Source organism: Desmodus rotundus, chromosome 5, assembly GCF_022682495.2.
Source record: "Desmodus rotundus isolate HL8 chromosome 5, HLdesRot8A.1, whole genome shotgun sequence".
Classification (NCBI taxonomy): domain Eukaryota; kingdom Metazoa; phylum Chordata; class Mammalia; order Chiroptera; family Phyllostomidae; genus Desmodus; species Desmodus rotundus.
The window spans coordinates 11,758,623-11,830,711 of record NC_071391.1 but is presented as its reverse complement, the minus strand read 5'-3'; the positions used below and the strand labels follow the sequence as shown (position 1 = coordinate 11,830,711).

The 72,089-nt window shown below is 38.8% G+C and overlaps 7 protein-coding genes and 1 long non-coding RNA gene across 8 annotated transcripts in view; 1 reads left to right on the top strand and 7 right to left on the bottom strand.

The window, feature by feature from the left end:
• LOC128781054 (olfactory receptor 5W2-like) overlaps positions 1 to 726 on the bottom strand; it is a 1,993-nt gene extending 1,267 nt beyond the window's left edge. The window contains exon 1 of the mRNA XM_053925226.1: positions 1 to 726. This exon is cut by the window's left edge and continues 1,267 nt beyond it. Within this exon, the coding sequence (XP_053781201.1) occupies positions 1 to 726 (726 nt within the window).
• A 12,422-nt stretch (positions 727 to 13,148) lies between these two features.
• Positions 13,149 to 15,391, bottom strand: LOC112302689 (olfactory receptor 5AR1-like). The gene has a single exon (XM_024558241.4). The coding sequence runs from the start codon at positions 15,245 to 15,247 to the stop codon at positions 14,309 to 14,311; it is 939 nt and encodes a 312-aa protein (XP_024414009.2). The 5' UTR covers positions 15,248 to 15,391; the 3' UTR covers positions 13,149 to 14,308.
• Positions 15,392 to 27,826: 12,435 nt separating this feature from the next.
• LOC112302690 (olfactory receptor 5L1) lies at positions 27,827 to 28,935 on the top strand. The gene has a single exon (XM_024558242.4). The coding sequence runs from the start codon at positions 27,845 to 27,847 to the stop codon at positions 28,787 to 28,789; it is 945 nt and encodes a 314-aa protein (XP_024414010.2). The 5' UTR covers positions 27,827 to 27,844; the 3' UTR covers positions 28,790 to 28,935.
• An 8,443-nt stretch (positions 28,936 to 37,378) lies between these two features.
• On the bottom strand, positions 37,379 to 39,908 carry LOC128780844 (olfactory receptor 8U9-like). Its single transcript, XM_053923865.1, is given in 2 exon segments — positions 37,379 to 38,380; positions 39,864 to 39,908. A coding segment is annotated over 1 exon segment (984 nt). The 5' UTR covers positions 38,363 to 38,380; positions 39,864 to 39,908.
• A 4,703-nt stretch (positions 39,909 to 44,611) lies between these two features.
• Positions 44,612 to 48,302, bottom strand: LOC128781055 (uncharacterized). The gene is made up of 3 exons (XR_008426938.2): positions 48,191 to 48,302; positions 46,907 to 47,051; positions 44,612 to 45,036 (listed from the first exon to the last, which is right to left on the bottom strand). It is a non-coding gene; the product is annotated as an uncharacterized lncRNA (long non-coding RNA).
• LOC128781053 (olfactory receptor 5AP2) lies at positions 45,628 to 46,887 on the bottom strand. Its single transcript, XM_053925221.1, has one exon. It carries the CDS (start codon positions 46,641 to 46,643, stop codon positions 45,672 to 45,674), a length of 972 nt encoding a protein of 323 aa, XP_053781196.1. The 5' UTR covers positions 46,644 to 46,887; the 3' UTR covers positions 45,628 to 45,671.
• A 5,605-nt stretch (positions 48,303 to 53,907) lies between the features above and the next one.
• On the bottom strand, positions 53,908 to 54,843 carry LOC128780843 (olfactory receptor 5AP2-like). The gene has a single exon (XM_053923864.1). It carries the CDS (start codon positions 54,841 to 54,843, stop codon positions 53,908 to 53,910), a length of 936 nt encoding a protein of 311 aa, XP_053779839.1.
• A 6,470-nt stretch (positions 54,844 to 61,313) lies between these two features.
• LOC112302688 (olfactory receptor 5AR1-like) lies at positions 61,314 to 65,413 on the bottom strand. The gene is made up of 3 exons (XM_053925225.1): positions 65,295 to 65,413; positions 64,011 to 64,156; positions 61,314 to 63,765 (listed from the first exon to the last, which is right to left on the bottom strand). The coding sequence occupies exon 3, from the start codon at positions 63,745 to 63,747 to the stop codon at positions 62,809 to 62,811; it is 939 nt and encodes a 312-aa protein (XP_053781200.1). The 5' UTR covers positions 63,748 to 63,765; positions 64,011 to 64,156; positions 65,295 to 65,413; the 3' UTR covers positions 61,314 to 62,808.
• Between the last annotated feature and the right edge of the window lie 6,676 nt (positions 65,414 to 72,089).

Below are 72,089 nucleotides of genomic sequence, written 5' to 3'. Positions count from 1 at the left end.
GGCACAGGTAGAGAAGGCTTTGCGTCTGCCCTCAGCTGACTTCATTCGAAGAATGGTATTTATGATGAAGCTGTAGGAGAGGAGGACAGTGATGATGCTGGACCCCAGAAGACAGCTGATGAAAGTGAACATCACTATCTCATTGATGGTCGTGTCTGAGGTGGAGAGGGCTAGTAAGGGTGGGATGTCACAGAAAAAGTGATTGATGATATTGGAATTGCAGAATGACAATCGAAATGTGCAGCAGGTGTGGATTGCAGAATCCACCAAGCCTGCGATGCAGGCAATAGTCACGAGCAGGGTACAGACGCTCTTGGACATAGCTGTTGTATACAGAAGGGGATTACAAATGGCTACGTAACGGTCATAGGCCATGACGGACAGCATGAGACATTCCACATCCCCAAAGGCACCAAAAGAATACAACTGAATGGCACATAAATTATATGGAATCCTTTTTTGCTCAGATAAGAAATCAGCCAGCATCTTGGGAGAGATAGTGGAAGAGTAGCAGATATCACAGAAAGACAGATTGCTCAGGAAATAATACATGGGCGTGTGGAGCCGGGCGTCCATGCTGATCAGCAGGATCATCCCTAGGTTGGCGATCACAGTGATGCCATAAACCAACAGGAAGAGCACAAAGAGCCCCTGCTGCACATCCCGCCTGCCAGAGAGTCCTAAGAGTATGAAGTCTGTGAACACGGTGCAGTTCTCAACAGCCATCAGTCACGTCTGAAAATCCCTGGTTGTGGAGGAAGGAAATGGGTGTGGGGTTGACATCATAATAGTATTTTAATATTAAACAGCTGATACTCCCTATTTTTCAGTAACTAGAAAAAGAGATGAGCATAGCGAAGTCTGCTTTAGGTAAAATGACTCTTCTTGAAATATATCTCATTTAGTATAAATTGATGAAATGATGGTGGTCTTTGGAAGACAAACGGAATTCTATGTTCCACTGCTATATTTTACCTATCACTTGTGTGTATTTGATATCACACATGACCTTCTTGGTTCTGTATGAATATAGAGAACATGGAGTCGAGGGAAGATGAAAGACAGAAAGACAATATATAAGTGATGATCCATTGATCAATGTACAGTATTCCAAACCCTTGACTTAAACTCCTCTAGATGCATCATCAAAAATGTCTTCCATGTAAAAATGAATCTATTTTATGAAATATACACAAGTGCAGGATAGAATTTTAAAATAATGAAACACTTTCTACCACCTCCCCAATCTGTGCTTCCATTTTATTGTATTTCTTCCTATCTATGGATATTCATTTTAATTAAATAAATACAAAACATCTGTATCTACACGGCTTTCCTGGTATCACTGGTGCCCCTAAGCATAATACCGATGAACAATTGTCTCCTTGTAAACTCTTTCTTCCAGAAAAGGGGCGTCTGAGTCGGAGACGTGGGCCATTGTCGTGTAAGTATGTGAAAATGCTCCCAAGGAAAACCAGGCTTCGTTAAGGCTCCCTGTTGCATGAAACATGAAAAGAAAAGACTGGGGCTGCTACAGGTACCTCTGTTCTGTAAGCGAGGCAGTCCTTTGACAGAATAGAGGATAGCCCTTTAAACTTTCTGTGAGTGCTGTATGCTTCACTAGTTTCACAACCGCATGTCCAGGACGGATTATACAAAATAAAGTGCTACACATTTACAAATTAATAATGAAATCATGCAGTTGCCTACAATCTGAGTCAATAATTCTTATTTCCATAAAGTGTTTTTAAGTTATATATACATTTTCAAGTCATATACTTTTTAAAAATATAGCAAGTGAATTTTCAGTATGTAAACATCTTTGCTTTAAACCCTGAACAATAGCAAGAAGAGCAGAAGCATTTCAGAGGCCGTCCTTGAGCTTTAACACTAGTAGGTGTTCATTATGATAGTTTGATATGTTTTCATTTAAAAAATAATTTATTCTATCACTGACAATGCTACTGCATGTAAGTTAGTGAGTGACAGATTTCATGGTGCTCTTTCAGTGTTTACTGAAACCTGACACACACGTTACAGAACTATTATGTCACTCACTTCACTGGTTTGTGACAGAGTTTATAACCCATTTGTAGGACCGACCTTTGCCAGAGGACAAATCCCCTTTCAAGCCAAAGAGATGTGATGAAAAGAAGTGAAGACAAAATATTAGGTGTAAATTTATTTTTATTTTAAGCTGTCTTTCCATTTAAATGAATATAGATAGAGAAAAAATAAATGTTCCTGAGATATGTAGGATTCTGCATTGTTTCTATGTCTGCGTTGTTTTCATATGTGTTTGCTGATATATGAAAATTTGATGTAGGCAGTGGTCTAATTTTTAATTTTTCTGGAGTTAAAAACTATGGTATGGATTAACATACATTGATATTCCATAATGTGCTGTCTCTATTATTGTTTGAAAGGAAAAAAAGTGAACCTTAAATTTACATGTATAGTGATATCTCTTGCACAGTGATAAAAGTAATGATTCACTTACCAATCTTGATTAAAATATAAATAAGATATTTACTTTCCTCATCCTCATAACAAATGAGGTCAGACAAATTCACACAGGCCCAACAAAGAAATAGCATTGTTTGGCCATTAGATTGAAAAGTTCATTTAACTGAGAAAGGAGATACACAATGATTCATTAACAAAATTCTCAATTCTTTATTCTTCATTTTTCCAAAAGTAAGGTCCCCCCCCCCACCCCCCGCCTACCTTCTTTCAATTAAGCCATTTAGAAACCTACCTGAAATGAGCAAGTCTTTCTGTCCTTATCTCTGGTACAGCAACAGTAGGCAGATTGCATTTTATTTCTACCAGGTGACTGTTGGGACTTAAATCTCTGAAGACTTTGCCTCCACTCTTCTGTGTTATGAGAACATGATTAATTAGATTCTCGTTCTGTGTTTCCCCAGTGAATGCTTCAATGACTTTAGCAAAGGCTGAACTTTGATTCTTCACTCTTTTTACTAGATTGAGCAGTGTCAGAAGCTTCCCAGAATTCATTTTAATGCTGTGCTTCATGGCTACCATGAATCTACACTGTCCTCCAGTGAAACCAGATGTCTGACGAAATTCAAATGGATCCTCTACTTAATGATTTTTATCCCTTTTTTCATTCTTTACCTTGTTTCTTCTATTTCTGAAACATCTCTTTCACTCCTCATTTAGAAATATGATAATCTCACATATTGCTTTTTTATTGGTCATTGTCTGTTTCCTTTCTCATAAGTATCTGTGAACCCCCCTCCTTGCAATGATTTTTTGACTGGGTAGGGATGGGAACCTTTTCCCTTCTTCTCTTCTTGGGCCCAATAATTAAATTGATAAAGGAGAAAAAACAAATTTAAATTTGCATGTACAGGATCAAAGAAGTGATCAAAGGAGGCAGTTTATGCACAATTTAAGCAAGGAAACAATAAATGTGGAAAGAATTGGCAAGACAAAGGAGTTTGGGGTTGGGAGAGTGAAAAAGTATAAGTTTTATTTACATATGCTTCTCAACTCTAAATTCCCTATCTCTGCTGATAAGAGAGTGAATATAAATCATTGCAAATTGAATACTAATATGAATGCTGCTCTGTTCTTTGTTCTATCTCTTTTCAAATATGCAAAAATGTATTTATTTATTACTGAATTTATCGTGATGATATTGGTTCATACAACCAGAGAGGTGTCAAGTGTACATGTCATAAAAGATCATCTGCACATTGCAGCATGCTCTCCGTGTCCAAAGTAAATTCTCTTTCAGTTACCTTTTCTCCCCACCTTGCCCATATCTACCTACCCCTTCGCCCTCCCCCCTGGCTATCACTATGCTGTTGTCTGTGTCTGTGTGGTGTGTATATGTATAAGGTATATATGGGTTATATAACATATAACATATAACATATAACACACACACACACACACACATTTTGCTTAGCACCTTCACCTTTTTTCATCCAGTCCCAAGCCCCCTCCCCTCTGACAGCTGTCAGTCTGTTCTATATATCTATGCTTCTATTTACATTTTGTTTGTTAAATTATTTTGTTCATTGGATTCTGCATATAAATGGGAACATATGGTATTTGTCTTTCTCTGGCTGGCTTATTTCACTTACTTAATAGTCCCTAGGTCCATCCACACTGTCACAATTTTAAGATTTCCTTCTTTTTCAGTGCTGAGTATTATTCAATTGTATAAATGTACCACTGTGGTTTTATCCACTAAACTACTGATTAGCAGTTGAACTGTTTCCAGATCTTGGCTATTGGAAATAATGCTGCAATGAACATAGTGGTACATATACTCTTTTAAATTAGGTTTCTTCAGATTTATTTCTAGAAGTGGGAATGTTGGGTCAAAAAGCAACTCCATTTTAAATTTTTTGAGAACACTCCATACTGTTTTCTACAGTGGCTGCACCAATCTGCATTCTCACAAACAGTGCACTAAGGTCCCCTTTTCTCCACATCCTTGCCAACACTTGTTTGTTGATTTATTGATGATAGTCACTCTGACAGGTGAGAGGTAATATCTCATTGTGGTTTTAATTAGCACCTCTCTGATAATTAGTGATGTTGAGCATCTTTTCATATGTCTATTGGCCAATCTGTGTCTTCTTTGGAGAAGTGCCTATTCAGGTTTTTTGCCCATTTTTTAATGGGTTGTTTGTCTTCTTGGTGTTGAGTTTCATAAGTTCTTTATATATTTTGGAAATTAACCCATGATCAGATATGTCATTGGAAAATATGTTCTCCTATTCAGTGGGTTGGCTTTTCATTTTGTTGATGGTTTATTTTGCTGTGCAAAAGCTTTTAAATTTGATGTAGTCCCATTTGTTTATTTTTCCTTGTATCCCTTGCCCTAAGAGATATATCAGCAAAAATATTACTATGAGAAATATCTGAGATTTTGCTGTCCATGTTTTCTTTCAGAATTTCTATGGTTTCATTACTTACATGTAAGTCTTTATTTCACTTTGAGTTTATTCTTGTGTATGGCCTAAGATGGTGGTCTAGTTTCATTTTTTTGCATTTATCTGTCCAATTTTTTCAATACCATTTATTGGAGAACCAAGATGGATGTGTAGGTAGACACACTGAGCCTCCTCGCACAATCAGAACTGACAGAAACTCGAAGGGCAAGGAAGTCTGACACTGAGGAGATAAAAAAGAAACATTCATCCAGACCTGTAGGAGGGGTGGAGACAGGCATCCGGGGTGGAGAAGACTCAGGTTGCTGTGGCGGAACCAAGAATGGCAGAGTATGGGCCAAACGGGGCAGGCAGTCTGACCACTAGTAGACCCTGCGGCCCCACGTTCGCACACAGATAAACTGAGAGGGCCGGACTTAGAGTGGTGGAGAACGGGGCAGGCAGTGCGATGGGTAGCAGACCTCACAGCCCCACATTTGCGCATAGATAAACCGGAGGGAATGGCAGGGGAGTGAAGCAGACCGCTTAACACAGGGCTCCAGCTCCAGGAAATAAAGCCTCAAAATTCTGAGTGAAAACACCCGTGGAGTTTGGGGCAGCAGCAGGAGAAACTCCCAGCCTCACAGGAGAGGTCATTGGAGAGACCCACAGGGACCTAGAGCAAGCACAAGCCCACTCACTCGGGAACCAGCACCAGAGGGGCCCAATTTGATTGTGGGTAGCAGAGGGAGTGACTGAAATGTGGTGGAGAGTGGAGCAAGCACCATTGCTCCCTCCTGGCCCCTCCCCCACGTGCAGCAACCAGCTTTACCCAGCCCTGGGGAACACCTAAAGCTCCGCCCCTTTAAGTAACAGACACACCAAGACAAAAAAAAAAATGGCCCAAATGACAGAACACTTCAAAGCTCCAGAAATAATTCAACTAAGCAGCGAACAGGTAGCCAACCTATGATATGCACAGTTCAAAACACTGGTAATTAGGACGCTCACAGAATTGGTTGAATTTGTTCGAAAATTAGATGAGAAAATGAAGGCTTTACCAAGAGAAACAAAGGAAAATGTACAGGGAACCAATAGTGATGTGTAGGATACTGGGACTCAAATCAATGGTGTGGACCAGAAGGAAGAAAGAAACATCCAACCAGAAATGAATGAAGAAACATGAACTCGGAAAAATGAGGAGAGGCTTAGGAACATCCAGGACATCTTTAAACGTTCCAACATCCGAATTATAGGGGTGCCAGAAGGAGAAGAGGAAGAGCAACAAATTGAAAACTTCTTTGAACAAATAATGAAGGAGAACTTCCCTAATCTGGCAAAGGAAATAGACTTCCGGGAAGTCCAGGAAGCTCAGAGAGTCCCAAAGAAGCTGGACCCAAGGAGGAACACACCAAGGCACATCATAATTACATTACCCAAGATTAAACGCAAGGACCTACATCCAAGATTACTGTATCCAGCAAAGCTATCATTTAGAATGGAAGGGAAGATAAAGTGCTTCTCAGATAAGGTCAAGTTAAAGAAGTTCATCATCACCAAGCCCTTATTATATGAAATGTTAAAGGGACTTACCTAAAAAAAAAAAGATCAAAAATGGGAACAGTAAAAATGACAGGAAACTCACAGTTATTAATGACCACATCTAAAAGAAAAACAAGAGCAAACTAGGCAAACAACTAGAACAGGAACAGAACCATAGAGATGGAGATCACATGGAGGGTTGTCAATAGGGGGGTGGGAGGGGGAGAGGGGGGAAAAGGTACAGAGACTAAGTAGCATAGATGATAGGTGGAAAATAGACAGTGGGAGGGTAAGAATAGTGTAGGAAATGTAGAAGCCAAAGAACTTATAAGTATGACCCATGGACATGAACTATAGGGGGGAATGTGGGAGGGAGGGGTGGGCAGGATGGAGTGAGTGAAGGGGGGGAAATGGGACAACTGTAATAGCATAATCAATAAATATATTATAAAAATTCCATTTATTGAAGAGACTGTCTTTGCCCCATTGTGTGTTCTTGCCTTCTCTGTCAAATAGCAGCTGACCATGAAGGTGTGGGGTTATTTCTGTGCTTGCTATTCTGTTCCATTATCTCTATGTCTGTTCTTGTGCCAGTTCCATGTTGTTTTGATATCAGGTTGTGTGATACCTTTAACTTCTTCTTTCTCAAGATTGCTGAGATTTTGGGTGTTTTTTGGTTACATATAATTTTTGAAATATTTGTTTTTTATCTGTGAGACATGCCATTGGTATTTTAATAGGAATTTTGTTGAATCTGTAGATTATTTTGGGTAGTATGGATGTTTTAATGATGTTAATTCTTCCATTTACTTATATCTTTCCCAATTCCCTTTTTCAATATCTTATAATGTTCTGAGTACAAATCTTTTACCTTCTTGGTTAAATTTATTCCTAGGTTCCTTGAATTTTTTGTTGCAATGTAAATGAGATTATGTTCTTAATTTTTCATTCTAGCATTTTATTATTGGTTTATGAAAATACCACAAATTTATGAATATTAATTTTATATCCTGCTACTTTGCCAAATTCATTTATTATATCTAGTAGTTTTTTGGTGGAGTCTTTTGGGTTTTCTATATTCAATATCATGTCATCTGCAAATAATGACAGTTTTACTTCCTCTTTTCTATTGGATTCCTTTTATTTATTCTTCTTGTCTGATTGCTATAACTAGCTCTCAGTTCTGTATTGGGTAAGAGTGATGAAAGCAAGCATCTTTGTCTTTTTCCTGATCTTAAGAGAGACACTTCTAGTTTTTGCCTGTTGAGTATGAGATAAAAGTCACAGTTGTTCTGCATCCTCACCAATATTTGCTCTTTCATTTTAACCATTCTGTAGTTGAGTCATAATACTATATTTAAGTAATTATTTGTATTTCCTTGAATGCCAATAAAATTGGATAGCCACTTCTAGGAAGTGGTTCTGACATTCTGAATTTGAATAACAGGACAGTCAAAAAGGTTGTATTTGGAAGCATTTGGCCTTCTGAACTCACACCCTGTAGATTTATGGTCACCAATATCTCAGGTTAAAACAGCAGAGATGTGTAGTATATTTTCTTTCTATATGAAGATGTAGTGATATTATATGCAATATATATTCAAATTATATATATATTCCCTATAATTCCCAAACCTTTCCAATACTGTGCTGGGAATGAGTTTACACAGCAGTAGAACCACACTTCACCACAACATATTGTATTAGCTAGAAGACCCTAGAGGTAATCTAAGTAAAGCCCCTATAACATGGGTATAGGAAAGAAATATGACTTGTTAAATAGCATAGTGATTTAAAGTGGCAATGCCACCTGGTTTATAGCATGTTTCTAGGAAGAGATGTTCAGGAAAGTTAAAAGTTTCCACCTGTGAATCTAACACAGGACCTCTTACTCACTGGATTATTAAGCATTATTACTGCTCTATTTCAAACAAGTGTAGTTACACAGCCAATGACCAGTGTGTGTCTGTTGGCTGTGATTCACATATACCCTAACCTACCTTTGCTGTGTCATAATTCAGTTTAAGGTTTTCAGTGGCAGGATGAAGGAAGAAGTCAAGATATATAACTTGATTATAACATTAACCAAGTATACACCACCACTGAGAACATTGTAACAATGATACTTGCCATCAATCAGTTGTTGCTGAGTGTGTGAGAAGGATGTGATGAGGAAAGACTAAGAAAGGAAAGAATGATGATGATGATTGAATTTTTCAGGCAAATTTCATTTATTTATTCAATAAATATTTGTCATGGGCATCTTGTAGCAAAGCATTGTAAATAACAAAGTAAAGCTAGTTGTGGACAAATGATCTTACGTTTATGAAACTTTGAGTTAGGGCAGGGGACTTTTATTTATTCTTATTTATTGATAATTGCTAGTGACATACTTCTAAGTGTTATGGTGGAACATTTATGGGGAGATACTAGTGCATAGGAAGGATAAAAACAAATCTAATTTAAGCCACTAACACTACCTTCTGGCTGAGTGAGTTTATTAAACCTTTTATTTTATTTTTTTTTAAATTGGAGCTTTAAGGACAGTAAACTGAATGAACCTGGAGGAAGGGTTTCTCTTCCCATGATATTTCTCTGAGACACACGCATGAACAGAGCAGGAAGTTACTTAAAAAAAACCACAATATAGTGAATCTATTACTACTCTTCCTTAACTTGGAGAGAAGACCAAGACCAATAAGTACTGCTCTCTACACTCTATTTAGGTACAATGAGAATAGTGGAAAATATCTAGAAGGTGTACTGCTGAGACTTCTAAATCAATGATGGAGAACAGAGGGGAACAATAAAAAGGTTTCCAGACTGAAACATACTTTCTTTTATGTAGCCGAAAACTTCATTATTATTAACTTTGGTGTGCAACTTGGTGCTCTTTGCATAATTCCATTAACCATAAGCACATTGAACATAAGAAACACTTATTAATAGGGTACCCCTGACATTGTGCAATGTCCAGACCTTCAGGGATACTCTCTGCATTGGCTGTGTTCTGAGACTTGCTGTAATATGTGACTCATTGCAGGATGCTGACATGCACAACTTACTATGTGTTAGTTGAATTCTACTGTAGGTTGTAATGGATAAATAATGTCTTTTTCTTGTCCACTCTGCTTTGTTACAGCTAATTTATTTCTTCCCCATAAAACAAAGTTTGCCTGTAAAAGATACTTTATGACGTGATGGGCAGTAGTCAGCGTATGTACATAAGTCTAGGTAATTTTTTTCTTCTAAAACTTCATCTGGAACTAGACGAGGACATTGCCTATTTTCATGGTTCTTAAAGCTGAACCATATTCAGGGTAAAATCATTAAAATATTCTTGATTGGGGAGCAATGGCTTCTTAATGATACATTTCAGTGCCTGCCTTTTTATATTTTATTGGCATCTTTTGTGTGATGATGCAGATGCCAATATATTAATTCACCATTTTAAGAGATATTTGAACAGCATGCCCCAACTAAGTAATTATAATAATTTGCTACCCATCAAAGTGAAGATACTGATGTATTTGTTTTACCCGTGAGCATTACTGACATTATCTACTTCTCTGGTGCTGGAAAGGAAAGGAGGATTGTCCTTGGTCACTTTACTCAGATTCCTTTCAAAAGACCATTTTCTCATCAGGTGCTTCATCTCTTCAGGGTATATTGTGTTGGGGCAGGATCTAAATTTCACATCCAACACATGGCTGCCCTTGCAGTCCTTTTGGTCTATATTACCTTGACCTCTTTTTGTTAAAACCTGAGACTTAGTGGCTACATTATTGTTGAAATCTGGGTAATTAATGTCCCCAAAGGATTTGTAGTTAATTAAAGTTAGCTTTCTTAAATTATGGAAAAATGACTTAGTTGGAATTTAAGACACCAGACTCAAACTAGAGAACAAATACCCAACTCTGGGCTCATATGACACCCCTGGTACCACTGGTGCCTCTAAATCTAATACTATGTAGGTAACTGTGCATCTACTGGCAGACTCCCACTGGAAAATAATTGTGTGGCCCTGTCATGAGTCCTTATGAATAAGTTCAGTGCATGATATTGGTACCAAAGAAAAGCAAGTTTACTAAGTTTCCCTGCTCCTGGAAGCAATATTGGCAGTGTCCAAGGGTTGAATAAGACATCATTCTTTATAACAAAAACAGCAATTTTTAGTAACATAATAGATAAGTTTTTCCTGAATTTTCTATGAATGTTTCACCATCTATTTCATAAAAAATATGCTGAACTTTATTGTATCCAAGAAATTACTATAGTCACGTGTCACTTAATAATGAGGATATATTCTGAGAAATGCATTTTCAGGGGATCTCATCATTGTGTGAGCATCGCAGGTGTGTGAGCACTTATGCGCACCGGGACGGTAGAGCCTGCTACACACCTTGGATGTATGGTACAGCCTGTTGCTCCCAGGCTGCAAAGCCATACAGCTTGTTGCTGTGCTGATTTCTGTAGGTAATTATAACACAAGGGTAAGTATTTACATACCTAAACATATCTAAACATAGAAAAGGTACAGTAAAAATCAGTATTAAAGATAAGCTATAGTACACCTGTTAGAACAGTTGCTATAAATGGAGGTTGCAGGACTAGAAGTTGCGTTAGGTGCGTCAGTGCTTGAGTGGTGAGTGCATGTGAAGGCCTGCGACGTGACTGGGACCACTGTAGACTTCACAAACTTTGTACACTCTGGCTCCAGTAAATTTATAAAGGAACATGGGATTGTATCATGCACAAGAGAGAATGGTGCAGTCAAAAGATGTGGTTAACACAACATGTGTGAGGCTGCTGCCAGTGTACAGGGCACTGTTTTCTATGAGTGGAAAGAGTATAGTCTAAATGACAATAAACAGTACAGCAAATACATGAACCCGTAGCATAGTCATTTGTTATCATCCTCAAACAGTATGTACTGCATGTAACCATATATGCTATGCTTTATACACTGCACACCCAGTAGGTCTGTGTGCACCAGGGTCACCCCATACACATGCAGAATGCATTGGGATATGACATCGCAGTGTCACTATGTCTCAGGAATTTTTCAGCTCCACCATTGTATACGTGAGGGAATATTCAGAAATCATTATTCAGAACAATGATTCATAACCTTTACTGTCACAGTATTTCAGAATCAATGCAAAGAATGTGTGAGCCAAGGACCTCTTGTTTTCTCCCATGTATGAAAAGACATCAGCTTTCTTAACTTAACTGTATTTCAAAATAATCAGCATGCCAAAGTGGCATTTAGGAGGGTAGTATAACTGCTCTTCTTTAATTGTATAACATTGAATTGGCTGGTAAACAAATTTTGTATTTTCTATTTACATATGTATGTATGTATTTGAAATCTATCACCCTCCACATCTAATCTATATGGGTATAGATATGTTTTTCTACATTCTCACCATCATTAGGATACAGGTTATATGAATAATGACTCAGTAAATGTGTTTCAAGTATTTTTCTCCTGTTAGGCTGGTGGATATTCAACAAAGTGTAGAAATAAACAGCTATTAAAAGCTGCTTCTGCTAATGTAGTTCATTTGCGTGAAGGTATTTTTAATAGTTTATTTTGTATTGTATTTTTTCATTACCTTTTATCACCCTTATACTCTCATTTACTTCCACACAACCTATGGGTATGATCTTTTATAAAATGTATGTTTTTGGATAATGCTTTATAAAATATAATGTATTCTACTATACTGTTGCTCATAAAATAGTTCTGGTGGAAACTGGAGCAGAGTTAGATGAAATCGACAAATCTGAGGAATGTTCCGAGGTGAATGCTCTTTACTTAGAGTGTAAGTGTCATGTGGGTCTTTATAGATCCATCACTTCAGTGCCCACAACCATTCATGTACTTTCTGGGGGATGATGGAATGTGTATTACCAAGCATCGTACCCTGAGGTTTGTTGTTTTAGTGACTCTAACAAGAAGTAAAATGTCATCTAATACTTCATTTTAGTATCTATTTGTCTGTTTTGTCATTTGGTGTCACTGACACCATGCAAGTGCTTTGGATAATAGACATGGAATGCTCAGTGCTTGAGCTAAGAACACTCACAATCTCATCTTGGAGATGGTGATGTAATAACAGATGATATTAGTACAATGCTTAAAGGAGATATTTGCCTGTGATTTAAGAATGGGGCATTTAACCAGAGCTGAGAAGTGTGTTGTTTCATTCTTAGGATGTTTGAAGTAGGTAAATTAAGGACACTTTTTACATTAAAGGGAGGTGTGTGTGTGTGTGTGTGTGTGTGTAAGGAGAAGAGGTCCTAAATGAGAAGCCTTGTGCAGTCTAGTGCTGTGTCCTCCAGGGAGAAGGAGAGAGAGCCTCCAGGTTTTTCTACAGAATGGCAACCTTAAAATTAAATGAATATTCTGAGACCCTGAAATTATATAATGTTTTTTAATAACGATATTAATAGTTATTCAGTAATAGTATAAATATCAGGTACAATTACCTTAAGTTATTAAAATAGATTTTAGCCTTACTTAACATCCAACCACTAAGCAATGACCACTATTACAATTGTGTTTAGACTAAGGTTTCAGTTTATTTCACGAATTGACAGGGAACCAATTTAAGACATTACAACTGGAATACTAATGTAAATACAATTTGTTTGTTTTTTTCTTCATCAAACATAAGTTCTTGTTAATAACTCTTGCACTTCAACTACATCAATTGGGAATTTCATGTTTTTTGTAAAGTTAATTAGTATAGCAATTGGTATAATGCTATGAACACGTTATAAATGGAGTTAAAGTACAAACGTTAAGCACACTTTATACATTAAAAGGATAGTGGCTATTAGAGAAGGTCAAGGTCCTATATCCCCAAGCACTGTTCATGCAGTTTCTGTTCAGTTGTCAAGAGCAGGTATCTGTTCCCCAGAGCGAGGGCAAGAGGGGAAATGCACAGTCTGAGGTGAAGGCTGTGATGTGCCATATAAATGTAGAGCTGCTGATGCTGCTGACCCCTGGGGTAGCACGATCAGAAATAGAGGATCTGAGAAGTTGTCCACATCCCATTAACTGTGTCCCTGATGGTTACCCAGCCTTGGGCAAAGAAAAAATACAGGTAGGTTTTGTGTAAAATGAACATGCTAGAATAAAACAAAACAAAGTTATTCTCTTTTTCATACACAAAGGCTGCTTTTTCCATCTGTCTTGCAAGGGGACACATCATTCATTGCATAAATGGTTTTGAATGGCATCCTGAAAATGGGCATTGTAAATAACAAAGTAGAAATACTGGTGAACCAGATAGACAAGAGCCTTGCAGTTATGGGACTTTGAGCAAAGGCAGGACAGTTTTAATTTACTCTTACTCATTCATTTACTACTTATTACTTCCAAGTGTTATGATGGGAAATTTATAGGATGATACAAGCACATAGGAAGAAGATGACAAAAGCTAACTTAAACCATGAAAGCTCCCTTCTGGCTCAGCAAGGTTATTAAAATCATTTGCTTAAGAAATGGAACTTTAAACATGGAGGGAGGTGGTACTGTGCCCATAATCTCTCTGGGATATATACACACACACACATACATACATACATACACATATACTCATGAATAGAGCAGAGTAGTACACAAAAATCCTCTTTGCAAAACAGTAGAGTAAACCTATTATTCCTCTTCTTTAGTTCACAGAAATACAGATTTATAATGACTCTCCTCCACACTCAATTTAGGCACAAATGTGGGTAAAGAAACATCCAGCGTTGTATTTGTGAGACCACAGAAAACTGTGCCAATGTCCATAAACTTTAGCTGTCAGCATCTACAAATAAAATCTTTGTGATTGACCACACTTTCACCCAGTACATGATTTAGTGCCAACGGTTTTTTTCAGGGCACCTTTCACATCCTTATTCCTCAAACTGTAGATGAGTGGGTTTAACATGGGGATGACAACCGCGTAGAAAACAGAGGCCACTTTGTCAGTGTCCGTGGAGTAACTCGAGCTAGGTCGGATATACATGAAAAAGACTGCCCCATAATATACACCAACAGCAGTTAAGTGGGAGGCACAGGTGGAAAAGGCTTTGCGTCTGCCTGCAGCGGACTTCATGTGGAGGATGGTAGTTACGATGTAGCTGTAGGAGAGGAGGACAGTGATGATGCTGGACCCCCCAACACAACTACAAGAAACAGTCATTGCTATTTCAAGGGTGGTTGTGTCTGAGGTGGAGATGGCTAGTAAGAGTGGTAAGTCACAGAAAAAGTGATTGATGATATTGGAATTGCAGAATGAAAATTGAAGTGTGCAATAGGTAAAGATTGCCATATCCATAAAACCTGTGGTGTAGGCAGTGGCCACGAGCTGGATGCACACTCTCCTGGACATGGCTGTTGTATAGAGAAGGGGATGACAAATGGCTACGTAACGGTCATAAGCCATGACAGACAGCATGACACATTCCACAGCCGCAAAGCCACCAGAAAAGAACATTTGAGCCACACATAAATTATATGCGATGCTCTTTTGCACAGATAAGAAATCAGCCAGCATCTTGGGAGAGATGGTGGAAGAGTAGCAGATATCACAGAAAGACAGATTGCTCAGGAAATAATACATGGGCGTGTGGAGCCGGGCGTCCATGCTGATCAGAAGGATCATCCCTAGGTTGGCGACCACAGTGATGCCATAAACCAACAGGAAGAGCACAAAGAGCCCCTGCTGCACATCCCGCCTGCCAGAGAGTCCTAAGAGTATGAAGTCCGTGAACACGGTGCAGTTCTCAACAGCCATCAGTCAGGTTGGCAATCCTTGGTTGTGGAGGAAGGAAATGCAAATGGAGAGCAGAAGCATCTTACTGTCTTAGCAGTTAAACTGCTGGTTCTTTCTATTTGTCAGCAGTTAGAAAAAGAACTCAACAATGAACATTTTCTTTAAGTAAACTGACTTTGCAATGTTTCCAATATTACATAAATTGTAAAAATGACAATAAATAGCTTACATTTGCATTGCACTGTATAGAATATGTACACACTTTGAACCAAATTAAATCATTTCATTTCCATATGAATCTATGTAGTGTTTTTTGATCTTATAGATTAAGAAACTGATGCTCTCAGAGTCAAGCAAGTTGTTCTTAGAAGTATTTGGTCCAGAAAACCCACATCTTATTACAAAGTTTCTGTTCCTGATGTAGTACAAGTGTTGTCATATTCTGAAATAAAAAAGCATTGAGAATTGAGAGATGCAGGTAACAGAAATATTTCTTTCTCTCCTCATTATCCAACACTATAAAGCAGGCAGATCACCGTCTTCTTTCTTGGTGTATCGGGTGCCCACTTCCCCATTATCCCCTTGTCCTATCTAGACTCAGTCACAAAGGGATAAAAGTAGTCTGTGATCCAGGACTCCCAGAGCAGGGAGCATCGCTGGAGGAGAAGTTGGAGGGGTGTCAGGGATGGTAGGTTAGAGGACAGAGGCTACAACAAGTAGGGTTAACTGTGAACCCTGTGACAGCACTGCTTGGGGAGGTGTCTTGGGACCCGACAGTAGGCATCTGGTAGCACAGGTGACCCAGAGGCAAGTGTGGATTGCTGTGTGAGACCCTCCACTCTAATCTGCTAGAACCCACTTACAGGATACAAGATAATGTCTCATGTGTCCACAGTCCCACAACCTCAGAGAAATTTCCATCTGAACTGGGCCCCATCCAATTCTGTAGACATTGTGACATTGCTTGACTGTGTTCTTGATCCCCTCCCTCTTGAGAATCTCTGAAATCTGCTTTCCTTTGGTTAAAAAGAGTTGGTCCTTGGAAGGTCAATAAAATACTATGTTCTTTTGTTATATTCTACACAAACCAGGCATATCATGTATGATATAATATGTGACCTTTTCTATTCTGTGGGAATATGAGAAAATGGAGCAGAGTGTAGAATAGACAAAGAATTACATCTGAATAATGATGTAGTGATCCACATGCAGGTCTCCAAAAATCTTTGGACTCATCTAATTATCTGTGCTTGAGGAGACATTAAAAAAAACTTTATTTCATTCAAAAATATTTATAAAATATGTAAAAGTACATGTAAGTGAGTGAAAACAAAAAATGTCCAACCACTTTCATTAATAATACTCAATTTTATTCTTCTTTGACATTTATGAATGTCTTTAAAATAATGAGAATGATAAAAGTAAGGAAAAGTTTGTATACTATTTATGTCAAATAAAGATAAAAGAACTAATGAAATCTAAAATAGAAATGAGTAAACCACAATAAAATCCTCTACCTGTTCCGGATCCTGGACTTCTTTGTTGTCTGTTTTCTGTCTGCCAGAGTGTTCAGCACTGTCCCCTCAGTGACCTGGCTTATATCACCCTGGCTGTGTCTGGACCTGGGTGCTGGTCTCTCAGGAGCATGGGACAGGTATAACAAGATGTTGTATCATGTGTTATTCCCTACAGGCTGGTGATTGAGAAAGAAATATGGACCTTTTGAAAATGTTGCTTTTGTCCCTTCCTACCTTATTACCTAATATTGTACTTACTTAGCAATAGTAAAACGAGTGTATTGAGGGCTCTTTGTGTCCAGCTCACCAAATCTTATACAGGTATATTTTTTCCCTCTCACAATTTACAAAAACACCCACTCAAGTTACACACAAAGACACACATATACAAACACTCTCACATTACATATTTTTACAAAATAAAGATTTTGGTAAATACAGGCAAAACTGACTATAGTCATAGTGCTTAGGGAAAGCTAAATTTTGTGTATTATGGGATGATTAATAGTTAAATAAAAATTATATCTGAATAAATATAGCTTATGTGCAAATAGTTATTATGAATAATGTCAATGAATCCTTTTCTACATTAATTTATTCATTCTTCTTTGGCTAATATCGTTAGGTTTATACAGAATCTTAAGACCATAAAATTTTGATATGAGTACAATTACACATACATAATTTATCATAGCTAGGTTTTTCTTTAAATTAAATTGTAAGTAATCGCCTTTAGAGCATATAAATTTGACTATAAATAAATTTTCCTTTTTACCATAGTTTTGTATTGTGTAATAATCACCATATATTATCATATATGCTATGATACATACATGTTGAGTTGTTTCCAATAAACTCATTACTTGATACAGAAATTGAAGTCTAGAGGTAAGAAGTGAAGTAGAATCTTTTAGACATCTTCATTATACTCATTAAAGTTGCACAAAATAGGTGTTCCTTGAATGTTTGGTAAAATTCACCTGTGAAGCCATCTGGTCCAGGACTTTTGTCTGTTGGGAGTATTTTGGTTACTGCTTCAATTTCCCTATTTGTAATCTGTCTATTCAGATTCTCTGATTCTTCCTGATTCAGTTTTGCAAGATTGTATGTTTCTAGGAAATTATCTATTTTGTCCTGATTGTCCAATTTGTTAGCATGTAGTTGTTTGTACTATATTCCTACAACCATTTGTATTTTTAGGTAGGGAGAAGAGGGATGTCTCTTGCACTATTGGTGAGCTTGCACATTTGTGTAGGCATGGTAGAAAGCAGTATGGAGTATATTGTAAACAATTAAAAATAAAACTGCTGTGTGACCCAGCAATTCCATTTCTGGGAATTTATGCTTAGTAACGGCACCAAGGGAAACGAGGTTCGCTAGTCTCCTTGTTCCTGGAAATAATATTAGAAGGGGCAACACATTAAAAGTCCTAGAGGAAAACACAGGCAGGAAAATCCCAGATATTCCATACAGCAATATTTTTACATATATCTCCCCTAGAGCAAGGGACATTAAGGAAAGAATAAACAAATGGGACTTAATCAAAATGAAAGCTTCTACATGGTTAAAGGAGCTTATACCCTTTGCAACAGCATGGATGAAACTGGAGAGCATTATGCTAAGTGAAATAAGCCAGGAAGTGAGGGACAAATACCATATGATCTCACCTTTAACTGGAACATAAGCAATAGAAGGAAAAAGCAAACAAAATATAACCAGAGACATTGAAGTTAAGAACAATGTAACAATAGCAAGGGCGGGGGTGGGGGGTGGGGGCGGGGACAGTGGGTAGAGGGGATTACAGGAACTACTATAAAGGACACATGAACAAATCCAAGGGGGAGGGTGGAGAGGGGGGAGGGAAGTGGGTTCACCTGGGGTGGGGTGAAGGGATGGGGGAAAAGGCATACAACTGTAATTAAATAACAATAAATAAATTAAAAAAAAAAAAAGAAAAAAAAAGAAAACATCAGCAAAATGTAAAGGGAACCTACTGTATGGGAAAATGTATTTACAAATGATACCTTGGACATGGGTTTGATCTCCAAAATATATAGAGAATTCAGAAGACTCTACTCGAACAAGACAAACAACCCAATTAAAAAATGGGCAAAGGACCTGAACAGACAATTCTCCAGAGGGGACATGCAGAGGGCCCAGAGACACATGAAAGGATGCTAACCATAGAGAGATGCAAATTAAAACCACATTGAGAAACCACTCCACACCAGTGAGAATGGCCACCATAACCAATCAACAAACAAGTGCTGGTGAGGTTGTGGAGAAAAGGAAACCCTAGTGCACTGTTGGTGGGAATGCAGACTGGTGCAGCCACTCTGGAAAACACTGTGGAATTTCCTCAGAAATGTAAAAATGGAAGTGCCTTTTGACCCAGTGGTACGACTGCCAGGGTATACCCCAAGAATTCTGAGACAGCAGTTCAAAAGAAGCTATGCACCCCAATGTTCATAGCAGCACAATTTCCAATGGCCAAGTGCTGGAAGCAACCCAAGTGCCTATCAGGAAATGAGTGGATCAGAAAATTATGGTACAGTTACCCAATGGAATACTACGCAGCAGAAAGAAAGAAGGAGCTTGCAACAGCATGGATGGATCTGGAGAGAATTATGCTAAGTGAACTAGGCCAGGCATTGAAAGACAAATACCATATGATCTCACCTACAAGTGGATGAACCAAACAAACAAGCAAGCAAAACATAACCAGAGACATTGAAATAAAGAACAAGCTGAGAGTAACCAGAAGGATAGGGGGAGTGTAATAATGGAGTAAAATAGGGGAAGGGTCATCAATGAACATACATAAAGGACACAAGGAGAAAACTAAAGGGTAGGATCGAGGGTGGGGGGAGGGAATTGGTTGGGCAGGCATGAGTAGTGTGGGAAAGTGGAGACAACTGTACTTGAACATCAATAATAAAAGAAAGGCTCATATTTTGAAGAAGACATATTTGCTTAAAAATACAGTAATCATTTATAAGCAAAATGATATATTATCACCTTAACAGTTGCTCCATTAAATTACAAAAATATACTGAACTTATTGTAGACGAGGCTGCACTGGAACTAAACATTTTACATTAAATTTCTGAAGTTTCTTAGAATCTACTGATGCATACATAGATTTGCTTTTTGTAGAACCTTTTTGATATGTAATTTACATGATATTATTTAAATGATAAGTATGTAGCTAAACAAATTTAAAATAAATACCCTTGTAACCAAAACCAAAACAACAAATAGAACACCAAAACAGAATCACCAAAGCCTTCTACTCGAGGATACCCTTTTAAAAAAAGATTTAAAAATTTTATGGATTTGTGTTTAGAGAGAGGGGACAGGAGGGAGAAAAAGAAGGAGAGAAACATGGTGTGAGAGGGAAAGAGCAGTTGGTTGCCTCTTGTACACGCCCCGACAGTGAATGAACCTGCCACCTGTGTCTGTGCCCTGATTGGGAATCATACTGGCAACCTTTCACTTTGCAGATGACACCCAACAAACTGAGCCCCATCCGTCAGGTCAGCAGGAATCCTCTGAAGTCAGTAGTCTCTTTAAGCAAAGGAATAACTACATTTTTGGTTATTATCACGTCAGATTAATTTTGAACTGAGCACAAGCAGACACCTAAAGCATGTGCTGCTGTGGTCAGTTACACACTTGTTCCCATTGTTACGTTCATTTGCAAAGATGGATCCCATTGGTGTAGAGCATAGTTTTGTACAAGTATATTGTTACTTTTTGATCTACTTTAATGTGCATGGTAGGCAGTGGAGTTGTTTTCTCTTCTGTTATTACTACTAATTTTAGTGTGAACACTCTTGAAATCCCTTTTGGTAGACACAAACACCCATTTATCTATATATAAAACCAGGAGTTGAAATGTGTTTGGGTGTGTATGTGAAATTTATATTTAGTAAATATTATCATACAGTTTTCTATGAAGTCAGCCAATCCACCTTGCCATAACACACTGCCCTTGTGTGAGTCCCTTGTTGAACATCCTCACCAATAGCTAAGAGGATCTTTTCCTTTACTCTTGACATTATTTGGAGTATTTGATATTCCTGACAACTAACAAAGTTGAATATTCACTATTATAAAATGTGTGTCATAGTGCAAATTCAGAATTGAAGGCCTGATAAGGAGACCAGCTTGATGGTAGTGGGGCTCCCACATCCCACACTCTCTGTCTGTCTGTCATCACTGCCACTTCCAGTTCAGGTCTGACTGGCCTACAGCTGTAATGCATTCCACTGGTATGAGTCTATTCCCTGCCATCTGCCATTGTCTCAATCATGCCCAGTGGGTACGAACACTGATAGACTCATGTTACTATAATCCAGGATGCAGTGATTTGAATAAAGAATTGAGATTATTCATTTTTAATCCCCTCATTTGACAGAGTGGAATCTGAAGTCCAAAGAGAAGAGTGGTTTCTTGAAGGTCACAGGTAGAGTGAGATGGGAGGGACACTCTGACTGAATATTGTTGTCATTGACAACGCAGTTCATAGTGTGTTTCTGCAGAAGATTTCAAGCTCAGTTGAGTAGCTGCCACTTCATATGGAGCCACACACATATAGATACCATGAGAATTATTTCAGTTTTGATTTAACAAATTTTACTAGCTAGATTTTTTTTTTACCACACGGGGCTGTTTGCTTGGATTATTATACATAGACCCTTCATCTTTGGTAGTGCTTGTGTTTGGAAATATTGATGCCTGAGTAGAAATAAAGAAGTATAGTTAGGGATTTCACATGTAACACTGATTGATTACACAAAATTACTGAAGGAGACTGTGCTCAGGCGCCAGACATGGGAAGAGGAAACTAGAGATGATGAGTCGACAGTGTGTTTGTGTTCTGGGAAAATAACCCTACTGAAGTTAGGACTGTAAGTTGAAAGAAAGTATATGAAGTGTGTGTGGAAAGAGTCCAGCCATTGTTAATATAAGAACAGTTTGTGTCACGTCAATGTAACCTGTCAGCCAAGGAGCTTGGACTGGAATGCCCATGAGTGAACAATGACCACTTCCCTGCACTAGTCAGTGGGGCAGAATTTGCCCCTGAGTGAGCATGTGTGCTTGTAGCCATTACATTCAAAGTGACTGAGCCAGAAGAGCAAAGAATCTGCATCAGATTTTATGTGAAGCTGATTATTCGTCTGTGTAAACTGTTGGGGTGACTCTGAAGGCTGCAGCTATGGGCAACAGGCGATTGGCAGCTGCATCACAACAATGTGACTCCTCATGCATCACGTCTCCTGCAGAGTTTTTTGACTAAACATCTGATCACCCAGGTGACTAAGCCCCCTCCAGCCCTGATTTGGTGCCCTGCAACTTGTGGATTTTTCTGAAACTGAAATGTTTTGAAATGGAATAGATTTCAGACTCTCAAAGAGATTCAGGAAAATATGACAGGGCAGATGACGGCTGTTGGGAGAACTGTGTGAGGGCCCAAGGTGCCTGCTTTGAAGGAGACTGAGCTGCTTTGTCCTTGTTATGGTCCAATGATTCTTTTTTTTAAAAAAAATATATTTATTGATTATGCTACAGTTGTCCCATTTCTCCCCCTCACTCCACTCCATCCTGCCCACCCCCTGCCTTCCACATTCCCCCCCTGTAGTTCATGTCCATGGGCCATACTTATAAGTTCTTTGGCTTCTACATTTCCTACACTATTCTTACCCTCCCCCTGTCTATTTTCCACCTATCATCTATACTACTTATTCTCTGTACCTTTCCCCCCCCTCCCCCTCCCAACTCCCCTATTGCCAACCCTCCATGTGATCTCCATCTCTATGGTTCTGTTCCTGTTCTAGTTGTTTGCTTAGTTTGCTTTTGTTTTTGTTTTAGGTGTGGTTGTTAATAACTGTGAGTTTGCTGGCATTTTTACTGTTCATATTTTTTTATCTTCTTTTTCGTAGGTAACTCCCTTTAACATTTCATATAATAATGGCTTGGTGATGATGAACTCCTTTAACTTGACCTTATCTGAGAAGTACTTTATCTGCCCTTCCATTCTAAATGATAGCTTTGCTGGATAGAGTAATCTTGGATGTAGGTCCTTGCCTTTCATTACTTGGAATATTTCTTTCCAGCCCCTTCTTGCCTGGAAGGTCTCTTTGGAGAAATCAGCTGACAGTCTTATGGGAAGTCCTTTGTAGGTAACTGTCTCCTTTTCTCTTGCTGCTTCTAAGATTCTCTCCTTCTGCTTCATCTTAGGTAATGTAATTATGATGTGCCTTAGTGTGTTCCTCCTTGGTTCCAGGTTCTTTGGGACTGTCTGAGCTTCCTGGACTTCCTGGAAGTCTATTTCCTTTGCCAGATTAGGGAAGTTTTCCTTCATAACTTGTTCAAATAAGTTTTCAATTTTTTGTTCTTCCTCTTCTCCTTCTGGCACCCCTATAATTCGGATGTTGGAACGTTTAAAGGTGTCCTGGAGGTTCCTAAGCCTCTCCTCATTTTTCCGAATTCTTGTTTCTTCATTCTTTTCTGGTTGGATGTTTCTTTCTTCCTTCTGGTGCACACCGCTGATTTGAGTCCTGGTTTCCTTTGCATCACTATTGGTTCCCTGTACATTTTCCTTTGTCTCTCTTAGCATAGCCTTCATTTTTTATCTAATTTTCGACCAAATTCAACCAATTCTGTGAGCGTCCTTATTACCAGCACTTTGAAGTGTGCATCTGATAGGTTGGCTACCTGTTCGCTGCTTAGTTGAATTATTTCTGGAGCTTTGATGTGTTCTGTCATTTGGGCCATTTTTTTTTTTTTGTTTTGGCCTGTCTGTTACTTAAAAGGGAGGAGCTTTAGGTGTTCCCCAGGGCGGGGTAAAGCTGGTCGCTGTGCTGTGAAGCTGTACGTGGAGGAGGGGCCAGGAGGGAGCAATGGTGCTTGCTCCACTCTCCACGGGATTTCAGTCACTCCCTCTGCTACCCACAATCAAATTGGGCCCCTGTGGTGCTGATTCCCGAGTGGGTGGGCTTGTGCACACTCTAGGCCTCTCTGGGTCTCTCCAACGACCTCTCCTGTGAGGCTGGGAGTTTCTCCTGTTGCCGCCCCAACACCCACAGGTGTTTTCAATCAGAGGTTTGAGGCTTTATTTCCCCCGCGCTGGAGCCCTGGGTTGCGTGGTCAGCTTCGTTCCCCGCCCTTTGTCCTGGTTTATCTATGTGTGAATGTGGGGCCCCAGGGTGCTACCTGCTGCTCTCCCTTCCCTGTTCTCCACCACTCTGAGTCTGGCCCTCCCGATTTATCTGTGCGGGAATGTAGAGCCGCAAGGTCTGCTAGTGTTCGGACTGCCTGCCCTGTTCGTCCCACAGTCGGCCAGTCTCGGTCCTGCCAGGGCAACATGAGTCCTCTCCGCCCTGGCTGCCCAGCTCTGCCCCTCCTACCGGTCTGGATGAATGTTTATTTTTTATCTCCTTGGTGTCAGACTTCCTTGCCATTCGATTTTCTGTCAGTTCTGGTTGTGCGAGGAGGCGCAGTGTGTCTACCTACGCCATCATCTTGTTTCTCCCGGTCCAATGATTCTTATACATTGTGTCTTCAATGTGGCTTCAAATGAAATTTTGTACATTGGCCCTTTAAGAGGTCTTCTGTGTCTCCAGCCATTTTACCCTGATAGACAGAAACCCTGTTGCTTTTCACAGCTGGATGTTATCTGGATTTCTTCCTGGCTTTGGTATTGTAGTCTGGGGAGCTCAGCTTGGGGTTTAGGCACCACACTTCTCAGGAGGAATCCCCCGCTGCTGAAATATAGCTCCAGAACTTCAGCTGCCACCCGTGGGAGCTCAGCCAGCCCTCTTGCACTCTCAGCCCTCTCTGCCCTCCCTACCAGTCTTGTTGTGGTGAATTGCTTTCTTCTGTCTGTCTGAGGTTATAAGTCTTTTCTCCAGCTAGTGTTCAGTTGGGTATTCAGGATAATTTCTCTACAGTTTAGTTGTAATTCCAGGTTGGTCCTGGGAGGAGGTCCCTGTAGCTTGCATTTACTCCTGTGCTATCTTGGGTCTAGTATATGGAATTTTACAGTATAAAAATTGATTTCTTTGAAATTATTTTTGACCATATATACCTTGTAAAGTTTATATGTACACTCAGTGATACCCATAGACTTGTAGAAGCTGTGCCCTACATTGACATTAGTCAGTCAGGAGAAGCACACACCTACAACGGACCAGTGAAGAGGCCCCATTTGATGGCTCCTACCAGTGGGCATGCATGAGGAAAATGCAGCCTCAGCACCGGCTGGGAGTCTGTTCTCTTCCTCATACAGTCATAATTGTGGGAAGAAGCACAGAGCAGCTTGGGGCCTTTTTCTGTCTTTTATTTTGACTTTTCCAAGTTAAAACTCAGTGTGTGTGCCTCCATCATCTACTTTGTAAGACAGACCTCGAAAAAGATTGTTCTCTTGATTGGTTATCATAATGGTTAAATGAGTTCATATGGCATATTATTTAGCATAGGTTTTAACATATCCCAAGTGCCCAAGAACTGATAACTGTTATTAGTTTGCAGACCGGTAGTTTATTTCCTTCCTTATTTTTGAAGGGATTCTATTGTAGCTTTAGTCACTGTACTTGCTGGAATTTAGGGGATTTTGTAATATTATAAAAAAGGGTTAATTAATAAAGATATTCATGTCATTTTATTGTGGCAGCGTGATCCATGTTCCACACATATGACACTAGGATGGAGTGCCACACAGCACCATGAAGTCTGGGTGAAGACATGTTTGCTCTGAGACAACTGTTTCACACACACATTAAGGCATTAAAATATTCCTGATGCTATTCCATAAAGATTAATTATGTGTCCTACTCCACATGCAGTATTGGATTAATTTTAACTTGTTTTTGTAGTTTTGCAAATTAACAGTGATTTGGAACTTAAGGGACCCTTTCCCTGGGGGTTAAAATCACAGTTTAAGTCCCTGACTGTGTACCATACTCATCTTAACATCTTCAGTACAGCAGAGGAAGTGTCTGTCACTCAGGTTTGTGAGCTAAAACTAGGCCCTGGTTACTTAAAAATTAAAATGGATATATTCCCCACAATTTAAAGATATAGGTAACTCATCTGTCTTCCAATTAGGGAATCATTTCACAGACCATATTCCTGTGCACTTACTATTTGAAATGTTTTTGTCGTTTTGTGCTGGAATTAGACAATTTCTTGTGCAACACCGAGTGTTGATGTGTATGAAAGATTGCAGAGAACTGCACTTGAACAACATTGGAAAGAAGAATATTTTTAAAAATTGATCAATACAACCTGAAAAAAAATGCAGAATAAACAAATGGTAGTCTTGCTTTCTTCGCTCTCTCTCTACCCTCTTCCCTCCCCAGCCCTCTCTCAATTACATTTTACATTTGTCCACATCAACCACTCTTGTGGAATCTAGGTTGTATTCCCATAAAGGAGCTCCCTAACTTTCACCTTAATTCTGAGGGTTGAGTTGATGTGCCCCTGAGCTGGTCATGGGGAATCAGGATGTGTAGACTATGTCTGCTCAGTGCATGAAGTGAATCCTTTTAGATTAGTTTTGGGTTTACCATAAACTAGTTCCTTGTTATCAGCCTAGAACATTAGGAAGGAGTGTTTCCAAGTTCTTTTTTTTTGTTTTAACTTTGAAGTGGGCAAATAATTCAGGTTTTTTGGGGGGGGTGGTTCAATTAATGAGAAAAACATGACTTTAGCTTATTAATTTGTTGTCACTTCTTTAAAATTAGTTCATGTTACAGAGAAAATACCAAGTTCTGTTTTCAGTCCAGAATCTCTTCACTCATATTTCGTTGCATAATATGTGAGTAGCACCATGGGTGCACCCCCCTAGGAAGGAGGGCAGAGAATGAAATGTGTCACCTTCCAGGTGACTTTTCTTTAAGGACAGGTCTGAATGTCCTTCTACATCTTACTTATAGAATATTTAATATAACCACTTCCTCCAACCTACTACTAGAGGGAACTTGGGAAAGTTTTCACTTACCTCTTTCTCTGTGTGAGGAACGAATGGATTGATATTCTTCTAGGGTTGTAGCCACATCAAAGTGATAACTTATGATATTTTTACCGCATATATTCAATGTCAACATTTATGCTTTATTTAAATTTACATAAAACATAAACTACACTAGGTATTTAATAAAAACATTTCTGTAGCATCATATGAAATAACATGATAACATCCTGTTTTAGATAAGATATACCATAGTTTAACATTATTTTTGAGAATTAATTTTTTCCATTGTGAATATTATAAATAATGCTGTAATGTAGGTTTGAATATACTTTTTCATAATTTATATGTAATGTAATTAAGCATCTCTTTTACAGCTTACAAAAATAAAACCTCTCATAAATATATCAGGTAGCTTTATTCTTGTCAGGGTTTAGATTTTGAATATATTTTGCCTAATAGTTTTGCAGAAAAATTCATACATAGTTGTATCTTTCTGAGCCATTACTATTATTGATCACTATTATTATAATTAAGTCACTTTGTTAAATTGACAATTAAAAATGATGATGGATTTCAGTATATATTTTAAATCTTTTTATTTTTCATTCTGAATAATTCCAAATTTATACAGAACTCAGAGCCACTGTTATCAGAGATTTGTCACACTCCCCAACAAGAGAATGGTACAGGACATCACATACTGAAACTTTATGCTAATGATAGACAGACCTTAAAAAGTTAATGAATATAGGATCTCAGTTGTTGTCTGACTTGAACAAAATGTATTACATTTTTCAGGGAGCAGGAGTTGATCTCTTGTGGCTTTAAAAATTATCACTGGGTCTCTTGCAAAATCCATCAAAACATCTAAGTTAATTCATCAACTCAATGTATTATGGTAGGTAACAGTTGAGAATTATACCCATTTCTGCTGATACTTTAAATTTGGTCAGTGGGATCTGCTGCCACACTGAGCATTTAGAATTATTTGACAATTGTATTTCAAGAACATTGTGTTTGACATCAATGTGATTTTTTAAAGTTAATATAAATGTGTGTTTTCTTTATTATTTCCATTTCAGAAGACACAAAACTTACCTTTTGGCTTTGTAAATCAGACATATGGTGGAAACTGGAGAGGGGAACTGCACTGCTGTAATGGAGTTCATTCTCCTTGGGTTATCAGATGCCCCTGAGCTGAGGGTCTTTCTGTTCTTGGTGTTCCTTCTGATCTATGGAGTCACGGTTATGGGCAACCTGGGCATGATCGCACTGATTCAGGTCAGCTCTCGACTTCACACTCCCATGTACTTTTTCCTCAGCCACCTGTCCTTGGTGGATTATTGCTACTCCACAAATATTGTGCCAAAGATGCTAGCTAATATTATAAATGAAGACAAAACTATCTCCTTCCTGGGATGCATGGTGCAGTTTTATTTATTTTGTGCCTATGGTATCATTGAGGTCTTCCTGCTGGCCGGGATGGCCTATGACCGCTTTGTGGCCATCTGTAGCCCACTGCTGTATATGGTCACCATGTCCCAGAAACTCCAAATGATGCTGGTTTCTAGCTGCTACGTCTGTGGGACTGTGTGTTCTCTGATCCACTTGTGTTTAGCTCTTGAGATCCCAACCTACAGATCAAATGTGATTAACCACTTCTTTTGTGATCTGCCCTGTCTCTTATCCCTTGCTTGTTCTGATGTCACTGTGAATGAACTGTTGGCATACATTGTGGCCACTTTCATTGAGATCATTGCCATTGTGATCATCCTCACCTCCTACTTGTTTATTCTCATGACCATCCTGAGGATGCGCTCTGCAGAGGGAAGGTGCAAAGCCTTTTCCACCTGTGCCTCCCACCTCACAGCCATTGTTGTCTTCCATGGGACAATCCTTTTCACTTACTGCCAGCTCAGTTCTGGCAACAGTGAGGATGCTGACAAGGTGGCTGCAGTGTTCTACACTGTAGTGATTCCCATGCTGAACCCCCTGATCTACAGCCTAAGGAACAAAGATGTGAAAGAAGCTCTCAGAAGGGTGGTGAGCTCCAAAATGTTTCCCTAGAGAATATTTCAAAGTGGAGGCTGGTGGAGAGATGAGTTGTCGGGCTGCAGTGCTGGAGTGGAGAGGGCAGCCAAGGAGTAGATCATGGGTGAGTTGTTTGATTCGTTGATCTTTATACTTACTTTTGATTATCTACCCATCAGCATAAATATTAATTTATATGCCAGCATGACCAAGAACTTATCTCAATTCTTTTCATCAGGTAGTCTTTATAAAATAATTGAGTAGATTTGTTGTAACTATTGAGAGCTAATTGTGTTTATGGCTGGAATGTTGTTTTAAATCAACTGTCTATAGTAGTGATATTTTAAATGAAGAAGTAACAAATCTAGATTATTGTGTATGTTAAGGAGGATTTATTTTCCTCTAACAGTAGTAATATTTATTAAAAGATGCCCTCATAAATACAATTATGCAATTTAAAATATTTGCAACATTATATTTATCTTATTTATTTATTTATTTTTAATTAGTCCACATTCATTCTTTTTTCCCCAATTTTTATGTTATTTTTTTGTTGTTCAGTTATAGTTGTCTGCATTTTCTCCACCCTTCTACCCCATCTCAGCCAAACCCACCTCCCTCCCCTATTTATCTTTTAAAAATTCTCTCATAACATTGCTTGAATTACTTATATTTTATTCTTGTGTCCTGTACTCTTGAATTAGGATAAAATTCCAAATTGTTCAGACTTATTGGGTAGAAAGATTGTATTTATTTTTTCAAAGTAAAATGAAAACTGTACACAATCTTGTACTGTTTCATGAAATAATTTAGTATGGTTATATGATTTTAAACTTACAATTATAAATTAAAATAAATTTCCAAGTATTTGAATCTGTAATACAATGAAAATGTTTCATGCATATAAAAATAAGCTACCTTCACTTGTATATTGCCACTAACTTAATTTTTAACACTCCTGGAATAAGTGAAAAATTGGCAAAAATGTTATATTGCTCTTGGTTGGAATCAATGAAAAATTTGTGTTAAAATTGTAAGTCTTTATGTTTTCTCTCTATCTTGGTACAGGATGATTACATTTTTGTGAATTTGGAGATGTAAATCTTAATTTTATTCTGAGGAAATGAAAATAGATTGTTTAAGTGCTCTGAGCAGTGTATTAAAATCAGGAAGTGATAAAATCAAGGTAATAAATTCAGATTTCAACCACAGAAACATTATACTTTTCAATAAACACTAATGCAGCATTGCATGTTATTCCATTTTGTCACTTTAGATTTCAAACTGTCCTTGGCACCTCTTACATCTACTATGCAGAACATGATTTATATTAGTGTTACCTATTTTCTTTTACTCATGTGACTCTTCAAGGAATTAGTTTTTGAAATCTATAAATTTGTTAGAATTTTAATTGACTTCTAAAATAATTCATCATAAATTTAACTTGAATATAACTTCCCAGGAATTTAAATATAAATTCCCAGGAATTTAACTTCCTGGGATATATATATATATATATATATATATATATATATATATATATACATATACACTCATGAATAGAGCAAAATAGTACAAAAAAATCCTCTTTCCAAAACAGTAGAGTAAACCTATTACTCCTCCTCTTTAATTCACAGAAATACAGATTTATAATTACTATCCTCCACATCAATTTAGGCATGAATGTGGGTAAAGAAACATCCAGCATAGTATTTGTGAGACCACAGAAAACTGTGCCAATGTCCATAAACTTTAGGTGTCAACATCTATAAATAAAACCTTCGTGATTGACCACACTTTCACCCAGTACACAATTTAGTGCCAATTGCTTTTTTCAGGGCACCTTTCACATCCTTATTCCTCAAACCGTAGATGAGTGGGTTTAACATGGGGATGACAACTGCGTAGAAAACAGAGGCCACTTTGTCTGTGTCCATGGAGTAGAACTGACTTTTGATCTGACAATTCCACTGCTGAGGTTATGCCCTAAGAATCCTGAAAGACCAATTCAAATGAATCTATGCACCCCAATGTTCATAGCAGCACAATTTACATAAGCCAAGTTTCAGAAGCATCATAAGTGCCTATCAGTAAATGAGTGGACCAAAAAATTATAGTACATTTACCCAATGGAATACTACACAGCAGAAAGAAAGAAGGAGCTCCTACTCTTCATGACAGCATGGATGGATCTGGAGAGCATTATGCTAAGTGAAATAAACCAGCTAGTATAAAACAAATACCATATGATTAAACCTACAAGTGGAACATAGTCAACAATCCAAACAAACAAGCAAAATATAACCAGAGACATTGAAACAAAGAACAAACTGTCAGTAACCAAAGGGGAGGGAGGAGAGGAATAATGGGGGCAATTGGGGAGTGGTCGTCAATGAACATATATGAAGAATACCTGGACAGAGCCAAAGGGGGTAGGATCGAGGGTGAGGGGAGGTGATGGGTAGACTGGGAGGGAGTTGTGTGTTGAAAATGCAGACAACTGTACTTGAACAACAATAAAAAAAGAATGTTCATATTTTGAATAAGACATATTTTCTTAAAAAATACAGTAATCATTTAAGAACAAAGAGACACATTTTCACAGAAATATTCCATAAAGTCGCTCCATTATTTTACAAGAACATACTGGACTTTATGGTAGACAAGGCAGACTGGAAATAAGCATTTTATAATAATAAATTTCTGAAGTTTCTTAGAATCTAATGGTGCATACATAGATTTACTTTTTTGAGAACCTTTTTGATATGTAATGTACATGAATTTACTTAAATTATAAGTATAAAGCAAGATAAATTTAAAGATAAATACCCTAGTAACGAGGACCAGAACAATAGATAGAACATTACCAGAATCACCAAAGCCTTCTACTTGAGGATATCCTTTCATTAAAATATTTTACTTATTTGTGTTTTAGAGAGAGGGGACAGGAGGCTGAAAAGGAGAGAAACACGTTGTGAGAGGGAAAGAGCAGTTGGTTGCCTCTTGTAGAAGCCCCGACAGGAGACTGAACATGCCACCCGTGTCTGTGCCCTGATTGGGAATCAAACTGGCAACCTTTCACTCTGGGATGACACCCACCAAACACAGCCAGATCCGTCAGGTCACCAGAAATCCTCTGAAGTCACTAGTGTCTTCATGCAAAGGAAAAACTACATTGTTGGTTATTATCACCGAAGATTAGTTTTGAACTGAGCACAAGCAGACACCTAAAGCATGTGCTGCTGTGGTTAGTCACACACACTTGTTCACGTTGGCGCGTTCAGGTGCAAAGATGGATCCCATTCGTGTACAGCATAGTTTTGTACAAGTATATCGTTACTTTTTGATCTATTTTAATGTTCATGGTAAGCAGTTGAATTGTTTTCTCCTCTGTTATTACCAATAAGTTTAGTGTGAACATCCTTGTAATACCCTTTGGTAGACACAAACACCCATTTATCTTGTATATAAAAAGCAGGAGTTGAAAATGTGTGTGGGTGTGTGTATAAATTTTATATTTAGTAAATATCATCATCCAGTTTTCTATGAAGTCTGTGAATCCATCTGGCAGTAACACACTGCCCTTGTGTGAGTCCCTTGTTGAACATCCTCACCAATAGCTAAGAGGATCTTTTCCTTTAACTGTAGCTATTATTTGGAGTATTTGATATTCATGACAACTAAGAAAGTTGAATAATCAGTACTATAAAGTGTGTCTCCTAGTGCAAATTCAGAATTGAAGGCCTGTTAAGGAGACCAGCTTGGTGGTAGTGGGACTCCCGCATCCCAAACTCTCTGTCTGTCTGCCATCACTGCCACTTCCAGTTCAGGTCCGACTGGCCTACAGCTGTAATGCATTCCACTGGTATGAGTGTGTTCCATGCCATCTGCCATTGTCTCAATCATGCCCAGTGGGTACGAACACTGATAGACTCATGTTACTATAATCCAGGATGCAGTGACTTGAATAAAGAATTGAGATTATTCAATTTAATCCCCTCATTTGATGGAGTGGAACCCTAGGTCCAAAGAGAATAGTGGTTTCTTGAAGGTCACAGGCAGAGTAAGATGGGAGGAGACATACAGACTGAATATTGTTTTCATTGTCAACGCGGTTCAGAATGTGTTTCTGCAGAAGATTTCAAGCTCAGTTGAGTATGTTGCCTCTTCATATGGAGCCTCACACTTATAGATATCATGAGAATTATTTCAGTTTTGATTCATCAGATTTTGCTAACCAAATTTTTACCACACTGAGCTGTTTGCTTGGAGTATTATACATAGACCCGTCATCCTTGGCAGTGCTTGTGTTTGGAGATATTAATGCCTGGACAGAAATAAAGAAGTATAGCTAAAGATTTGACATGTAACACTGATCGATTATACAAATTACTGAAGGAAACTATGCTCAGGAGCCAGACATGGGAAGAGAAACCTACAGATGTTGGGACAGCAGTGTGGTTGTTTTCTGTGGAATGAACCCTACTGAAGTTGGGAGTGTAAGTTAAACGAAGGTATAGGAGGCATGTCTGGAAAAAGCCATTGTTAATATAAGGAAAACAGTGTGTGCCACATTGCTGTAATTGTCAGCCAAGGAGAGTGGAATAAAATTCTCCTGTGTGAATGATGACCACTCCTGTCACTAGTAGTGCAGGCATTAGATGCCCCTGAGTGAGCATGTGTGCCTGTGGCCATCACATTCAAAGTGACTGAGCCAGTACAGCAAAGAATCTGCATCAGATTTCACGTTAAGCTGAACATTCCTGTGTAAACTGTTGGGACGACTCTGAAGGCTACAGCTATAGGCAACAGGTGATTGGCAGCTGCATCACGACAACGTGGCCCCTCGTGCAACATGTAGTGCATCATGCAGAGTTGTTTGACTAAACCTCTGACCCCTCCAGCCCTGATTGGCACCCTGTGACTGATGGATTTTCCCAAAACTGAAATATTTTGAAATGGAAGAGATTTCAGACCCTCAAAGAGATTCAGGAAAATATGACAGGGCAGATGACGGCTATTGGGAGAACTGTGTGAGGGCCCAAGGTGCCTGCTTGCAGGAGACTGAGATGCTTTGTCCTTGTTGTTGTCCAGTGATTCTTGTACCTTGTGTCTTCTTCAGTAAGTGTCTCTATTTTTCATATTCCGTGGCTGGATACCTTCTGCACAGACCTGGTACACATCAGGTGAGTTTGAGTAGAGGGAGAGAGGATGGAGTGGTGAGGAAAGCCTTCTGACAGTGAACATGTATGTTGGGTTATAATCTAGGTTACAGTACCCTTTACTGCAAAGGAAGCTAACTTTCCAAACAGGGACTTGTCTGTGTAGATCAGTGGTGAGGTCGGGCTCTGGCCAAAGTGAGGTTTCAATAGAGAAGAATGGAATGGTGACCTGTGAGGGATGAGAATGAAATGTTTTTTTCTAAATCCTGAGCTGAAAATGTCCAGAGTACATGAGTTCATTGAAATAGATAAATATTGGTTCCTTTGTAGCTAATTGTGTCATTACAGCCACAGTCCTTGGGATGGGGACAAACAGAACACCATAAGTGAGGTACACTTGGATTAATGATCTGAGCTCCTTTTTTGGCAGTTTGGGGTCTGGGATTAGACTAGTAGAGTGGGTGCAGGGATTTGGCCTGCACATGGGAATGGAGTGGCCAGCCTAGGTGTCTATGAGGAAACCTCTATTCAGCCTGAAGAGTGAAGGCAGGGTCAGGAAAGACAAGTTCTGAGGTGGATTGCAGAGAGCCCCACACTCGCTGAGGCAGGGTGCACACAGGAGTCTGACCGTGGGGTGAGCAGGCTCCACTGCAGATGAGGGTGGAGCCTTGGAGACTTCCCTTCCTGACACGAGGCCAGGAAGGACGAGGTCTCTTCTTTCAGCACCAGGGCTTTAGCTCCTGATGAGCAGATGGTTGGCTCTGTATGATCTTAGAAACTCTTTTCAACAATCATAAATGTCTGTTTTTATATATATTTCTCTACATAATGCATATATTAAACCTGTGTTAAGGAGATGAGGAAACTAGGTTTAAAATAGTTAAGTACTCTAAGGTTACACAGCTAAGGAGAAAAGGATTTTTTTCTCCTTTTTTTCTTTTTATTGAATTTCCTGGGGACAGGAAAGGATTTGAACAGAGTTGAATGCCGGTGTGTCTCACTTCAAAGTTCAGTTTGTATCTTAACCTCTTTCCCATTTGATCATTCCCTTAATACGAAAGAAAGACAGAAACAGGAAGATAAATTCCACTTGCTGAGTACATGTAAAAGCTATTATTTCAGTATCTTTAAAGAAAAATATAAAAAAAAATATGGAATATTTTTTCCCTAAACATATATGTGAATCATGACCATCCGATCCAAATTAATACAACATAAAGAGATTTCATCTTTATAGATATGAATACATTTAATATGTTTTTAATAAAGTAATTGACAGTGGAAGGGGTTTGGACAAAGATTGAGAAGTCCTGATGTGTTAAATATTCTATGAATAACAATGAAATTATTTGGCATTATAAAAGAAAAGAGTTAAGAGCAATAAAATATTTTTGTCTTAAAACTCTCTCCAAGCAGTAATTGAAGAGAAGTTACCTGCTGAAAACTGCAGGCTTTTAATGTACTGTTTTCTTCTTATCATGCTTGACACTCAGTACTTCTCATACACTGAAGGGGAGATAACACTGGGGATGAGGACCTGGATGGAAGTCTTTTATCACCCACTGCTCTGTCCTTCTGGACCCAGAAGAGAGAGTCTCCTCATTCCCTTCCTGACAACAATATAACATAAAAGAAGCACTCATTAGAATCTGAAGTTGTGTTTTGTTTTTCATAGCTGGTAATTGTTAGTTGACTGCAAGGAGAACAACGTAAGCAATTTAGTTAATTAAGTTATTGGAATAGCGTTGACATATTCAGAGATGACTATTATTAAAGATGTGTATAAAATATGGTTCCAGTTTATTACACAGATAAAGAGACAGCAAATGTAAATTATTACAAGTGAAATATTATTTTAACAAGTGCACTTTTTTTCTCCAGTGACCTTGAAGAGGTCCTGCTGTTATTAAGCCCAACTTCCATTCCTGCATTTCTGTACCTGTATCAATAGGGTCATGTCTGTTCTCCACAGTGAGGGCAAGAGGGGAAATCCATAGGCTGATGTGCATACTCTGAGGTGCAATATGAATCTACAGCACCTGAACCTTTGGATATTTGTTAATAAATTTGGGGCAGAATGATGAGAAATAGAGGTTTCAGGAAGTTCTCTATATGTGATCCCTGTGCCTGAAACTTATTCAGCCTAGGCTGAAAGACAAGGAGCACTGATGAGCTTGGTCTAAGACGCACATACTAGCATAGAATAAAGTAAAATAAAGGGAGGTTTGATTTTCAAAAAAATTTGCATCACTTTTGCAGAGGACACTTGTTCATTCATTCAACAAATGTATTTGAATAACATCCTGGAACAGGGCATTGTCAATAGCAAGGCAGAAATATTAGTGAACAAGACAGGGAAGGGTCATGCATTTATGCAACTTGCAGTTTGGGCTAGAGTTCTTTTTTAAATTCTTATTTACTTATTACACATAATTCTAAGTATTATGATGAACTATTAATATGGTCATACAAGTGCATAGCAATAAGACAAAAACATATTTTCACACTTAAACTACTTCTGAATGAACAAGTTTATTATATCCATTGTTCAAAAAAAAAATGGGACCTTGGGAGAATGAGTTGACCTGAGGGGAGTGGAACGGTTGCTCTGCCTGTGATGTCTCCCTGGGACTTAGCCATGAATGGAGAAGGAGGGATAAAAAATCCTCTTTGAAAAATATTAAAGTGAACATATTACTAGTCTCCCTTAGTGGGGGTGAGGGGAAGATTATGATCAATGATGACTGCTCCCCACATTTCATTTAGACACAATGATCAGTAATGAATAACATCTAAAGAGGGCACTGGTGAGCCAAAAGAAATGTATGTCAAAATGCCTAAAAATGGAACTGCATTTTGACCCAGCAATTCCAAAGCTGGGATTATATCTGAGAATGCTGACACACCAGTTCGAAAGCACTGATGCACCCCAATGTTCATAGAAGCACAATTTACATGAGCCAAGTGTTGGAGGCAACCCAAGTGCCTATTAGTAAATGAGTGGATCCAAATACTATGGTACACTTACACAATGGATCACTACAGAGCAGAGGGAAAGAAGGAGCTCCTAACCTTGGCAACAGCATGGATGGATCTGGAGAGCATTATGCTAAGTGAAATAAGCCAGGTGGTGAAAGACAAATACCGTATAATCTCATCTATAAGTGGAACTTAACAAACAAAACAGACAAATGAGCTAAATAGAACAAGAGAATAGGAAATAAAGAACACACTGACGGTGACCAGAGGGGAGAGGGAAAGAGTGTAAAGGGAGAAAGCAGGGGAAGGAGCAAGCAAAGGAATATGAATAGAGGAATCAGGGACATGGGAAATGGAGGGGCCTTGACTGTGGAGTTGCAGGGGAAAGGGTAGAGGAGAGCAATAGGGGAAAAGGCAAAAAAAAAAAAAAAACAAAACACAAAAACCCTGTAACTGAAAAACAATAAACTAAAATACCTGAACTTTAGCTCTCAGGATCTTCACATAAAAGCTTTGGGGAAAGCACATATTCAGTCAGAAATAATATAGTGGCAACTGCTTTTTTCAGGGCATCTTTCACATCTTTATTCCTCAAACTGTAGATGAGTGGGTTTAATATGGGGATGACAACTGTGTAGAAAACAGAGGCCACTTTGTCAGTGTCCGTGGTATAACTTGAGTTGGGTCAGAAATACATGAACAGGAGTGTCCCATAAAATATAGTCACAGCAGTTAAATTGGAGTCACAGGTAGAGAAGGCTTTGTATCTGCCCTTGGCCGATTTCCTTCTAAGGATGGTTGTTATGATGTAGCTGTAGGAGAGGAGGACAGTGACAATACTCAACCCCAGAATACAGCTACTGTAGGTGAATATCACTATCTCATTGATGGTTGTGTCTGAGGTGGAGATGGCTAGTAAGGGTGGGAAGTCACAGAAAAAGTGATTGATGGTATTGGACTTGCAGAATGACAATTGAATTGTGCAATAAGTAAAGATTGCAGAGTACAGCAGACTTTGGATGTACACAATGGCCACTAGCTGTGCACAGACTCTTCTGGACATGGTCACTGTATACAGAAGGGGTTTACAAATGGCTATGTAACGGTCATAGGCCATGAAAGACAGCATGACACATTCCACATCCCCAAAGGCAACAAAAGAGAACATCTGAAGGGCACATAAATTATATGGGATCGACTTTTGCTGAGATAAGAAATCAGCCAGCATCTTTGGAGAGATAGTGGAGGAGTAGCAGATATCACTGAAGGACAGATTGCTCAGGAAATAATACATGGGCGTGTGGAGCCGGGGGTCCATGCGGATCAGCAGGATCATCCCTAGGTTGGCGATCACAGTGATGCCATAAACGAGCAGGAAGAGCACAAAGAGCCCCTGCTGCACATCCCGCCTGCCAGAGAGTCCTAAGAGTATGAAGTCCGTGAACACGGTGCAGTTCTCAACAGCCATCACTCAGGTTGCCAATCCCTGGTTGTGGAAGAAGGACATGGATGTTCAGTGTTAACATCATCTATCTTATTAACTAAATTGCTGATTCTCTCTATTTTTCAGTCATTAAAAAAAGAAGTAAACGATGCTAGAACTCCATGAGGAAATCTGACTTTTTGGAAATACTTGCATTATAATGTAAATCAATACAGGTGAATGATAATATCTCTTACATTTATATAGCATTTACCTAGTTTGTGGCATACTTTTTCATTAAATCATGGTATTTCCATACCAACCTATGTACTATTTATGGTAATTTTTCTAACTTCTTTCTTAGAGATTAAGAAATTGATGTTCCCATAGCTGTGGCAATAGTTCTTAAGTTAATTGTTTCAGTAACCTACTCTTCTGATAAGATTGTTGCTGTTTTCATAATTATGGAGCCTGTGTTATATCCTGTAATTGAGAAACATAGTTAGTTGAGAGGTACAAAGAGTGAATATGTTGTCTTATTTTCCTTCAGTGTTACAATTGTGGACAGGCAGAGACATGGTGGGTTATGGATATAACATTCCCCTATTCCCTCCTAACCCTTCATGTCCTTTCCAGTCTCCACAGACATGGATAGAGATAGTCTGTGATTCAGGACTCCCTGGAGCAGGAGGGTGCTTGTGCTTGAGAAGAGGCTGGAGGGTCTCCATGGGCTAGAGTTAGACTGGAATGGGCCTGGGCTCACTGTGCTCCCTCTGACAGTGGCTGTGGTTCAGCAGAGCTTCTGCAGAATGTTTGGGACCTGACTCCAGGCATGCTGGTCTCAGGGGTGACAGAGAGGTAAGAAAGGGTTGTTGTATTTCTGTGTGAGTTACTTTCCTCTAACCAACCAGAATCCACACCATGCATTCACCAACAGAACAGATGTTATCAGTCACAGGAAAGAAGTCCTCATCTGTCCACAGTCCAGTAAATTCAGAGAGAATTCATGTTGAACCATGTCTCCATTTCCCTAAAATTTGATATATTGCTTATTGTTTTCTTTGATCCCTATTTTTCTTAAATAGCTGTGAAATCTACCTCTCTTTGCTTTAAAAGAATTGGTCTTTGGGACGCCAATTATGTCCTATGTTCCACTGTTACAATTTACCCAATTAATTATGTCATATGTGTCATATATTACCCCTTCTGTTCTGTGAAAATATAGTGACAGTGGAGTGGAAGTTAGAAGAACACAAAAAGAAAATCCGATTAGTGATGTAGTTTCCACGGGTATTTCTGCAAACCCTTGGCACAAACTCATTTGAATATCTGTTCCCGAAAACACATCTTTAAAAAATGCTTTGCTTAGTAAAAGGCAATATTTCTTCAAAAATATACAAAGTACAGGTGAGGGATTAAAAATAAAATATCCTCCCACCTCCACTATCCATGTTTGCATTTCATTGTATTTCCTGCCATTTATGTATATGTCTTTAAAATAATTAGATTGATAAAAGTAATTAAAATTTTGTATAACATTTCATACCCTTCATAGGTTTCCTAGCATACATTCAGTCCAATGATGATAAAAATTGGAGAAATCTGATACAGACATCAGAGGAACAGCAAGTCCTGGTGTATTGACTTCCGTGCTCCACCCAGTCTGTCTGCAGGAGGGCTCAGCCCTGCCTCCCCACTGAGCTGCATTAAATCACCTTCTCCGTGTCTGCTCGCTGGGCGTTGAACAAGGCCTCTCAGGAATACGTGGCAGATACAATTAATTATATCTTTTGTCATGTGTTATGTTTCTACAGGCAGGGTGATTGAGAAAGAACTACAGACTTAAAAAAATGTTAGGTGTGTTGAAAAACCACCTAAGTTTTTTCCACCAGGTAAACACAAGAGAGTGCTGTACCTGGGGGACCAAAGAGATCTCCCACCATTTTCTTATTTCCCTGGGGTGTGTGTGGAGGAGGCAGAGTCCTCCTTGGTCAACTCCTTCAGATTCCTCCCCACCCTCATTTTCCCCTCAGGTCTTCCCTGTCTCCAGGGATGCCAGCTGCCTCAGGGAACACCCCGTTCAAGCAAGTTCCAAAGGTGATCTTCATAAACTGGGGGCCCCTGTAGTGTAACTCCCACTCCCCATGACATCCGGAGTATGGAGAGCAACATATGGTCAAAAAGTAGATAATTTAAATTCATTCCCAAAGGCTTTATGTTCTAATACAATGGCTTTCTTTAACTACACAGAGGAAAAGATTCACAACACAAGTTAAGACTTAGGAGCAAACAAGGGAGAAAAGATTTTCTATGTCCACAGGGTTTCCTGACATCCCAGGCACCCCACACCCAGTGCTGCAGAGAGAACAGTCTACTCACAATCTCCTTCTTCCAGACAATGGGTGTTCCACCCTGAGGCCTGGGTCCTTATCACAAAGTGCAGAGCTTGACAAAGCCACCAAGGAAAACCAGTTCAGTGAGGCTTCCTGGGTGAGGACAAGGAAAGTAGTGACTGGAGGCTGCTAAAAATACCTCTGGTATATGTGAGGTAGCACTTTCTGGTAAAAAAGAAAAAGACAATCATTTAATGAAATAGTTTATATGGAAGTCGTATGCTTTGTGAATTTTATAATAATATTGTGAAAATGTGTCTATGTAAGAAACTGTTAGTGATTTAAAATCTCTGTAATAGGTTTCATAGCATACTTTCAGTCCAATAAAGATGAAAATTAGAGAAATCTAAAACAGAAATCAGACCATTGCCTACAATCTGATAGTAAGTAGTCTTTGGTTTTTCGAAAACTTTTAAACGATATGTATATGTATAATTTAAAATGTACGTTTTTGAAAGTTAAAATGTGCCTGCATCCAAACCCTGAACAACAATCAGAAAACTAGCCTTTTGGAGACTGTTTGTGGACCGTAACACAATTGATTCCAAAATGGCAAATCGTTGTGTATGTTTTTATAAAGTGTACAGAATTACAGTCTTCTGCTTTCCCCCCTCATGTCTGCATGCTTTCGTTAAGCACTGTGTATGTGAGATTCCCCCGCTGTTCCAGGTGAGGATAGTTATTCATTCTCTTTGCTTGTAGGATTGCAATGAATAATCACACAGAATATTTTTGTGAAATCCCAAATAATGCTACACTGATCATTTTTGTACAGCCTTTGCATGCACATACTTTCTCATTTCTGATGGGTACAAAAGTACTAGGGGGATTTGGGGGACGGCTGCAACAGAAAACTGCCATTGAGTTTAACAAAGTTGAACTCAGGTTTGAATTCCGTCAGTGGGTGAGAGCTGTAGACGTTCCACATTCAGGCAGGTACTTGGTGTTAATATTGAGAATCTTTCTCATGGTAGCTGATCTTAGGTGCAGCACATACATACAGGAAATATGTAAGTGCTAAGTATACAACTTGTTTTAAAAAATATCCTCGCAATCACTATCCAGACCAAGAAACAGAACATTATTAAAATCGCTAAAGCCTTGTACCTTCTCCCTTCTTTTTAGTTGTCTTTAGTTCACACATTAGACTCAGACCTGTTTAGAGTAGCTAGAAACATATGCAGTCTGAATTTAAACACGTTTCCGTTGTGTTACAGGGAAACAGTGTGCCAGCTCGATGCTGTTATCGTTCTGCTTTCAGGGTCCACACCCATCTGTGCTTGGGCTTTGGTCTAGGTCAGTTGCACTCCTGCCACGTTGCTGTTCAGGACACGACCCAGGTCAGAGGTAGAACTTCCAAGGCCATGGGTTAAAATGGACGTCTTATTACTACAAGAAGCATCTCCTGTTGTTTTTCTACTGTATTGTGTCTCAGAATCTCAGCAACAATACCTCCCTAGAGAACAAAGCAGCGTCCTTTTCCTCCTTGGATTTCCCTAGCAATCTGGATTGTTCTCACTGAAAAGCATTTTTGCTCAAGTATCTGCATTTTTTATTTAGTATTTTTAATTAATTAATTAATTAATTTTGCTTTTTTAAAATTGCTATTCAATTAGAGTTGTCTGCATTTTCTCCCCATCCCTCCATCCCACCCCAGAGAAACCCACCTCCCTCGCCCACCTCCACCCTCCCCCTTGATTTTGTCCATGTGTCCTTTATAGTCATTCCTCAAAATCTCTCTCCCCACTGTCCCCCCCTCCTCCCCTTTGGGTATTGTTAGATTGCTCTTAACTTCAATGTCTCTGGTTATATTTTGTTTGCTTTATTCTTTTGTTGATTAGGAAAAGCATTTTGTAACTGCACCTAGATATTGAATGACTTCAGGTTTTGTGTAACTGTGGCAAAAATTTAAGATTGCCCTTGCTTCTTGTGTGGTCCTTCAAATTCATGTCCTTGTCCCTGTTTAGTAAATAAGCCACTTCCTGTAATTTGGCCAACAACAAAGTTGAGCAGAGGCATGTAAATTTGTCAAATATCTTGATAAATGCTGTTTGGTTTTTTGTTTACCAAATAATTTCTCTGTATGTCTTTCTTTAAATTTTTTATTGTTATCCAATTACAGTTGTATGCTTTTTCTCCCCATCCCTCCACCCCACTCCAGCAGAACCCACTTCCCTCCCCCAACTCCACCATTCCCCTTGATTTTGTCCATGAGTCCTTTATAGTAGTTCCTCTAATCCCCTCTCCTCAATGTCCCCTCCCCACTCCCCTCTGGCTATTGTTAAATTGTTCTTAACTTCAGTTATGTCTCTGGTTATATTTTGTTTGCTTTTTTGTTTTGTTGATTATGTTCCAGTAAAGGTGAGATCTGTATGTCTTTAACATTCCCTTATTTTATCATCCACTTTCTTAAGTGACTATATTTCAAAATAATCAGCATGCCAAAGGGGTTTTGGGGGGTAGTATAACTGCTCGTCTTTCATTGTATAACATTGAATTCCCCTGGTACAAAGGTTTTACAGTTTACATATATATATATATGTATGTATGTATGTATTTGAAATGTATCAATCTATCTAATCTATATGGCTATAGATATTTTTTCTACATTCTCACAATCCTTAGCATAGAATTGATATGAATAATGACTCAGTAAATGTGTGTTTTAAGTATTTTTCTCTGGTTAGGCTGGTGGATATCCAACAAAGTGTAGAAATAGTCATTAAAAGCTTCTTCTGCTAATGTTAGTTCATTTTCATGAAAGTATTTTTAGTAGTTTATTTTTTATGGTATTTTTTCATTACCATTTATCACCCTTATACTCTTGTTCACTTCTACCCACCCCATGAGTATGATCTTTTGTAAAATATATGCTTTTGGATAATGATTTACAAAATACAATGTACTGTACTATACTGTTGCTCATAGTATAGTTCCGGTGGAGACTGAGGCAGAGGTAGTTGAAATCGTCAAATCTGAGGAATGTTCTGAGGTGAATGCTCTTTACTTAGAATGTAAGTGTCATGTGGGTCTTTACAGATCCATCACTTCAGTGCCCACAGCCATTCATGTACTTTCTGGTGGATGATGGAATGTGCATTGCCAAGCCTCATACCCTGGGATTGTTGTTTCGGTGACATCTAACAGGAGGTAAAATGTCATCTAATACTTCATTTCAGTATCTATTTGTCTGTTTTGTCATTTGGTGTCACTGACACCACGCAGGTGCTTTGGATAATAGTCATGGAATGCTGAGTCCTTGAGCTAAGAATACGCACATTCTGATCTTGGAGATGGTGATGTAATAACAGATGATATTAGTACAATGCTTAAAGGAGATAGTTGCCTGTGATTTAAAATTGGGACATTTAACCAGAGCTGAGAAGTGTGTTGTTTCATTCTTATGATGTTTGAAGTAGGTACATTAAGTACACTTTTTACATTAAAGGGAGGTGTGTGTGTGTGAGTGTGAGTGTGTGTGTAAAGAGAATGGGATCTAAATGAGAAGCCTTGTGCAGTCTAGTGCTCTGTCCTCCAGGGAGAAATGGAGAGAGAGCCTCCATGTTTTTCTACAGAATGGCAACCTTAAAATTAAATGAATATTCTTAGACCCTGAAATTATATAATGTTTTAATAATGGTATTAATAATTATTCAATAGTAGAGTAAGTATCAGGAACAATTACCTTAAATTATTGAAGTAAATTTTAGCATTACTTAACATCCAACCACTAAGCAATGACCACTATTACAATTGTGTTTAAACTAAGGTTTCAGTTTATTTCACAGATTAACAGAGAACCAAATTAAGGCATTACAACTGGAATACTAATGTAAATACTATTTGTCTGTTTGTTTGTTTGTTTTTCATCAAACATAAATTCTTGTTAATAACTCTTGAACTTCAACTACATCAATTGGGAATTTCATGGTTTTTTTTAAAGTTAATTAGTATAATGCTGTGAACATGTTGTAAAGGGAGATAAAATACATACATTAAGCACACTTTATACATTAAAGGAATAGAAGCTATTAGAGGAGGTCAAGGTCCAACACCCCCAAGCACTGTTCATGCAATTTCTGTTCAGTTGTCAAGAGCAGGTATCTGTTCCCCAGAGCGAGGGCAAGAGGGGAAATGCACAGTCTGAGGTGAAGGCTGTGATGTGCCAAATTAATGTAGAGCTGCTGATGTTGCTGACCCCTGGGGTAGCACGATCACAAATAGAGGTTCTGAGAAGTTGTCTACATCCCATAAACCGTGTCCCTGATGGTTACCCAGCCTTGGGCAAAGAAGAAATACAGGTGGGTTTTGTGTAAAATGAACATGCTAGAATAAAACAAAACAAAGTTATTTTCTTTTTCATACACAAAGGCTGCTTTTTCCATCTGTCTTGCAAGGGGACACGTCATTCATTGCATAAATGGTTTTGAATGGAATCCTGAAAATGAGCACTGGAAGTAACAAAGTAGAAATATCGGTGAACCAGATAGAAGAGCCTTGCAGTTATTGGACTCTGAGCGAAGGCAGGACAGTTTTAATTTACTCTTACTCATTCATTTACTACTTATTACTTCTAAGTGTTATGATGGGAAATTTATAGGGTGATACAAGCACATAGGAAGAAGACAAGAAAAACTAACTTAAACCACTAAAATTCCCTTTTGGCTCAGCAAGTTCATTAAAATAATTTGCTTAAAAAATGGAACTTTAAATATAGAGGAACATGGTACTATGCCCATATCTCTCTGGGATATATACCCATGAAGAGAGCAAAGTAATACATACAGACCCTCTTTACAAAACCAAGAGTAAGCCTATTACGTGTCTTTAGTTTGAAGAGATGAAGATTCATGATGACTATTCTCTGCATTCAATTTAGGCACAGAAGTTAATAAAGAAATGTTCAGAGTTGTATTTCTGAGACTACAGAAAACTGTGTCATACTGCCTAAATTTTAATTCTCAACAACTGTAAATAAATATTTTTTGGTGAACATGTTTTTGCTCAAAACATAATTTAGTGACAACTTTTTTCAGGGCACCTTTCACATCCTTATTCCTCAAACTGTAGATGAGTGGGTTTAACATGGGGATGACAACTGTGTAGAAAACAGAGGCCACTTTGTCTGTGTCTTTGGAGTAACTCAAGTTGGGTCGGAAATACATGAAGAGGAGTGTCCCATGAAATATAGCCACAGTGGTTAAGTGGGAGGCACAGGTGGAGAAGGCTTTGTGTCTGCCCTCAGCTGATGTCATGTGAAAGATGGTAGTTATGATGTAGCTGTAGGAGAGGAGGACAGTGATGATGCTGGACCCCACTACACAACTACACAAAACGGTCATTGCTATTTCACTAATGGTTGTGTCTGAGGTGGAGATGGCTAGTAAGAGTGGTAAGTCACAGAAAAAGTGATTGATGATATTGGAATTGCAGAATGACAACTGAATTGTGCAATAGGTAAAGACTGCTATACCGATAAAACCTGCAGTGTAGGCAGTGGCCACGAGCTGGATGCACACTCTCCTGGACATGGTCACTGTATACAGAAGGGGATTACAAATGGCTACATAACGGTCATATGCCATGACAGACAGCATGACACATTCCACACCACCAAAGGCACCGAAAAGCATTTGAACCATGCATAAATTATATGCAATCTTCTTTTGCTCAGATAAGAAATCAGCCAGCATCTTGGGGGATACAGTGGAGGAGTAGCAGACATCACAGAAAGACAGATTGCTCAGGAAATAATACATGGGCGTGTGGAGCTGGGGTTCCATGTGGATCAGCAGGATCATCCCTAGGTTGGCGATCACCGTGATACCATAAACCAGCAGGAAGAGCACAAAGAGCCCCCGCTGCACATCCTGCCTGCCAGAGAGTCCTAAGAGTATGAAGTCCGTGAACACGGTGCAGTTCTCAACAGCCATCAGTCATGTCTGAAAATCCCTGGTTGTAGAGGAAGGAAATGCAAGTGGAGGGAAAAGCATCTTTCTTCTTAGCACTTAAATGGCTAGTTCTTTCTATTTGTCAGCAGTTAGAAAAAGAGCTCAACAATGTACATTCTCTTTAAGTGAACTGACTCTGCAATGTTTCCAATTTAATATGAATTGATTGAATGATAATAATACAGCTTATATAGAATAGGTACCACAATTTGATCCAAATTAGATCATTTAATTTCCATACCTACCTATGTAGAATTTTCCATGTTATAGATTAAGAAATTGATGTCCTCAGAATCAACCAAGTTTTTTGTAGAACTATTTGGCTCAGATAACCCATATCTAATTACATGGTTGTTTCTATTCCTGATATATTGTAAGTGTTGTCATATTCTGTAATAAAAATGCATAGAGAAGTGAAAGATGCAGGTAACAAAAATATTTCTTTCTCCCCTCATTATCCAATACTGTAAAGCAGTGAGATCACTGACTTTTTTGTTGATGTAATGTGTGCCCACTTCCCCATCATCCCCTTGACTTATCCAGACTCAGTAACCAAGGGATAAAGATAGTCTGTAATCCAGGACTCCCAGAGCAGGGAGCATTCACTAGAGGACAAGGTGGGGGGTTCTCCATGGACGGTAGGTTAGAAGGCACAGGCTGGAACAAGTAGGGCTAACCGTGCTCCCTCTGACATCACTGCTCGGACAGGTGTGTTGGGATCTGACAGTAGGCATCCTGGTAGCACAGGTGACCCAGAGGCAAGTGTGGATTGCTGTGTGAGACACTCCACTCTAATCTGCTAGAACCCACTGAATCTATTCACCAAAAGATCAGATGTGCAGGATACAAGGTAATGTCTCATGTGTCCACAGTCCCATAACCTCAGAGAAACTTCCATCTGAACTGAGCCCCATCCAACTCCCTACACATTGTAACATTGCTTGACTGTGTTCTTGATCCCCTTCCTCTTGAGAATCTCTGAAATCTGCTTTCCTTTGGTTAAAAAGAGTTGGTCCTTGGAAGGTCAATAAAATTCTATGTTCTATTGTTATATTCTACACAAACAAGGCATATCATGTATAATATAATATGTGACCTCTTCTATCCTGTGGGAATATGAGAAAATGGAGAAGAGTGTAGAATAGAAAAGAATTACATTTGAACAATGACATGTGATCCATATGCAGGTCTCTAAAAACCCTGGTCACAACTCATCTAATTATCTGTGCTTGTAGAGACATTTCCTAAAAAGAAACTTCATTTCCAATCAATAATATTTATAAAATATGTAAAAGTACAGGTAAGATAATAAAAACAAACAATACCTAACCATTTTCAGAAATAAAATACTTACATTTTATTCTTTGCCATTATGAATGTCTTTAAAATAATGAGATTGATAAAAGTAAGGAAAAGTTTGTATACTATTTCTTACTCTCCATTAGTTTTATAACATGCTTTATCAAATAAAGATAAAAGAACAAAGCAATCTAAAATAGAAATGAGAAAACCACAATAAAATCCTGTACCTGTTCCAGATCCCGGACTTCTTTGTTGCCTGCTTTCTGTTTGCCAGAGGGTTCAGCACTGTCCCCTCGGTGACCTGCCTTATATCAACCTGGCTGTGTCTGGAACTGGGTGCTGGTGTCTTAGGAACAAGGGACAGGTATAAACAAGATGTTGTATCATCTGTTATTCCCTACAGGCTGGTGATTGAGAAAGAAACATGGACCTTTTGAAAATGTTGCTTTTGTCCCTCCCTACCTTATTGCCTAATGTTGTACTTACTTAGCAATAGTAAAATGAGTGTATTGAGGGCTCTTTGCGTCCAGCTCACCAAATCTTGTCCAGGTATATTGTTTCCATCTCAAAATTATCAGAAACAACTACTCAAGTTACACACAAAGACACACATATAAAAATAATCAAACATTAAACATTTTCACAAAACAAATATTTTTGTAAATACAGACAAAACTGACTATAATCATAGTGCTTAGGGAAAAACAAATTTTGTTGTCTATTATGGGATTTTAAATACTCAAACAAAAGTTACATCAAAATAAATACAGCTTATATGCAAATAGTTATTCTGAATAATAACAATGCAGCCTTTTATTCATACTTCTTTTGCTAATATCATTAGGTTTATAGAGAATCTTGAGACCTTAAAATTTTGAAATGAGTACAATTACACATACATAATTTTTCATAGCTAGGTTCTTCTTTAAAATACACTCTAGGAAATGAACGTTAAGAGAATATAAATATGACAGTAAATAAACTCAATTTTGGCAACAGAGTGAGATGTTTTATGTTGTATTATAACACCATATATTATCATATATGTTTTGATACATATATCCTCAGTGGTTTATATTAAGTCATTATTTGATACAGAAATTGAATCCTAGAGGTAACAAGTAGAGTCTATGAAATTTTCATTAAACTCGTAAAAGTTGTTCAAAATAGGTGTTCTTTGAATGTTTGGTAAAATTCACCTGTGAAGCCATCTGGTCCAGTACTTTGGTTTGTTAAGAGGTTTTGGTTACTGCTTCAATTTCTTAGTTGTAATCTGTGTATTTAGATTCTCTGATTCTTCCTGATTCAGTGTTGCAAGATTGTATGTTTCTAGCAACTAATCTATTTTTTCCTGATTAACTTGTTAGCGTAGAGTTGTTTGTGCTCCTTTCTTACAACCATTTGTATTTCCTTGGTGTGGAGAAGAGGGATATCTCGTGCACTATTGGTGAGCTTGCAGATTGGTGCAGCCATGGTAGAAAGCAGTATGGAGTATTTTTTTAAAAATTAAAAATAAAACTGATTTATGGCCCAGCAATTCCATTTTTGGGAATTTATGCTTGGTAATGACATTAAGGGAAATGAGGTTCATTAGACTCCTCGTCCCTGGAAACAATATTAGAAGTGCCAACACATTGAAAGTCCTAGAGGAAAACATAGGCAGGAATATATCAGATATTCCATGCAGCAGTATTTTCACCTACATTTCCCATAGAGCAAGTGACATAAAGGAAAGAATAAACGAATGAGACTTAATCAAAATAAAAAGCTTCTGCACGGCTAAAGAAAATATCAGCCAAATGAAAAAGGAACCTACCATTTGGGAAAATGTATTTACAAATGATATCTCGGACAAAGGTTCGATCTCCAAAATATATAAAGAACTCACATGACTCTACTCCAGGAAGAAAAACAAGCCAATTAAAAAATGGCTAAAGGACCTGAACAGACAATTCTCCAAACAGGACATACAGAAGGCCCAGAGATACAGGAAAGGATGCTAGCCATTAGAAAGGTGCAAATTAAAACCACAGTGAGATACCACTCCACACCAGTGAGAATGGCCACCATAACCAATCAACAAACAAGTGCTGGTGAGGCTGTGGAGAAAAGGGAACCCTAGTGCACTGTTGGTGGGAATGAAGACTGGTGCAGCCACTCTGGAAAACACTAGGAATTCCCTCAGAAAAGTAAAAATGGGACTGACTTTTGACCCAGTGATACCACTGCTGGGGTTATCCCTGAAGAATGCTGAAGCAGCAATTCAAAAGAAGCTATGCACCCCAATGTTCACAGCAGCACAATTTCCAATGGCCAAGTACTGGAAGCAACCCAAGTGCCTGTCAGGAAACGAGTGGATCAAAAAATTATGGTACGTTTACCCAATGGAATACTGTACAGCAGAGAGAAAGAAGGAGCTCCTACTCTTGCAACAGCATGGATAGATCTGGAGAGAATTATGCTAAGTGAACTAAGCCAGGCTTTGAAGGACAAATACCATATGATCTCACCCACGAGTGGTCAACCAAACAAACAAGCAGGCAAAACATAACCAGAGACATTGAAATAAAGAACAAACAATCAGAAACTAAAGGGATGGTGGGTGTGTAATAATGGAGTAAAATAGGGGAAGGGTCACTAATGAACATACATGAAGGACACATGGACAAACCAAAGAGTAGGAACGAGGGTATGGGTAGGGGGATTGATTAGGCAGGCGTGAGTAGTGTGGGAAATTGGAGACAACTGTAGTTGAACATCAATAAAAAAAGAAAGTGCTCACATTTTGAATAAGACACATTTGTTTAAAAATATAGTGATCATGTATAAGCAACTTGACATATTATTACAGAAATATTCCTTAAAAGTTGCTCCATTATTTTATAAGAATATACTGAACTTTTTTGTAGACAAGGCAGCACTGGAACTAAATATTTTACAACATTAAATTTCTGAAGTTTCTTAGAATCTAATGGTGCATTCACAGATTCGCTTTTTGGAGAACATTTTTGATATGTAATGTACATGATATTACTTAAATTATAAGTATATAGCTAGACAAATTTAAAATATATACTGTTTAACCAAGACCAAAACAACAAATAGAAAACCAAAACAGAATCACCAAAGCATTCTACTCTAGGATATCCTGTTTAAAAATGATTTTATGGATTTGTGTTTAGAGAGAGGGCACAGGAGGGAGAAAAAGAAGGAGAGAAACAAGCTGTGAGAGGGAAAGAGCAGTTGGTTGCCTCTTGTACATGCCCCGGCAGTGAATGAACCTGCCACCCGTGTCTGTGCCCTGATTGGGAATCAAACCGGCAACCTTTCACTTTGCAGATGACACCCGAGACTGAGCCTCATCCGTCAGAGCACCTGAAATCCTCTGAAGTCACTAGTGTCTTCATGCAAAGCAATAACTACATTTTGGTTATTATCACAGAAGATTAGTTTTGAACTGAGCACAAGCAGACACCTAAAGCATGTGCTGCTGTGGTCAGTTAAACACTTGTTCACGTTGTTGCGTTCAGTTGCAAAGATGGATCCCGTAGAGCATAGTTTTGTACAAGTATATTGTTACTTTTTGATCTACTTTAATGAGCATGGTAGGCAGTGGAGTTGTTTTCTCTTTTGTTATTACTACTAATTTTAGTATGAACACTCCCAAAATACCTTATAGTAGACATAAACACCCACTTATGTTGTATATAAAACCAGGAATTGAAATGTGTGTGGGTGAGTATGTGAAATTTATATTTATTAAATATCATCATACAGGATTCTATGAAGTCTGCCAATCCACCTGGCAATAACACACTGCCCTTGTGTGAGTCCCTTGTTGAACATCCTCACCAGTAACTAAGAGGATCTTTTCCTTTCATTGCAGCCAGTATTTGGAATATTTGATATTCCTGACAGCTAAGAAAGTTGAATATTCACTATTATAAAGTGTGTCTCCTAGTGCAAATTCAGAATTGAAGGCCTGTGAAGGAGACCAGCTTGGTGGTAGTGATGCTCCCGCATCCCAAACTCTCTGTCTGTCTGTCATCACTGCCACTTCCAGTTCAGGTCTGACTGGCCAGAGCTGTAATGCATTCCCCTGGTATGAGTGTGTTCCCTGCCATCTGCCATTGTCTCAATCATGCCCAGTGGGTACGTGCACTGACAGACTCATGTTACTATAATCCAGGATGCAGTGACTTGAATAAAGAATAAGATTACTCACTTTTAAACCCCTCATTTGACAGAGTGGAACCTGAGGTCCGAAGAGAAAGAGTGGTTTGTTGAAGGTCACAGGCAGAGTAGGATGGGAGGAGACACTCTGACTGAATATTGTAATTGCTTCCATGGTTCAGAGCATGTTTCTGCAGAAGATTTCAAGCTCAGTTGAGTAGCTGCCTCTTCGTATGGAGCCACAAGCTTATAGATACCATGCGAATTATTTCATTTTTGATTCATCAAATTTTGCTAACCAAATTTTTACCACACAGAGCTGTTTGCTTGGATTATTATACATAGACCCTTCATCCTTGGTAGTGCTTGTGTTTGGAGATATTAATGCCTGAGCAGAAATAAAGAACTCTAGTTAAGGAATTATTGTGTAACATTGATTGATTACACAAAATTACTGAAGGAGACTATGCTCAGGAGCCAGAGATGGGAAGATAAACCTACAGATGTTGGGACGACAGTGTAGTCATCTTCTGGGGAATGAACCCTACTGAAGTTAGGACTGTAAGTTGAAAGAAGGTATATCAAGTGTGTGTGAAAAGAGTCCAGCCATTGTTAATATAAGAACCATTTGTGTCACATCAATGTAGCCTGTCAGCCAAATAGCTTGGACTGGAATGCACATGACTGAACAATGACCACTTCCCTGCACTAGTCAGTGGGGCAGCATAATGGTATGAACATGGTGTAAAGAGATATAAAGTACATACATTAAGCAACTTTATACATTAAAGGGAGAGTGGCTATTAGAGAAGGTCAAGGTCCTCCACCCCCAAGCACCGTTCATGCAATTTCTGTTCTGTTGACAAGAGCAGGTATCTGTTCCCCAGAGCGAGGGCAAGAGGGAAAATACACAGTCTGATGCAAAGGCCATGATGTGCCAAATAAATGTAGAGCTGCTGATGCTGCTGACCCCTGGGGTAGCACGATCAGAAATAGAGGTTGTGAGAAGTTGTCTACATCACATGAACCGTATACCTGATACCTAGCCAGCCTTGGGCAAAGAAGAAATACAGGTTGGTTTTGTGTAAAATGAACATGCTAGAATAAAACAAAACAAAGTTATTGTCTTTTTCATACACAAAGGCTGCATTTTCCATCTGTATTGCAGGGGGCACATCTTCATTCATTGCATAAATATTTATGAATGCCACCCTGAAAATGAGCATTGTAAATAACAAAGTAGAAATACCTGTGAACAAGATAGAGAGGAGCCTTGCAGTTATTGGACTCTGAGCAAAGGCAACAGTTTTAATTTACTCTTACTCATTCATTTACTAGTTATTACTTCTAAGTGTTATGATGGGAAATTTATAGGATGATATGAGCACACAGGAAGAAGACAGCAGAAGGTAATTTAAACCACTGAAGCTCCCTTCTGGTTCAGCAAGTTTATTAAAATCATTTGCTTAAAAATGGAGCTTTAAACCTGCAGGAGCATGGTACTATGCCCGTAATTGTCTGGGATATATACCAATGAATAGAGCAGAGTAATACATAAAGACCCCCTTTACAAATCCAAGAGTAAACCTATTACGAGTCTTTAGTTTGAAGAGATGAAGATTCATGATGACTATTCTCTGCATTCAATTTAGGCACAAAGGGAATAAAGAAATATTCAGATTTATTTGTGAGACTACAACAAAACTGTGTCCAAGTGCCTAAATTGCAATTCTCCACAACTCTAAATGAATATTTTTTGGTGAACATGTTTTCAATGCGAACATAATTTAGAGACAACGACCTTTTTGAGGGCACCTTTCACATCCTTATTCCTCACACTGTAGATGAGTGGGTTTAACATGGGGATGACAACTGTGTAGAAAACAGAGGCCACTTTGTCTGTGTCCATGGAGTAGCTTGAGTTGGGTCGGAAATACATGAAGAGTAGCGTCCCATAAAACATAGCCACAGCAGTTAAATGGGAGGCACAGGTGGAGAAGGCTTTGTGTCTGCCTGTGGCGGACTTCATGTGAAGGATGGTAGTTATTATGTAGCTGTAGGAGAGGAAGACTGTGATGACGCTGTACCCCACAACACAACTACAGTAAATGGTCATTGCTATTTCATTGGTGGTTGTGTCTGAGGTGGAGATGGCTAGTAAGGGTGGTAAGTCACAAAAGAAGTGATTGATGATATTGGAATTGCAGAATGACAATCGAAGTGTGAAATAGGTAAAGATTGCCATATCCATAAAACCTGCAGAGTAGGCAGTGGCCACCAGCTGAGTGCACACTCTCCTGGACATGGTCACTGTATACAGAAGGGGATTACAAATGGCCATGTAACGGTCATATGCCATGACAGACAGCATGACACATTCTGCATCTGCAAAGGCTCCAAAAAGCATTTGAACCACACATAAATTATATGCCATTTTCTTTTGCTCAGATAAGAAATCAGCCAGCATCTTGGGACAGACAGAGGAGGAGTAGCAGACATCACAGAAAGACAGATTGCTCAGGAAATAATACATGGGCGTGTGGAGCTGGGGTTCCATGTGGATCAGCAGGATCATCCCTAGGTTGGCGATCACAGTGATGCCATAAACCACCAGGAAGAGCACAAAGAGCCCCTGCTGCACATCCCGCCTGCCAGAGAGTCCTAAGAGTATGAAGTCCGTGAACACGGTGCAGTTCTCAACAGCCATCACTCAGGTTGCCAATCCCTGGTTGTGGAAGAAGGACATGGATGTTCAGTGTTAACATCATCTATCTTATCAGTTAAATTGCTGATTCTTTCTATTTCTCAGTAATCAGAAAAAGAAGTAAACAATGCCAGAACTCCTTGAGGAAATCTGACTCTTTGGAAATACTTGATATATAATGTGAATCCATAAACGTTAATGATCCTATCTCTTACATTTATATAACATTATACCTAGTTTGTGGCACAGTTTTATATTAAATCATGCTTTTTCCATACCAACCTATGTAGTATTTGTGATAATTTTTGTTACTCCTTTCTTAGAAATTAAGAAATTGATGTTTTCATAGCTGAGGCAATAGTTCTTTAATTACTTGGTTCAGTAAACCACTCTTCTGATAAGATTGTTGCTGTTTTTCAGTATTGTGGAGCCTGTGTTACATCCTGTAATTGAGAAGCACAGTTAGCTGAGAGGTACAAAGAGTGGATATGTTGTTTTATTTTACTTCACTGTTAGAATTGTGGACGGGCAGAGACATGGTGGTTTCTGGATAGAACATTCCCCTATTCACTACTAACTCCTCATGTCTTTTCCAGTCTCCACAGCCAGGGAGAGAGATAGTCTGTGACTCAGGACCCCCTGGAGCAGGATGGTGCTGGTGCTCGGGAAGAGGCTGGAGGGTCCCCATTGGTGAGAGTTAGGCTGGAATAGGCCTGGGCTAACCATGCTCCCTCTGACAGCAGCTGCTGTTCAGCAGAGCTTCTGCAGAATGTTTGGGACCTGACTCCAGGCATGCTGGTCTCAGGGGTGACAAAGAGGTAAAGAAAGGGTTGTTGTATTTCCACACTAGTGGGTCACTTTCCTCTAACCAACTAGAATCCACAGCATGTATTCACCAACAGAACAGATGTGTCACTCACAGGATAAAAGTCCTCATCTGTCCACAGCCCAGTAAATTCAGAGAGAATTCATGTTGAACTATGCCTCCATTTCCCTAAAATTTGATATATTGCTTCTTGTTTTCTTTGATTCCTATTTTCCTTAAGTAGCTCTGAAATCTGCCCTTCTTTGCTTTAAAAGCATTGGTCTTTGGGAGGCCAATTATGTTGTATGTCCCACTGTTCTAATTTACCCAATCAATTATGTTATGTGTGTTGTATGTGACCCCTTGTGTTCTGTGCAAATAGTGACAGTGGATTGGAAGATAGAAGAACAGAAACAGAAAATCAGATTAATGATGAAGTATCCATGGGTGTTTCTCCAAACCCTTGGCATAAACTCATTTGAATAGCTGTTCCTGAAAACACATCTTTTAAAAATGCTTTGATATTTCTTTTAAAATATACAAAGTATAGGTAAGAGATTAAAAATGAAAAGTCCTATCACCTCCACTATTCATGCTGTCATTACATTGTATTTCCTGCCATTTATATATATGTCTTTATAATAGTTAGATTGATAAAAGTAATTAAAATTTTGTATAACATTACATACCCTTTATAGGTTAGATAGCATATATTCAGTGCAATGATGATAAAAATTAGAGAAATCTGATACAGACATCAGAGGAACAGCAAGTCCAGGTGCACTGACTTCCGTGCTCCACCCAGTCTGTCTGCAGGAGGGCTCAGCCCTGCCTCCCCACTGAGCTGCGTTATTTTGCTGTTTCTGTGTCTGCTTGCTGGGCGTTGAACACAGACTCTCAGGAATACGTGAGAGATACAATTAATTACATGTTTTGTCATGTGTTATTTTTCTACAGGCAGGGTGATTGAGGAAGAACTACAGATTTAAAAAACTGTTAGGTGTGTTGAAAAACCACCTAAGTATTTTTCCACCAGGTAAACACAAGAGAGTGCTGTACCTGGGGGACCAAAGAGCTCCACTACCATTGTCTTATTTCTCCGGGGATGTATGTAGAGGAGGCAGAGTCCTCCTTGGTCACCTTCTTCAGATTCCTCCCCACCCTCATTTTCCCCTCCGGTGCTTCTTGTCTCCAGGGATGCCAGCTGCCTCAGGGGACACCCCCTTCAAGCAGGATCTAAAGGTGATCTTCATAAACTGGGAGCCCCTGTAGTGTAACTCCCACTCCCCATGACATCCGGAGTATGGAGAGCAATATATTGTCAAAACGTAGATAATTTAAATTAATTCCCAAAGGCTTTATGTTCTAATACACTGACTTTCATTAACTACACGTGGAAGGAGGAAGAATCACAACACAATTTAATACTTCAGAGCAAACAAGGGAGAAAAGATTTTCTATGTCTACAGGGCTTTCCTGAGATCCCAGGTACGCCCCACACCCAGTGCTGCAGAGAGAACAGTCTACTCACAATCTCCTCCTTCCAGATAATGGCTGTTTGGCCCTGCGGCGTGGGTCTGTATCACAAAGTGCAGAGCTTGACAAAGGCACCAAGGAAAACCAGTTCAGTAAGGCTTCCTGGGTGAGGACAAGGAAAGTAGTTTCTGAAGGCTGCTAAAAATACCTCTGGTATCTGTGAGGTAGCACTTTCTGGTAAAAAAAAAAAAGACAATCATTTAATGAAATAGTTTATATGGAAGTCGTATGCTTTGTTGATTTTACAATAATATTTTGAAAATGCATGTATTTAAGAAACTGTTAGTAATTTAAAATCTCTGTAATAGGTTTAATAGCATACTTTCAGTCCATTAAGATAAAAATTAGAGAAATCTAAAATAGAAATTAGACAATTGCCTACAAGCTGATAGTAAGTAGTCTTTGGTATTTGGAAAACTTTTTAATGATACGTATACGTGTATTTTAAAATGTACGTTTTTGAAAGTTCAAATGTGCCTGCATCCAATCCCTGAACAACAATGAGAAAACTAGCTTTTGAGAGACTGTTTGTGGACTGTAACAGAATCAATACCAAATTGGCAAATAGTTGTGTATGTTTTTATAAAGTGTATGGAATTACAGTCTTCTGCTTTTATACCTTCACGTCTGTATCCTTTCATTCAGTTCTATGTATATGAGATTCCCCCAAGCTGTTACATGTGAGTCTAACAAGGTGCAGCCAACAGGGTGGCCCCACATAGGGATTTGTAATGGGGTGCAGAACTCAAGGTGTCCAGGAAATATTAGAAAAATATATATAGGATGTCCTCAACCCCACAAGCCTGAGGTGGGGGAAGGGACACATGGAGCAGGGCCATTCAGAGCTGTTTTGTATAGCAACAGCTTCGCAGCTGACCCCTGGCATGGTCATTTAACATATCTATAACCTTTAACTGGTTTCATAGATATGTTCAATAGCTGTGGCCAAGCTTTGAACCAGGGAGATGGAAGTGACTTCCACCCAAGATGTAACTGGGAGGTAACTCCTCTTGGTTCAAGTGCCTGCTTGAGAGCTTGGAGATGATTGGCTCCATGCCAAGGGGCCACACCTGCCCAGACTTACTTTGGCAGCCCAGCAAAGCTGGAAGAATCCTGGAATGCTGGCAGGTGTAACTGATTGTAGGAGGAGTTGGAAGTGGGGCTGCCTAGGAAGACTGGTGCTGGAATTTAAACCCAGGCATAGCAGCTGTACTGCAGAGAGGATCAGGCAGTTTTGGCGAGTGCGCACCCTGTGGTGGAGACACAGTTGATGTTGCCAGGCGCCTGAATCACGGACTTGTACTTCTTTTCCTGAATTATGGTACCCTGACTGGGCAGAAGGAGATGAAACTGTGGGTATTCTAAAGGACTTTAGTATTTTAATGAAGACATTAAGTCATGCCTCTAAGTCTATATAACTTTTAAATATATAATTCCTTTCCTTTTCACCAATTTCTGGCATTGAGGGACGTCTCTCCCTGGTGGTGGGCTAGGCGAAACTAGTAGGTGGGGGGGGCCCACAGAGAGAAAGAGGGGGATCCCTTGGTAATAGTATGTCGTTCATCCCCCCACCCCGTCTGTTCTGCAACAGGAGGATAGTTTATTCATTCTGTTTGCTGTGTAGTATTCCAATTAATAATCACACTAAATATTTTTGTCAAATCCCAAATAATGCTACATTGATCATTTTTGTACAGCCTTTGCATGTACATACCTTCTCATTTCTGATGGGTACAAAAGTACTAATGAGATTTGGGGGACGGCTGCGACAGAAAGCTGCCATTCAGTTTAACAAAGCTGAACATCAGGTTTGAATTCCGTCAGTGGGTGAGAGCTGTAGACGTTCCACATTCAGGCAGGTGCTTGGTATTAATATTGAGAATCTTTCTCATGGTAGCTGATCTTTTGGTGAGGCCTGATGCAGCACGTACATACAGAAAATATGTAAGTGCGAAGTATACAACTTGTTTTAAAAAATATCCTCGTAATCAGTATCCAGACCAAGAAACAGAACATTATTACAATCGCTAAAGCCTTCTACATTCTCCCTTCTTTTTAGTTGTCTTTAGTTCACACATTAGACTCAGACCTGTTTAGAGTAGCTAGAAACGTATGCAGTCTGATTTTAAACACATTTCCGTTGTGTTACAGGGAAACAGCGTGCCAGCTCGATGCTGTTATCGTTCTGCTTTCAGGGTCCACACCCATCTGTGCTTGGGCTTTGGTCTAGGTCAGTTGCACTCCTGCCACGTTGCTGTTCAGGACACGACCCAGGTCAGAGGTAGAACTTCCAAGGCCATGGGTTAAAATGGATGTATTATTACTACAAGAAGCATCTCCTGTTGTTTTTCTACTGTATTGTGTCTCAGAATCTCAGCAACAATACCTCCCTAGAGAACAGAGCAGCGTCCTTTTCCTCCTTGGGTTTCCCTAGCAATCTGGAATGTTCTTACAGAAAAGCATTTTTTCTCAAGTATCTGCATTTTTTATTTAGTATTTTTAAATTTATTTATTTTTTTATTTATTTTGCTTTTTTGAATTGCTATTCAATTAGAGTCGTCTGCATTTTCTCCCCATCCCTCCACCCCACCCCAGACAAATCCACCTCCCTCCCCAGTCTCCACCCTCCCGCTTGGTTTTGTCCATGTGTCCTTTATAATAGTTCCTGAAAACCCCTCTCCACACTGTTCCCTCACCACTCCCCTCTGGTTATTGTTAGATTGTTCTTAACTTCAATGTCTCTGGTTATATTTTGTTTGCCTTATTTTTTTTGTTGATTAGGAAAAGCATTTTGTGTCTGAACTAGATATTGAATGACTTCAGGTTTTGTGTTACTGTGGCAAACATTTAAGATTGTCCTTGCTTCTTGTGTGGTCCTTGAAATTCATGTCCTTGTCCCTGTTTGGTAAACAAGCCACTTCCAGTAATTTGGCCAACAACAAAGTTGAGCAGAGGCATGTAAAGTTATCAAATATCTTGATAAATACTGTTTGGTGTATTTGTTTTCCAAATAATTTCTCTGCATGTCTTTAATATTCCCTTGTTTCATCATCCACTTTTTATGTAACTGTATTTCAAAATAATCAGCATGCCAAAGTGGCATTTTGGGGGGTAGGATAACTGCTCGTCTTTCATTGTATAACACTGAATTCCCCTGGGACATAAATTTTTATTTTACATACATATATGTATGTATGTATTTGAAATCTATCACTCTATCTCATCTATATGGCTATAGATATGTTTTTCTACATTCTCAAAATCCTTAGCACAGAATTGATATGAATAATAACTCAGTAAATGTGTGTTTTAAGTATTTTTCTCTTGTTAGGCAGGTGGATATCCAACAAATTGTAGAAATAGCCATTAAAAGCTGCTTCTGGTAATGTAGTTCATTTACATGAAGGTATTTTCAGTAGTTTATTTTTTATGGTATTTTTTCATTACCTTTTATCACCCTTATATTCTTGTCCACTTCCACTCCACCCCATGAGTATGATCTTTTATAAAATATATGTTTCTGGATAGTGCTTTACAAAATACAATGTATTCTACTATACAGTTGTTCATAATATAGTTCAGGTGGAGCCTGAACAACAGATAGATGAAATCGACAAATCTGAGTGATGTCCCAAGGTGAATGCTCTTTACTTAGAGTGTAAGTGTCATGTGGGTCTTTACAGATCCATCACTTCAGTGCCCACAACCATTCATGTACTTTCTGGTGGATGATGGAATGTGCATTGCCAAGCCTCATACCCTGAGATTTGTTGTTTCAGTGACATCTACCAGGAGGTAAAATGTTATCTAATACTTCATTTCAGTATCTATTTGTCTGTTTTGTCATTTGGTGTCACTGACACCATGCAGGTGCTTTGGATAATACACATGGAATGCTCAGTGCTTGAGCTAAGAACACGCACAATCTCATCTTGGAGATGGTGATGTAGTAACACATGATAGTAGTACAATGCTTAAAGGAGATATTTGCCTGTGATTTAAGAATGGGGCATTTCATTAGAGTTCACAGGTTGTTTCATTCTTATGATGTTTGAAGTAGGTACATTAAGCACACTTTATACATTAAAGGGAGGGGTGTATGTGTGTGTATGGAAAGAGATGAGGACCTAAATGAGAAGCCTTGTGCAGTCTACTACTCTCTCCTCCAGGAAGTAGAAGAAAGTACCCCCAGGTTTTTTTTACGGCATGGCAACCTTAAAATTAAGTGAATATTCTGGGATTCTGAAATTATATAATATTTTTTTATAATGGTGTTAATAGTTATTCAATAATAGTGTAAATGTCAGGTACAATTACCTTAAATTATTAGAATAGATTTTAGCATTATGTAACATCCAACCAATAAGCAATGACCACTAAGCAATGTAAAAATGGTGCTTTGACTAAGGTTTCAGTTTTTTTCACAGATTGACAGAGAACCAATTTAAGGCATTACAAGTGGAATACTAATTTAAATAGTATTTGTTTGTTTGTTCTTTGTCAAACATAAATTCTTGTAATAACTCTTGAGCTTTAACTACATCAATTGGAATTTCATGTTTTTTTAAAGTTAATTTTTAAAATGCTGTGAACATGTTGTAAAGGGAGATAAACTACATACATTAAGCACACTGTATACATTAAAGGGATAGTGGCTATTAGAGGAGGTCAAGATTTATACCCGCAAGCATCATTCATGCAGTTTTTGTACAGTTGTCTGGAGCAGGTATCTGTTCCCCACAGTGAGGGCAAGAGGGGAAATCCACAGTCTGAGGTGAAGGCTGTGATGTGCCACTTAAACGTAGAGTTGCTGACGCTTGCTGACCCCTGGGTAGAACATCAGAAATAGAGGATCTGAAAAGATCTCTACATCACATGAACCATGTCCCTGATGGTTACCCAGCCTTGGGCAAAGCAGAAATACAGGTGGGTTTTGTGTAAAATGAACATGCTAGAATAAAACAAAACAAAGTTATTTTCTTTTTCATACAGAAAGGCTGCCTTTTCCATCTGTCTTGCAGGGGGCACATCTTCATTCATTGCATAAATATCTATGAAGAGCATCCTGAAAATGAGCATTGGAGATAACAAAGTAGAAATACTGGTGAACCAGATAGACAAGAGATTTGCAGTTATGGGACTTTGAATGAAGGCAGGAGAATTATAATTTACTCTTATCCATTCCTTTAGTACTTATTACTTCTAAGTGTTATGATGAGAAATTTATCGGATGATATAAGCACATAGGAAGAAGACAACAAAAGCTAACTTAAACCACTAAAACCTCCCTTCTGGCTCAGCAAGTTTATTAAAAGCATTTGCTTAAAAATGGAACTTTAAACATGGAGGGAGATGGTACTATGCCCATATCTCTGGGATATATACCCATGATTAGAGCAGAGTAATACATAAAGACCCTCTTTTCAAAACTAAGAGTAAACCTATTACGTGTCTTTATGTTGAAGAGATGAAGATTCATGATGACTATTCTCTGCATTCAATTTAAGCAAAAAGGGAATAAAGAAATATTCAGAATTGTATTTGTGAGACTACCAAAGAACTGTGTCAAAGTGCCTAAATTTTAATTGTCAACAACTGTAAATAAATATTTTTTGATGAACATGTTTTCACCCAGAACATAATTTAGTGACAACGACTTTTTTCAGGGCACCTTTCACGTCCTTATTCCTCAAACTGTAGATCAGTGGGTTTAACATGGGGATGACAACTGTGTAGAAAACAGAGGCCACTTTGTCCATGTCCCTGGAGTAACTTGAGTTGGGTCGGAAATACATGAACAGGAGAGTCGCATAAAATACAGCCACCGTGGTTAAGTGGGAAGCACAGGTGGAGAAGGCTTTGCATCTGCCTGTTGCGGACTTCATGTGAAGGATGGTAGTTATGATGTAGCTGTAGGAGAGGAGGACAGTGATGATGCTGGACCCCACAACGCAACTACAGGAAATGGTCATTGCTATTTCACTGGTGGTTGTGTCTGAAGCAGAAAGGGCAAGTAAGGGTGGGATGTCACAGAAAAAGTGATTGATGATATTGGAATTGCAGAATGACAACTGAATTGTGAAATAGGTAAAGATTGCCATATCTATAAATCCTGTGGTGTAGGCAGTGGCCACGAGCTGGATGCACACTCTCCTGGACATGGTCACTGTATACAGAAGGGGATTACAAATGGCTACGTAACGGTCATAGGCCATGACAGACAGCATGACACATTCTGCATCTGCAAAGGACCCAAAAAAGCACATCTGAACCACACATAAATTATATACAATCTTCTTTTGCTCAGATAAGAAATCAGCCAGCATCTTGGGACAGACAGAGGAGGAGTAGCAGACATCACAGAAAGACAGATTGCTCAGGAAATAATACATGGGCGTGTGGAGCCGGGCGTCCATACTGATCAACAGGATCATCCCTAGGTTGGTGATCACAGTGATGCCATAAACCAGCAGGAAGAGCACAAAGAGCCCCTGCTGCACATCCCGTCTGCCAGAGAGTCCTAAGAGTATGAAGTCTGTGAACACGGTGCAGTTCTCAACAGCCATCACTCAGGTTGGCAATCCCTGGTTGTGGAGGAAGGAAATGCAAGTTGAAGGAAAATCATCTACTCTCTTAGCAGTTACACAGCTTGTTCTTTCTATTTGTCCACAGTTAGAAAAAGAGCTCAACAGTGCACATCCTCTTTAAGGAAAATGACTCTCTGCAATATTTCCAATTTAATATTAGCGATAAAATAGTAATATTAAAGGTTACATAGAGTAGGTAGCGCATCTTGATCGAAATGAAACCTTTATATTTCCATACCTACCTATGGAGTATTTTTCCAACTTATAGATTAAGAAATTGATGTCCTCAGAGTCAAGCAAGTTGTTCTTAGAACTATTTGGTTCAGATAACCCATATGTAATTACATGGTTGTTTCTATTCCTGATGTAGTGTAAGTGTTGTTATATTCTGAAATGAAAAAGCATAGAGAAGTGAGAGATGTAGGTAACAAAAACATTTCTTTCTCCCCTCATTATCCAATACTGTAAAGCAGTGAGATCATTGGGTTGTTTATTGATTTATAAGGTGCCCACCTCCTTATAACCCCCTTGTCCTATCCAGCCTCAGTCACCAAGGGATAAATGTAGTCTGTGATCCAGGAATCCTGGAGCAGGGAGCATTCACTAGAGGAGAAGGTGGAGGGGTCTCCGTGGATGGTAGGTTAGAGGGCACAGGCTGGAACATGTAGGGCTAACCGTGCTCCCTCTGACATCAGTGCTCGGGCAGGTGTGTTGGGACCTGACAGTAGGCATCCTGGTAGCACAGGTGACCCAGAGGCAAGTGTGGATTGCTGTGTGAGACACTCCACTCTAATCTGCTAGAACCCACTGAATCTATTCACCAAAAGATCAAATGTGCAGAATAGAAGGTATTGTCTCATGTGTGCACAGTCCCATAACCTCAGAGAAATTTCTGTCTGAACTGGACCCCATCCAACTCCCTAGACAGTGTGACATTGCTTGACTGTGTTCTTGATCTCTTTACTCTTGAGAATCTCTGAAATCTGCTTTCCTTTGGTTAAAAAGAGTTGGTGTTTGGAAGGTCAATAAAATTCTATGCTCTACTCTTATATTCTACACAAACCAGGCATATCATATATAATGTAATATGTGCCTTCTGTATTCTGTGGGAATATGAGAATGGAGAAAAGTGTAGAATAGACAAAGAATTACATCTTAATAACGATGTATGATCCACATTCAGGTCTCTAAAAACTCTGGTCTCAACTCATCTAATTATTTGTGCTTATAGAAACATTTGTTTAAAATAAATTTAATTTCCTATGAAATATATTTATAATATATGTAAAAGTACAGGTAAGGGTGTAAAAACAAACAATACCTAACCATTTTCAGAAATAAAATACTTACATTTTATTCTTTGCCATTATGAATGTCTTTAAAATAATGAGATTGATAAAAGTAAGGAAAAGTTTGTATACTATTTCTTACTCTCCATTAGTTTTATAACATGCTTTATCAAATAAAGATAAAAGAAGTAAAGAAATCTAAAATAGAAATGAGAAAACCACAGTAAAATCCCGTACCTGTTCTGGATCCTGGACTTCTTTGTTCCCTGCTTTCTGTTTGCCAGAGGGTTCAGCACTGTCCCCTCAGTGACCTGGCTTATATCCTCCTGCCTGTGTGTGGACCTGGGTGCTGGTATAACAAGATATTATCATGTGTTATTCCCTACAGGCTGGTGATTGAGAAAGAAACATGGACCTTTTGAAATGTTGCTTTTGTCCCTCCCTACCGTATTGCCTAAAGTTGTACTTACTTAGCAATAGTAAAATGAGTGTATTGAGGGCTCTTTGCACCCAGCGCACCAAATCTGATGCAGGTACATGGTTTCCATCTCATAATTTACAAAAACATCCACTCAAGTCATACACAAAGACACACATATACAAACACTCTTATATTAAATATTTTTATAAAATAAAAATTTTCCTAAAGACAGACAAAACTGACTATAATCATAGTGCTTAGGGAATAGTACATTTTTTGTGTGTCTTATGGGATTTTTAATATTCAAACAAAAATTACAGCAGGGTAAATATAGCTTATATGCCAATATTTATTCTGAAAATTGACAATGCATCCTTTTTTACATTAATTTATTCATTCTTCTTTTGCTAATACCCTGTAGGTTTATACAGAATCTTCAGACCTTAAAATTTTGATATGAGTACAATTACACATACATAATTTTTCATAGCTAGGTTCTTCTTTAAAATAAATTCTAAGAAATGAACTTTAAGAGCATATATATTTGACAGTAAATAATGTTAACATCAATTTTGGCCTTTTTAACAGAGTGAAATGTTTTATGTTGTGTTATAATCACCATATAATATCATATGTGTTTTGATACATACATCCTACGTTGTTTCTAATAAACTCATTATTTCATACAAAAATTGAAACTTAGAGGTAGTAAGTAGGGTTTTTTAGACATTTTCTTTAAAGTCATAAGAGTTGCTCAAAATAGGTGTATTTTTTTAATTAAATTTTTATTGTTATTCAATTACAGTTGTATGCCTTTTCTCCCCATCCCTGCACCCCACCACATCTGAACCCACCTCCCTTCCCCAATCCCCCCTCTCCCTTGATTTTGTCCATGTGTCCTTTATAGTAGTTCCTGTAAACTCTCTCCACTGTCCTCTCCGTACTCTCCCCCTGGGTATTGTTAGATTGTTCTTAACTTCAATGTCTCTGGTTATATTTTGTTTGCTTTTTTCTTCTGTTGATTATGTTCCAGTTAAAGGTGTGAGCATATGGTATTTGTCCCTCACCATCCTGCTTATTTCACTGAGCATAATGCTCTCCAGTTCCATCCATGCTGTTGCCAAGGGTATAAGCTCCTTCTTTCTCTCTGCTACATGGAATTCCATTGTGTAAATGTACCATAGTTTTTTGGATTCACTCATTTGCTGAGGGGCACTTAGGTTACTTCCAGGACTTGGCTATTGTAAATTGTGCTGCTATGAATATTGGGGTGCATAAGTTCTTTTAGATTGGTGTCTTAGGGTTCTTAGGGTATAATCCCAGCAGCAGAATTGCTGGGTCAAAGGGCAGTTCCATTTTTAGTGTTCTGAGGAAATTCCATAGTGTTTTCCACAGTGGCCTCACAGTCTGCATTCCCACCAACACTGCACTAGGGTTCCCTTTTCTCAACATCCTCTCCCACATTTATTTGTGGATTTGTTTATGTTGGCCACTCTGACTGGTGTGAGATGGTACCTCACTGTGATTTCAATTTGCATCTCTCTTATGGCTAGTGATGCTGAATATCTTTTCATATGTCTCTGGGCCCTCTGTTTGTCTTCCTTGGAGAAGTGTCTGTTCAAGTCCTATGCCAATTTTTTTAATTGGGTTGTTTGTCTTCCTGGAGTGGAGTCGTGAGAGTTCTTTATATATTTTGGAGATCAGACCCTTGTCTGAGGTATCATTGGCAAATATGTTTTCCCATACTGTTGGTTCTCTTTGTATTTTAATGCTGTTTTCTTTAGCCTTGCAGAAGCTTTTTATTTTGATGAGGTCCCATTTGTTTATTCTTTCCTTTATGTCCCTTGCTTTAGGGGACATGTCTGTGAGGATGTTGCTGCATGGAATATCTGAGATTTTCCTGCCAATGTTTTCCTCTAGGACTCTTATGGTGTTACGACTTATATTTAAGTCTTTTATCCGCCTTGAATTTATTTTTGTATATGGTGTAAGTTGGTGATCGAGTTCTATTTTTTTGCACATAGCTGTCCAGATGTCCCAACACCATTTGTTGATGAGGCTATTTTTGCTTCATTTTATACTCCTGCTTCCTTTTTCAAATATTAATTGACCGTAAATACTTGGGTTTATTTCTGGGCTCTCTGTTCTGTTCCATTGGTCTGTGTGCCTGTTTTTATGCCAGTACCAGGCTGTGTTGATTACAGTGGCCTTGTAATACAGTTTGATATCAGGTATTGTGTTCCCTCCTGCTTTGTTCTTCTTTCTCAAAATTGCTGCAGCTATTCGGGGTCATTTATAGTTCCAATAAATTTCTGAAATGTTTGTTCTATATCTGTGAAATATGTCATGGGTACTTTAATAAGGATTACATTGAATCTATAAATTGCTTTGGGTAGTTTGGTCATTTTGATGATGTTAATTCTTCCAATCCATGAGCATGGTACATTTGCTTGTGTGTTACTTAATTTCTTTCTTCAATGTTGTATAGTTTTTTTGTTGTATAGGTCTTTTACTTCCTTGGTCAGGTTTATTCCTAGGTACTTTATTTTTCTTGTTGCTATATCAAATTGTATTTTTTTTCTGACTTCTATTTCTGCTGTTTCAATGTTGGTATACAGGAATGCCTTTGATTTTGGAGTATTGACTTTGTATCCAGCTGTTCTGCCAAATACATTTATTAGGTCAGTAGTTTTTTGGTGGAGTCTATAGGATTTTCAATGTACACTATCATGTCATCTGCAAACAGTGACAATTTCATTTTCTCCTTTCCAATTTGGATGCCTTTTATTTCTTTTTCTTGTCTGATTGCTGTGGCTAGGACTTCCAATACAGTGTTGAATAGGAGTGGTGAGAGAGGGCATCCTTGTCTTGTTCCTGATCTTAGTGGGAAAGCTCTAAGTTTTTGTCCATTTAGTATAATGTTGGCTGTAGGTTTCTCATATATGGCCTTTATTATGTTGAGGAATGCTCCCTCTATTCCCACTTTACTGAGTGTTTTTATCATAAATGGGTGCTATATCTTATCAAATGCTTTTTCTGCATCTATTGATATGATCATGTGATTTTTGTCTTTGCTGTTGTTTATGTGATGTATTATGTTTATTGATTTGTGTATATTGTACCATCCTAAAATAGGTGTAGTTTGAATATTTGGTAAAATTAACCTGTGAGACTGTCTGGTCTAGCACTTTGGTTTGTGGAGAGTTTTCGTTTACTGCTTCAATTTCCTAGCTGTAATCTGTCTATTCAGATTCTCTGATTCTTCCTGATTCAGTGTTGCAAGATTGTATGTCTCTAGCAACTTATGTATTTTGTCCTGATTGTCCAATTTGTTAGCATATAGTTGTTTTTACTATTTTCTTACACCCATTTGTATTTCCTTGGTGTGGAGGAGAGGGATATCTCTTGCACTATAGGTGCGCTTGGAGTTTGGTGCAGCCATGGTAGAAATCATTATGAAGTATATTTTAAACAACTAAAAATTAAACTGCTTTACGACCCAGCAATTCCATTTCTGGGAATTTATGCTTGGTAACGACACCAAAGGAAAAAAGGTTCACTAGTCTCCTTGTTCCTGGAAACAATATTAGAAGTGGCAACACATTAAAAGTCCTAGAAGAAAACATAGGCAGGAAAATCTCAGATATTCCATGCAGCAATATTTTCACCTACATCTCCCCTACAGCAAGAGACATAAAGGAAAGAATAAACAACTGGGACTTAATCAAAATAAAAACTGTCTGCATGGCCAAAGAATACAGTATTCAAATACAAAGGGAACCAACAGTATGGGAAAACATATTTGCCAATGGTACCTCAGACAAGGGCCTGATCTCCAAAATATATAAAGAACTCTCACGACTCCACTCCAGGAAGACAAACAACCCAATTAAAAAATGGGCAAAGGACTTGAACAGACATTTCTCCAAGGAAGACATACAGAGGGCCCAGAGACATATGAAAAGATGGTCAGCATTACTAGCCTTCAGAGAAATGCAAATTGAAATCACAGTGAAGTACTATCTCACACCAGTCAGAGTGGCCAACAAAAACAAATCAACAAAAAAGTGTTGGAGAGGATGTTGAGAAAAGGGAACCCTAGTGCACTGTTGGTGGGAATGAAGACTGGTGAGACCACTGTGGAAAACAAGCTTTTCTGAGACTGTTTGTGGACAGTAACACAATTGATGCCAAATTGGCACATAATTGTGTACGTTTTTATAATGTGTAGGAATTATAGTCTTCTGCTTTTATCCTCTCATGTGTGTATCCTTACATTCAGTTCTATGTATATGAGATTTCCCCAAGCTGTTACATGGGATTCTAACAGGGTGCAGCCAAGAGGGCGGCCCCACATAGGGATTTGTAATGGGGTGCAGAACTCAAGGTGTTCAGGAAATATTAGAAAAATATATATAGGATGTCCTCACCCCCACAAGCATAAGCTGGGGGAAGGGACACGTGGAGCAGGGCCATTCAGAACTGTTTTGTATAGCAATAGCTGTGCAGCTAACCTCTGGCATGGTCATTTAACATATCTATAACCTTTAACTGGTTTCATAGATATGTTATACAGGCCAGGCCAAGCTTTGAGTCAGGGAGATGGGAGTGACTTCCAGTGAAGGTGTAACTGGGGTATAACTATCCCTGGTTCCAGCCCTGCTTGAGAGCTTGGAGATGATTGGTTCCATGCCAAGGGGCCATACCTGCCCAGACTTACTATGGCAGCCCAGCAAAGAATCCTGGAATGCTGGCAGGTAGAACTGATTGTAGGAAGAGTAGAAAGTGGGCTGCCTAGGAAGACTGGTGCCAGGATTTAAACCCAGGCATAGCAGCTGTACTGCAGAGAGGATCAGGCGGTTTTGGCAGAGAAGAGGAAGAGAGGACCATGTGGCTTTGGCAGAGTGGGCACCTTGTGGCGGAGACACAGTTGATGTTGTCCGGACTCTGAATCATGGAATTCTACTTCTTTTTCTGAGATATGGTACCTGGTAGTAGGCAGAGGGAGATGCATCTGTGGGTATTCTAAAGGATTTTAGTATTTTAATGATGACATTAAGTCATGACTCTAAGTCTACATACCTTTTAAATAAATAATTCCTTTCCTTTTCACCATCTCTGGCATTGAGAGACGTATCTCCCTTGAGGTCGGTAGGCGAACCTAGTAGGTGGGGTTGACCCACATTGAGAAAGTGGGGGATCCCTTGGTAATAGTATATGGTTCATCGCCCCCACCCTGTCTGTTCTGCAACATGAGGATAGTTTATTCATTTTCTTTGCTGTATAGTATTCCAATTAATAATCACATTAAATATTTTTGTCAAATCCCAAATCATGCTACATTGATCATTTTTGTACAACCTTTGCATGCACATACTTTCTCATTTCTGATGGGTACAAAAGTACTAATGAGATTTGGGGGACGGCTGCGACAGAAAGCTGCCATTCAGTTTAACAAAGTTGAACTCAGGTTTGAATTCCGTCAGTGGGTGAGAGCTGTAGACGTTCCACATTCAGGCAGGTGCTTGGTATTAATATTGAGAATCTTTCTCATGGTAGCTGATCTTTTGGTGAGGCCTGGTGCAGCACGTACATACAGAAAATATGTAAGTGCGAAGTATACAACTTGTTTTAAAAAATATCCTCGTAATCAGTATCCAGACCAAGAAACAGAACATTATTACAATCGCTAAAGCCTTCTACATTGTCCCTTCTTTTTAGTTGTCTTTAGTTCACACATTAGACTCAGATCTGTTTAGAGTAGCTAGAAACGTATGCAGTCTGATTTTAAACACATTTCCGTTGTGTTACAGGGAAACAGTGTGCCAGCTCGATGCTGTTATCGTTCTGCTTTCAGGGTCCACACCCATCTGTGCTTGGGCTTTGATCTAGGTCAGTTGCACTCCTGCCACGTTGCTGTTCAGGACACGACCCAGGTCAGAGGTAGAACTTCCAAGGCCATGGGTTAAAATGGACGTATTATTACTACAAGAAGCATCTCCTGTTGTTTTTCTACTGTATTGTGTCTCAGAATCTCAGCAACAATACCTCCCTAGAGAACAGAGCAGCGTCCTTTTCCTCCTTGGGTTTCCCTAGCAATCTGGAATGTTCTTACAGAAAAGCATTTTTTCTCAAGTATCTGCATTTTTTATTTAGTATTTTTAAATTTATTTATTTTTTTATTTATTTTGCTTTTTTGAATTGCTATTCAATTAGAGTCGTCTGCATTTTCTCCCCATCCCTCCACCCCACCCCAGACAAATCCACCTCCCTCCCCAGTCTCCCCCCTCCCGCTTGGTTTTGTCCATGTGTCCTTTATAATAGTTCCTGAAAACCCCTCTCCACACTGTTCCCTCACCACTCCCCTCTGGTTATTGTTAGATTGTTCTTAACTTCAATGTCTCTGGTTATATTTTGTTTGCCTTATTTTTTTTGTTGATTAGGAAAAGCATTTTGTGTCTGAACTAGATATTGAATGACTTCAGGTTTTGTGTTACTGTGGCAAACATTTAAGATTGTCCTTGCTTCTTGTGTGGTCCTTGAAATTCATGTCCTTGTCCCTGTTAGTAAACCAGCCAGTTCCAGTAATTTGGCATTCAACAAATTTGAGC

Coding starts and splice junctions, on each gene's coding strand:
- LOC128780843 (XM_053923864.1), bottom strand. CDS start 54,843: ATGGCTGTTGAGAACTGCACCGTGTTCACGGACTTCATACTCTTAGGA.
- LOC112302689 (XM_024558241.4), bottom strand. CDS start 15,247: ATGGCTGTTGAGAACTGCACCGTGTTCACGGACTTCATACTCTTAGGA.
- LOC112302690 (XM_024558242.4), top strand. CDS start 27,845: ATGGTGGAAACTGGAGAGGGGAACTGCACTGCTGTAATGGAGTTCATT.
- LOC128781053 (XM_053925221.1), bottom strand. CDS start 46,643: ATGGCTGTTGAGAACTGCACCGTGTTCACGGACTTCATACTCTTAGGA.
- LOC112302688 (XM_053925225.1), bottom strand. CDS start 63,747: ATGGCTGTTGAGAACTGCACCGTGTTCACAGACTTCATACTCTTAGGA.